At 39.3% G+C, this 54,257-nt stretch overlaps 1 protein-coding gene across 1 annotated transcript; it reads left to right on the top strand.

The window, feature by feature from the left end:
• The first annotated feature begins 16,760 nt into the window (after positions 1–16,760).
• On the top strand, positions 16,761–50,828 carry LOC118931279 (phosphatidylinositol-binding clathrin assembly protein-like). Its single transcript, XM_036923567.2, has 15 exons — positions 16,761–18,161; positions 19,897–20,039; positions 21,240–21,315; positions 22,215–22,317; positions 22,467–22,560; positions 22,679–22,790; positions 23,450–23,556; positions 24,406–24,447; positions 30,707–30,786; positions 31,495–31,571; positions 33,466–33,561; positions 33,671–33,701; positions 36,453–36,579; positions 43,783–43,890; positions 50,004–50,828. The coding sequence occupies exons 1-15, from the start codon at positions 18,083–18,085 to the stop codon at positions 50,016–50,018; spliced, it is 1,290 nt and encodes a 429-aa protein (XP_036779462.2). The 5' UTR covers positions 16,761–18,082; the 3' UTR covers positions 50,019–50,828.
• The last annotated feature ends 3,429 nt before the right edge of the window (positions 50,829–54,257 follow it).

Below are 54,257 nucleotides of genomic sequence, written 5' to 3'. Positions count from 1 at the left end.
TAATAAACTGGTAGCACAGCTCTTACCTAAGTGTTGAGCAAGAGGAGGAAAAGTAAAGGCCTTCCCATTGTCCTGTGTGTTCAGGGCTACGTGGTCTGGGTTAGAGAATATAAAAGGACTCCTTGGGATCCAGTAGCATTGACTGTGAGGAGGTCTGTGGACCCACTCTCCAGTGAAACTGGTGAAAATGATTTATTTTTAAAAATTTAAATCTCTGGAAGTGGTCCTAAGGACAAACAGTAAGTCAAGAAATATCTATTCAAGACAATCTACAAAAATTTGCTAAGAATCTCTAGTATTTGAAATTAGATCTGCTCCTCCCTCCCCCAGCTCAGCAAGGAGAAGACTCCATTCCAGATTGGTGCAGCCAAGAATACAGGGTTCCCACTCCCCCGCTCCCAGTTTGGAAGGCTTTATTCCCAGGAGTGAGGACTTCAGCATTTCTCAACCTGTTCCCTGCTACCTGTTGCTGAGGCTAAGTCCCAGGTAAGTGTGGTTGAGAGGTGGGGGCTCCCTTCTCTCATCCAGCTCCCACTTGTGGGATGGAGGCTCTAATTTGGGCATGGAACACTGAGAATGTCACTCTCTGAGTGACACTGCTGCTCTAGGAGTTAAATGGCCAGTGGAGGGGAGAACAGTAACCAGGCACATTACTACTTCCTCTCTGCCCTGAACTCCTTAAGTTCCCAGCTAAAGAGATAAGATACAGTGTCTTTTTTTGGTAAAAGAAAAACAAAAATCTCTTAGAATTTGCACAAAACTTACATTGAAGAGAAAAAAGTTTAACTCAGTGAGGCTTGGGTCAATTAATTGTATGTATTGTAAAAATGTGTAATTGGTATTGAAATACGTTACATGTTCAAATTGTACATATCCATAAAGTTTTAGAAATTTTCTCTAATGTCCAGTTTTCACTGTATAAATAATGTCTTAGTGTCTGACAATTGGAAAGTCTCAATTGCTGTGGCTGTACGCCAGGTGGAGCAATTGACAAGATCCAACAAAATGCAGATGCCTGCTTGTCAAGGAACATTTCTTGAAACAGTGGAGTGAATTCACAATGCTTAGTCTGTCAGCTAGTCTAAAAACAGCTGTCTTTAACAAGGTAAAGAACTCTTATGTTCCTGATTTTTTTAAAAAGCTATAACGCCTGCCAAAAGCTGGCCCATTTGTGTGTGGCAAAAGAGACTGCATCAGACTTCTGACCCACTTCTTGGGCTATTGGTGGTGCCTCACTGCCCTTGAGACCTTTTCAGTTTACAATGTTGCTATTTCAGTGGAGTCAGCTGATTATGGTCACACCACTCAGGTCCTTGAAACTAATTTGTATTGTTTTATTTGATGAATATTCCTCATACCCTGGTGCTTATAGCTGACACTGCTAAATATACAGTGAGACTGGATGTGCTGAGAAAAAAACTGCCTGAAAACAAAATCCCAGGGCCAGATGGCTTCACAGCTGAATTCTACCAAACATTTAAAGAACAGCTAATACCCATCCTTCTTCAAGTATTCCAAAAAATAGAAGAGCAAGAAGGTGGAGCCAAGATGGAGGCGTGAGTAGGACAGTGGGAATCTCCTCCCAAAAACATATATTTTTGATAATACAACAAATACAACTAATCCTAAAAGACCAGAAGACACAGGACAACAGCCAGACCACATCCACACCTGCAAGAACCCAGCGCCTGGTGAAAGGGGTAAGATACAAGCCATGGCCCAGAGGGACCTGAGGCCCCTCACCCCTGCTCCCGGTGGGAGGAGAGGAGTTGGAACGGGGAGGGAGAGGGAGCCCAGGACTGCTAAACACCCAGCCCCAGCCATCCGCACCAGAGCGCAGACACAGTGCATGCGTGGGGTGCTGGAAACTAGGGAAGCAGGACAGTAAGACCTGTGAGCAGGTCCTGCAGCCGGTGCCCCTGTGACAAAGAAAAGCGAGTGCTTTTTGAAAGTCTTAAAGGGACAGGAACCCCAAAGCTGGACGGAAGCATCCCGGGTCACAGTCCAGCAGCTGGAAATCCCAGGGAACCCTGGGCGTACTAACCCCCTGGGCAACAGCTCTGAGACCCCTCACAGAGGTAAACAGCCAAACAGCCCCCCGTCCATTACCCCTCCGGGGCCCCGCCATAGCAGAGCCGCAGCCTGAGACTGGCCACGCCCACAGCAAGGGAGCTTCCTTCATACTGGCTGGGCAAGATACAGAGACCCAGTCTACATGCAATTTCCCAACACAAGCCACTAGGGGTCGCAGTTGTCCCAGTAAAGAAAGGCCAGGAGCAAGTGGAAAGAGTCTTGACTCTCCTAGCTGATAGATGAGTCAATAGCATACCACTGCAACTATCAACATGAAAAGGCAAAAAAATTTGATCCAGACAAGACTAACCCAGACAGCTTTGACATCTGCTACATCTTCCCCTGAGAAGGAACCTGGGGAGATACATTTAACCAATCTTCCTGAAAAAGAATTCAAAACTAAAGTCATAACCATGCTGATGGACTTGCAGAGAAATATGCAAGAACTAAGGAGGGAGAATACAGAAATAAAACAATCTCTGGAAGGACTTCAAAACAGAATGGACGAGATGCAAGAGACCATAAATGGACTAGAAAACAGAGAACAGGAACGCAGAGAAGCTGATGCAGAGAGAGATAAAAGGATCTCCAGGTATGAAAGAATTTTTAAGAGAGCTGAATGACCAATCAAAACAGAACAATATCCGCATTATAGGGGTACCAGAAGAAGAAGAGAGAGAAAAAGGGATAGAAAGTATCTTTGAAGAAATAATTGCTGGGAGGGGCGGAAGATGGCGGCATGAGTAGAGCAGCGGAAATCTCCTCCCAAAACAACATATATCTATGAAAATATAACAAAGACAACCCTTCCTAGAATAAAGACCAGAGGACACAGGACAATATCCAGACCACATCCACACCTGAGAGAACCCAGCGCCTCGCGAAGGGGGTAAGATACAAGCCCCGGCCCCGCGGGAGCCGAGCGCCCCTCCCCCCAGCTCCCGGCGGGAGAAGAGCAGGCAGAGCGGGAGGGAGACGGAGCCCAGGGCTGCCGAACACCCAGCCCCCGCCATCCGGGCCAGAGTGCAGGGCCCTCGATACTAGGAAAACAGGGCAGCAAGAACAGTGAGCAGGCACTGGAGGCCGGGTGCCGGAGGACATAAGAAAAGCACGCGACCAATTATTTTTTTTTTGCTTTTCTGCTGTTTTCTTTTGGTGAGCGCTTTTTGGAAGTCTTTAAGGGATAGGGACCCCAATACTAGGGAAACAGGGCAGCAAGACTGGTGAGCAGAGTCCTGAGGCTGGCACCGGAGAATAAAGAAAAACGAGCGACCAACTTTTTTTTTTTTAATTAAAAAAAAATTTTTTTTTTTAATTTAAAAATTTTTTTCTTTTTTTTTTGGTGGTTGTTGTTTTGTTTTGGCAAGTGCTTTTTGGAAGTCTTAAAGGGGCAGGGCGGGACACTTAATCCAGAGGTAGGGAATCCGGGGATCTCTGGGCACCCTAACCCCTGGGCTGCAGGGAGCAGGGAGGCCCCTTACGGAGATAAATAGCCTCCCAGCAGCTCCTGCTCCAACGCGACTCCACCATTTTGGAGTAGCTGCCCGAGCCAGGCCACGCCCACAGCAACAGCGGAGATTAACTCCATAGCAGCCGGGCAGGAAGCAGAAACCCTGTCTGCGTGCACCTGTGCAGCACAAGCCACTAGAGGTCGCTGTTCTCCCGGGAGAGGAGGGCCACAAACCAACAAGAAAGGAAGTCCTTCCAGCCGTCACTCGTCCCAGCTCTGCAGACTATTCCTATCACCATGAAAAGGCAAAGCTACAGGCAGACAAAGATCACAGAGACAACACCAGAGAAGGAGACAGACCTAACCAGTCTTCCTGAAAAAGAATTCAAAATAAGAATCATAAACATGCTGACAGAGATGCAGAGAAATACGCAAGAGAAATGGGATGAAGTCCGGAAAGAGATCACAGATGCCAGAAAGGAGATCGCAGAAATGAAACAAACTCTGGAAGGGTTTATAAGCAGAATGGATAGAATGCAAGAGGCCATTGATGGAATTGAAATCAGAGAACAGGAACGCATAGAAGCTGACATAGAGAGAGACAAAAGGATCTCCAGGAATGAAACAATATTAAGAGAACTGTGTGACCAATCCAAAAGGAACAATATCCGTATTATAGGGGTCCCAGAAGAAGAAGAGAGAGGCAAAGAGATGGAAAGTATCTTAGAAGAAATAATTGCTGAAAACTTCCCCACACTGGGGGAGGAAGTAATCAAACAGACCACGGAAATACACAGAACCCCCAACAGAAAGGATCCAAGAAGGGCAACACCAAGACACATAATAATTAAAATGGCAAAGATCAAGGACAAGGAAAGAGTGTTAAAGGCAGCTAGAGAGAAAAAGGTCACCTATAAAGGGAAACCCATCAGGCTAACATCAGATTTCTCAACAGAAACCCTACAGGCCAGAAGAGAATGGCATGATATATTTAATACAATGAAACAGAAGGGCCTTGAACCAAGGATACTGTATCCAGCATGACTACCATTCAAATATGACGGTGGGATTAAACAATTCCCAGACAAACAAAAGCTGAGGGAATTTGCTTTCCACAAACCACCTCTACAGAACATCTTACAGGAACTGCTCTAGATGGGAGCACTCCTAGAAAGAGCACAGCACAAAACACCCAACATATGAAGAATCAAGGAGGCGGAACAAGAAGGGAGAGAAGAAAAGAATCTCCAGATAGTGTATATAACAGCTCAATAAGCGAGCTAAGTTAGGCAGTAAGATACTAAAGAGGCTAACCTTGAACCTTTGGTAACAACGAATTGAAAGCCTGCAATGGCAATAAGTACATATCTTTCAATAGTCACCCTAAATGTTAATGGGTTGAATGCACCAATCAAAAGACACAGAGTAACAGAATGGATAAAAAAGCAAGACCCATCTATATGCTGCTTACAAGAAACTCACCTCAAACCCAAAGACATGTACAGACTAAAAGTCAAGGGATGGAAAATATATTTCAAGCAAACAACAGTGAGAAGAAAGCAGGGGTTGCGGTACTAATATCAGACAAAATAGACTTCAAAACAAAGAAAGTAACAAGAGATAAAGAAGGACACTACATAATGATAAAGGGCTCAGTCCAACAAGAGGATATAACCATTCTAAATATATATGCACCCAACACAGGAGCACCAGCATATGTGAAACAAATACTAACAGAACTAAAGGGGGATATAGACTGCAATGCATTCATTCTAGGAGACTTCAACACACCACTCACCCCAAAGGATAGATCCACTGGGCAGAAAATTAGTAAGGACATGGAAGCACTGAACAACACAGTAGAGCAGACGGACCTAATAGACATCTATAGAACTCTACATCCAAAAGCAACAGGATATACATTCTTCTCAAGTGCACATGGAACATTCTCCAGAATAGACCACATACTAGGCCACAAAAAGAGCCTCAGAAAATTCCAAAAGATTGAGATCCTACCAACCAACTTTTCAGACCACAAAGGCATAAAACTAGAAATAAACTGTACAAAGAAAGCAAAGAGGCTCACAAACACATGGAGGCTTAACAACACACTCCTAAATAATCAATGGATCAATGACCAAATCAAAATGGAGATCCAGCAATATATGGAAACAAATGACAACAACAACACTAAGCCCCAACTTCTGTGGGACACAGCAAAAGCAGTCTTAAGAGGAAAGTATATAGCAATCCAAGCATATTTAAAAAAGGAAGAGCAATCCCAAATGAATGGTCTAATGTCACAATTATCGAAATTGGAAAAAGAAGAACAGATGAGGCCTAAGGTCAGCAGAAGGAGGGACATAATAAAGATCAATAAAATTGAGAAGAATAAAACAATAGCAAAAATCAATGAAACCAAGAGCTGGTTCTTCGAGAAAATAAACAAAATAGATAAGCCTCTAGCCAGACTTATTAGGAAGAAAAGAGAGTCAACACAAATCTACAGTATCAGAAACGAGAAAGGAAAAATCACGACAGACCCCACAAATACAAAGAATTATTAGAGAATACTATGAAAACCTATATGCTAACAAGCTGGGAAACCTAGGAGAAATGGACAACTTCCTAGAAAAATACAACCTTCCAAGATTGACCCAGAAAGAAACAGAAAATCGAAACAGACCAATTACCAGCAATGAAATTGAAGCGGTAATCAAAAAACTACCAAAGAACAAAACCCCCGGGCCAGATGGATTTACGTCGGAGTTTTATCAGACATACAGGGAAGACATAATACGCATTCTCCTTAAAGTTTTCCAAAAAATAGAGGAGGAGGGGATACTCCCAAACTCATTCTATGAAGCTAACATCACCCTAATACCAAAACCAGGCAAAGACCTCACCAAAAAAGAAAACTACAGACCAATATCCCTGATGAACGTAGATGCAAAGATACTCAACAAAATATTAGTAAACCGAATTCAAAAATACATCAAAAGGATCATACACCATGACCAAGTGGGATTCATCCCAGGGATGCAAGGATGGTACAACATTCGAAAGTCCATCAACATCATCCACCACATCAACAAAAAGAAAGACAAAAACCACATGATCATCTCCATAGATGCTGAAAAAGCATTTGACAAAGTTCAACATCCATTCATGATAAAAACTCTCAGCAAAATGGGAATAGAGGGCAAGTACCGCAACATAATAAAGGCCATCTATAATAAACCCACAGCCAACATTATATTGAACAGCGAGAAGCTGAAAGCATTTCCTCTGAGATCGGGAACTAGACAGGGATGCCCACTCTCTCCACTGTTATTTAACATAGTACTGGAGGTCCTAGCCATGGCAATCAGACAAAATAAAGAAATACAAGGAATCCAGATTGGTAAAGAAGAAGTTAAACTGTCACTATTTGCAGATGACATGATACTGTACATAAAAAACCCTAAAGACTCCACCCCAAAACTACTAGAACTGATATCAGAATACAGCAAAGTTGCAGGATACAAAATCAACACACAGAAATCTGTGGCTTTCCTATATACTAACAATGAACCAACAGAAACAGAAACCAGGAAAAAAACTCCATTCACAATTGCATCAAAAAAAATAAAATACCTAGGAATAAATCTAACCAAAGAAGTGAAAGACTTATACTCTGAAAACTACAAGTCACTCTTAAGAGAAATTAAAGGGGACACTAACAGATGGAAACCCATCCCATGCTCGTGGCTAGGAAGAATTAATATCATCAAAATGGCCATCCTGCCCAAAGCAATATACAGATTTGATGCAATTCCTATGAAACTACCAGCAACATTCTTCAATGAACTGGAACAAATAATTCAAAAATTCATATGGAAACAGCAAAGACCCCGAATAGCCAAAGCAATCCTGAGAAAGAAGAATAAAGTAGGGGGGATCTCACTCCCCAACTTCAAGCTCTACTATAAAGCCATAGTAATCAAGACAATTTGGTACTGGTACAAGAGCAGAGCCACAGACCAATGGAACAGACTAGAGATTCCAGACATTAACCCAGACATATATGGTCAATTAATATTTGATAAAGGAGCCATGGACATACAATGGCGAAATGACAGTCTCTTCAACAGATGGTGCTGGCAAAACTGGACAGCTACATGTAGGAGAATGAAACTGGACCATTGTCTAACCCCATATACAAAAGTAAACTCAAAATGGATCAAAGACCTGAATGTAAGTCATGAAACCATTAAACTCTTGGAAGAAAACATAGGCAAAAACCTCTTAGACATAAACATGAGTGACCTCTTCTTGAACATATCTCCCCGGGCAAGGAAAACAACAGCAAAAATGAGTAAGTGGAACTATATTAAGCTGAAAAGCTTCTGTACAGCAAAAGACACCATCAATAGAACAAAAAGGATCCCTACAGTATGGGAGAATATATTTGAAAATGACACATCCGATAAAGGCTTGACGTCCAGAATATATAAAGAGCTCACATGCCTCAACAAACAAAAATCAAATAACCCAATTAAAAAATGGGCAGAGGAACTGAACAGACAGCTCTCCAAAAAAGAAATACAGATGGCCAACAGACACATGAAAAGATGCTCCACATCGCTAATTATCAGAAAAATGCAAATTAAAACTACAATGAGGTATCACTTCACACCAGTAAGGATGGCTGCCATCCAAAAGACAAACAACAACAAATGTTGGCGAGGCTGTGGAGAAAGGGGAACCCTCCTACACTGCTGGTGGGAATGTAAGTTAGTTCAACCATTGTGGAAAGCAGTATGGAGGTACATCAAAATGCTCAAAACAGACTTACCATTTGACCCAGGAATTCCACTCCTAGGAACTTACCCTAAGAATGCAGCAATCAAGTATGAGAAAGATCAGTGCACCCCTATGTTTATCGCAGCACTATTTACAATAGCCGAGAATTGGAAGCAACCTAAATGTCCACTGATAGATGAATGGATAAAGAAGATGTGGTACATATACACAATGGAATACCACTCAGCCATAAGAAAAGGGCAAATCCAATCATTTGCAGCAACATGGATGGAGCTGGAGGGCATTATGCTCAGTGAAACAAGCCAAGCGGAGAAAGAGAAATATCAAATGATTTCACTTATCTGTGGAATATAAGAACAAAGGAAAAACTGAAGGAACAAAACAGCAGCAGAATCACAGAACTCAAGAATGGACTAACAGGTACCAAAGGGAAAGGGACTGGGGAGGATGGGTGGGTAGGGAGGGATAAGGGGGGGAGAAGTAGGGGGGTATTAAGATTAACATGCATGGGGGGTAGGAGAAAAGGGAGGGCTGTACAACACAGAGAAGGCAAGTAGTGATTCTACAACATTTTGCTATGCTGATGGACAGTGACTGTAATGGGGTTTATAGGGGAGACCTGGTATAGGGCAGAGCCTAGTAAACATAATATTCGTCATGTAAGTGTAGATTAGTGATACCAAAAACAAAACAAACAAACAAAAAAAAAAGGGCAGTTCCTGTGTGGTAACCTCCAATGAGTTCTACACAAGAGTATAAAGGGCATATAAAAGTGTAGGCAAAGGGTCTGTTTGTGTTTATACAGAGGATCAAAGCCTAATTGGGCTACCCCGAAAATGAACTAAGATACGATATGAAAGAGAACTTCCAACATCAGCACTCTCTGGAAGACTCATGCCAGAAGATAATCATCAAAACACCCCAACAAAGATCCATGCACTGCTACAGCTGTAGATCCCACCTCACTCATCCCACCAGCTCCTGGACTTGCCATGGGAGTGAAGGAGATATCTAAGCTGGCCTGTGCATACAGTAAAACAACAAATTTGACTGGATCTGTACTGTTGGAACTCAACCAAGAATTAGGAGAAGTGCAAATTGTAGCGCTCCAAAATCTTACAACTACAGACTATTTACTGTTAAAAGAACATAAGGGATGTGAACATTCCCCAGGAATGGGTTGTTTTAATTTGTCTGATTTCTCTCAGACTGTTCAAGTTCAGTTGGACAATATCCACCATATCATAGATAAGTTTTCACAAATGCCTATGGTGCCTAACTGGTTTTCTTGGTTTCACTGGAGATGGCTGGTAATTACAGGTATTCTTTGGTTATGTAAGTATACTCCTATTATGTTAATGTGTGTGCGCAATTTAAGTACTAGCTTAAAACCTATACATGCTGAAGTTACTCTACAAGAAGATATGTCAAAGAAATAATCAATCTTCCCATGTTTTCTGCCGCCTGCTACTTCTATAGCTTTTCTTCTTCCTTCCTAATTACAACCCTTAAATAGAATTCGTGCCTCATATCAAATTTACTGAGTATCATAATTCTTCCAAGTGGTAAAGATACCTCAAGACAAATGCTGGGCATAGAAGCCACAGGGCATAAATATGCAAAGAAGTAAAAAGCTAACTTTTTCAAACAATAAGGCTTCTCTCTCACCAACTTTACATTTCCCTGTATGGCCCCGGAAGATGACTGGTTAGCCAGAGACGGGTAAGATTCCTCAAGGGAGGAACAACCTAAGACAGGCACAGTCGCAGGGGGGTCATCAGGTGAGAAATTGGGGATCAACAGAGGTGAGGCTTAGAACCTCACCCCCCCGTTCTGAGAGAAATCTTCTGCATACGTGGATGTTTTATTGCCCTTGTCTAGCTTGGATTAACACATAGTCTACAGGCACACACCTGATCATCTACATTTGCTCTCTTACAACACTAACTATGTTTTCTACCTTTATTTTGTATCTACCTACCACTTCAGCATTTTATTAAAAATAATAATAATCAAGAGAGAAATGTGGTATCCACTTATAAATCAAGTATAAAAATCAAGTGAGTATTCATATTTGAACTGTTTATAGTTCATAATGCATGAGCAAAACCGAAAGTTTCTGTGATGGCTGCCCTTGTACTGTTCACCATGTAACTTATTCACTATGTAAGAATTTGTTCTCCATGTAAAAACTTGTTTGTTATGCCTCAGAAGATTGGAGACTGACGAAAATTAGGCTTGGGGTGGATTAATGATTGTGCATTGAGCATTGACTCCCCTATACAGAATTTTATTGTCGTTAACAACCATTTGATCAATAAATATGAGAGATGCCCTCACAAAAAAAAAAAAAAAGGACAGACTTCCAATGGTAAAATAAATAAGTAACCAGGATGTAATGTATAGCATAAGGAATATAGTCAAGATATTGTAACAGCTTGGTAGGGTGATAGCTGGAACCTAGAATTATGTATATAAATGTTTTATCACTGTGTTGTACACTTGAAACTAATGTAATGTAATACTGTGCATCAACTACCCTTCAATAAAAAAATAATTATCTAAAAAAAAAAAATGAAAAGAAATAATTGCTTAAAACTTCCCCAAACTAGGGGAGGAAATGGCCTCTCAGACCACAGAGGTACACAGAACTCCCGTGACAAGGGATCCAAGGAGGGCAACACCAAGACACATAATAATTAAGATGGCAAAGATCAAAGACAAGAACACAGTATTAAAGGCAGCCAGAGAAACAAAAAAGGTCACCTACAAAGGAAAACCCATCAGGCTATCATCAGACTTCTCAACAGAAACCCTACAGGCCAGAACAGAATGTCATGATATACTTAATGCAATGAAATAAGGGCCTCGAACCAAGAATACTGTATCCAGCTCAATTATCATTTAAATATGAAAGAGGGATTAAACAATTCCCAGACAAGCAAAAGTCGAGGGAATTTGCCTCCCACACACCACCTCTACAGGGCATCCTACAGGGACTGCTCTAGATGGGAGCACTCCTAAAAAGAGCACAGCACAAAACACCCAACATATGAAGAAGGGAGGAGGAGGAATAAGAAGGGAGAGAAATAAAGAATCATCAGACCGTGTTTATAATAGCTCAATAAACTAGTTAAGTTAGACAGTAAGATAGTAAAGAAGCTAACCTTGAACCTTTGCTAACCACAAACTTAAAGCCTGCAATGGCAATAAGTACATACCTTTCAATAATTACCATAAATGTAAATGGACTGAATGCACCAATCAAAAGACACAGAGTAATAGAATGGATAAAAAAGCAAGACCCATCCATATGCTGCTTCCAAGAGACTCACCTCAAACCCAAAGACATGCACAGACTTAAAGTCAAGAGATGGAAAAAGATATTTCATGCAAACAACAGAGAGAAAAAAGCAGGTGTTGCAATACTAGTATGAAAAAATAGAAGAGGAAGAAGTACTTCGAAACTCATTCTATGAGGCCAGCGATACTCTAATACCAAAATGAGACAAAGACACCACAAAAAAAGAAACTTACAGATCAATATCCCTGATGAACATAGATGCAAAAATCCTCAACAAAATATTAGCAAATTGAATTTAAAAATACATCAAAAGGATCATCCATCATGATCAAGTAGGATTTATTCCAGGGATGCAAGGATGGTATAATATACGAAAGTCCATCAACATCATACACCACATCAACAAAGATAAAGAAAAAAATCACATGATCATCTCCATAGATGCTGAAAAAGCACTCAACAAAACTCAACATCCATTCATGATAAAAAATCTCAACAAAATGGGTATAGAGGGCAAGTACCTCAACATAATAAAGGCCATCTATGATAAACCCACCGCCAACATCATACTTCACAGTAAGAAGCTGAAATCTTTTCTCTAAGATCTGAAAAAAGCCAAGGATGCCCACTCTCCCCACTTTTGTTCAACATAGTACTGGAGGTCCTAGTCATGGCAATCAGACAACACAAAGAAATAAAAGGCATCCAGATTGCTAAGGAAGAAGCCAAACTGTCCCTGTTTGCAGATGACATGATATTGTACATAAAACACCCTAAAGACTCCACTCCAAAACTACTAGAACTAATATCTGAATTCAGCAAAGTTGCAGGATACAAAATTAATACACAGAAATCTGTTGCATTCCTATACACTAATGAAGAACTAGCAGAAACAGAAATCAGGAAAACAACTCTATTTACAATTGCATCAAAAAGGATAAAATACCTAGGAATAAACCTAACCGAAGAAGTGAAAGATCTATACTCTGAAAACTACAAGACACACATGAGAGAAACTAAAGAAGACACTAGTAAGTGGAAATATTTCCGTGCTCATGGATAGGAAGAATTAATATTGTCAAAATGGCCATCCTACCCATGGCAATCTAGGTTCAATGGAAACCCTATCCAAATATCAACAGCATTTTTCAATGAACTGGAACAAATAGTTCTAAAACTCATATGGAACCACAAAAGACCCCAAATAGCCAAAGCCATCCTGCGAAAGAAGAACAAAGTTGCGGGAATTACACTCTCTGACTTCAAGCTACACTACAAAGCTACAGTAATCAAAACAATTTGGTACTGGCACAAGAACAGACCCATAGTTCAATGGAACAGAATAGAGCACCCAGATATAAACCCACGCATGTATGGTCAATTATTATATAATAAGGGAGCCACAGACATCCAATGGGGAAATGACAGCCTTTTCAACAACTGGTGTTGGCAAAACTGGACACCTATGTACAAAAGAATGAAACTAGATTATTTTCTGACTCCATACACAAAAGTAAACTCAAAATGGATCAAAGACCTGAATTTAAGTGATGAAACCATAAAACTCTTAGAAGAAAACATGGCAAAAAACTCTTAATATAAGCATTTGCAGTTTTTTTCCTGGACACATCTCCTTAGGCAAAGGATAAAAAATAAAAAATGAAGAAGTAGGAAACAGACAGAGGCACTGAACAACATATTAGAACAGATGGACCTAAAAGACATCCACAGAACACTCCATCCAAAAGCACCAGGATACACATTCTTCTCAAGTGCACATGGAACATTTTCAAGAATAGATCACACACTGGTCCACAGAACGAGCCTCAGTAAATTCAAAAAGATTGAAATTGTACCAACCAGCTTCTCAGATCACAAAGGTATGAAACTAGAAATAAATTACACAGAGAAAATGAAAAAGCCCACAAATGCAGGGAAGCTTAATAACATGCTCCTAAATAATCAATGGATCAATGACCAAATAAAAACAGGTCAAGCAATACATGGAGACAAATGACAACAATAAATCTACACTGCAAAATCTGTGGGACACAGCGAAGGCCATGCTAGGAGGAAAGTATATTGCAATACAGGCCTACCTCAGGAAAGAAGAACAATCCATATGAACACTCTAAACTCACAATTAACATAACTAGAAAAAGAAGAACAAATGAGGCCCAAAGTCAGTAGAAGGAGAGACATAATAAACATTAGAGCAAAAATAAGTAAAATCAAAAAGAGTAAAACAGTAGAAAAGAATCAATGAAAGCAGGAGCTGGTTCTTCGAGAAAATTAACAAAATAGATAAACCCCTAACCAGACTTATCAAGAAAAAAAGAGTCTACAGATATAAACAGAATCAGAAATGAGAAAGGAAAAATCATGATGGACACCACAGAAATATGAAGAATTATGAGAGAATACTATGAAAAATTATATGCTAACAAACTGGATAACATGGAAGAAATGGACAACTTTCTAGACAAATACAACCTTCCAAGGCTGACCCAGGAAGAAACAGAAAATCTGAACAGAACAATTGCCAGCAAGGAAACTCAATTGGTAATCAAAAAGCTACCTAAGAACATAACCCCTGGACCAGATGGCTTCACCACTGAATATTATCAAACATGTACTGAAGACCTGATACCCATCTTCCTTAAAGTCTTCCAAAAAGTAGAAGTGGGACTACTTCCAAACTCATTCTATGATGCCAGTATCACTCTAATACCAAAACCAGGCAAAGACACCACAAAAAAGAAAATTACAGGCCTATATCTCTGATAAACATAGATGCAAAAATACTCAATAAAATATTAGCAAACCCAATTCAAAAATACATCAGAAAGGTCATCTATCATGAGCAACTAGGAGTTATTCCAGGGAAGAAGGATGGTACATTATTAGAAAATCCATCAAGATCATCCAACATATCAACAAAAACCACATGATCCTCTCCACAGATGCCGGAAAAGCATTTGACAAAATTCAACATCCATTCATGACAAAAAATTTCAACAAAATGGGTATAGAGGGCAAGTACCTCAACATAATTAAGGCCATATATGACAAACCCACAGCCAACATCATACTTAACAGCAAAAAGCTGAAAGCCTTTCCTTTAAGATCGGGAACAAGACAAGGATGCCCACTCTCCCCACTTTTAGTCAACATAGTACTAGAGGTCCTAGCCATGGCAATCAGACAACACAAAGAAATAAAAGGCATCGAGATTGGCAAGGAAGAAATAAAACTGTCCCTGTTTGCAGATGACATGATATTGTACATAAAAAGCCCTAAAGAATCCACTCCAAAACTACTAGAACTAATATCTGAATTCAGCAAAGTTGCAGGATACAAAATTAATACACAGAAATCTGTTGCTTTCCTATACACTAACAATGAACTAGCAGAAAGAGAAATCAGGAAAACAATTGCATTCACAATTGCATCAAAAAGAATAAAATACCTAGGAATAAACTTAACCAAGGAAGTGAAAAACCTATACTCTGAAAACTACAAGACACTCATAAGAGAAATTAAAGAAGATATCAATAAATGGAAACACATCCCGTTCTCATGGATAGGAAGAATTAATATTGTCAAAATGGCCATTCTGCCTAAAGCAATCTACAGATTCAATGCAATCCCTATCAAAATACCAACAGCATTCTTCAATGAACTAGAGCAAATAATTCTAAAATTCATATGGAACCACAAAAGACCCCAAATAGCCAAAGCAATCCTGAGAAGGAAAAATAAAGCAGGGGGGATCTCACTTCCCAACTTCAAGCTCTACTACAAAGCCACAGTAAAATCAAGACAATTTGGTACTGACACAAGACTGGACCCATACCAATGGAACAGACTAGAGAGCCCTGATATAAACCCAACCATATATGGTCAATTAATATATGGTAAAGGAGCCATGGACATACAATGGGGAAATGACAGCCTCTTCAACAGCTGGTTTTGGCAAAACTGGACAGCTACATGTAAGAGAATGAAACCAGATTACTGTCAGACAGCTACATGTAAGAGAATGAAACCAGATTACTGTCTAACTCCATACACAAAAGTAAAATCAAAATGGATCAAAGACGTGAATGTAAGTCATGAAAGCATAAAACTCTTAGAAGAAAACATAGGCAAAACTCTCTTGGACATAAACATGAGCAAATTCTTCATGAACATATCTCCCCAGGCAAGGTAAACAAAATAAAAAATGACCAGATGGGACTACATCAAACTAAAAAGCTTCTGTACAGCAAAGGACACCATCAGTAGAACAAAAAGACATCCTACAGTGTGGAAGAATATATTCATAAAGGACATATCTGATAAGGAGTTGACATCCAAATTATATAAAGAGCTCATGCACCTCAACAAACAAAAAGGAAACAAGCCTATTAAAAAATGGGCACAGGAGCTGAACAGACACTTCTCCAAAGAAGAAATTTAGATGGCCAACAGGCACATGAAAAGATGCTCCACATCACTAATCATCAGAGAAATGCAAATTAAAACCACAATGAGATATCACCTCACATCAGTTAGGATGGCCAACATCCAAAAGACAAACAACAACAAATGTTGGTGAGGATGCAGAGAAAGGGGAACCCTCCTACACTGCTGGTGGGAATGTAAATTAGTTCAACCATTGTGGAAAGCAATATGGAGGTTTCTCAAAAAACTCAAAATAGAAGCACCATTTGGCCTGGGAATTCCACTCCTAGGAATTTACCCTAAGAATGCAGGATCCCAGTTTGAAAATGACATATGCACCCCTATGTTTATCACAGCACTATTTGCAATAGCCAAGAAATGGAAGCAACCTAAGTGTCCATTCGTAGATGAATGGATAAGGAAGAGGTGGTACATATACACAATGAAATATTATTCACCCATAAAAAGAAATGTCCTGCCATTTGCAAGAACATGGATGAATCTACAGGGTATTTCGCTCAGTGAGAAAAGCCAGGCAGAACAAAAGAAATACCCTATGATTTAACTTAGTTGTTGAGTATAAAAACAGAGCAAAACAGAAGGAACAAAACAATAGACTCATAGACACTGAGAAGTGACTAGTGGTTACCAAGGGGGAGGGGCTTGGGTGGTCTTAGGGGTAGGGTGAAAGGAATAAAATGGCACAATAATTCTCAATCATAATGTAAGTTTTTCACGGGGATGGTAATACAGCATGGAGAATAGAGTCAATGATTCTGTAACATCTTAGTATGCTGATAGATAGTAAATGCACTGGAGGGGTGAGGATTTAATACTATGGGTAGGTGTTTGAACCACTGTGTTGTATAGTTGAAACCAACATAAGAATGTATATCAGCGATACTTCAATTAAAAAATGAAAATGAACAGTCTAATTTACTTGTGATACAATAATAATTGTAATATACATTTAATTGGAACACTGTGCCCAACTGTAGAAAAAAATGCATCTTTTCAAGGGTACAGAGAACATTTACCTTGATAGGGCCTATTCTGTTCCATAAAATCTCAAGAAATTTTAAATGGTTGAAATCATAAGAAATATGTTCTCTGACAACTACAAAACAGTACTTAACTGTAAATGTCTATATTATAAAAGAAGAATATCATGTAAGTAACCTGTCATACATTAAGAAACCGGAAAATGAGTGAAAAAAACTGTAAACAAGTAGAAGGAAGGGAATAATAAAGAGTAGAAATCAATGAAATAGAAAACAGAATATGTAGGAAATCAATGAAGCCAAAGGTGGTTTTTTGAGATCGGTGAAGTTGATTATTCTCCAGGCAAATGAAGAAAAAAAAGGAAGACATACTTTAACAAAATCAGGAATGAACAGAGGTAACATCACTATGGTCTTCACAGATATTAAAAGGATAGTAACGTAGTAGTCTGAATAACTTTGTGTGCTTAGGTATTTTATTCTGGTTGAAGGGTAAGCCACGACCTCAGGCAAGATACATCCCCTATAATATGTGGCCAAAGCATCCCTAACAATGCCAAATAAATGATTTCCAAAGTACGTCATAGGGCCATTCAGATTCCCAAGACCCTGAAGATCTCCTGACCTTTCATCTGGAGTCCCCCTTACTCATAACATTCATTCAGTCGGTGCTGTTTATTTCATTATTGAGCATCTACTATGCAAAGCCCTGCCCCAAGCCTGACCCAGCGCTCGGAATCCCTTTTTTGCTAGGCGCTGTTGCAGAACTCTGGCGCCTAACGACTTCGGCTTCTATGTCATAATGCTGCACGTCTGCGTCAGGCTGCACGAATAAAACGTTACCTGGTGAAGACTACCTGCAGGGCCAGCCCTTTCTTCTATCATGTCCAGTGCCCCTTAACGTCGCCCCCGTTGCTGTTTTCTTGCTCAGTCTGCTGTTCCGGAAGAGGAAGGACCAGACTCCGCAGCCATAACCCTCATAGCTTGCGGTCTGTGCCGCACATGGGGGCGTCTGCCTCCAAGGCTGCCCTCGGGGCTACCACAGATGAGCCGTCAGAACCGGAGCCAAAACACCTAGCAGGTGAGTAGGTATCCCATGTGGGAGGCTCTACCTGGGTGCCTCTAATGGTGGCACCCCACACCAACCCCCAGCCTTCCTCTCTACGTTCCTCGCCCATGCAGGAGCGGAGAGATCAAGTCCTCATTTTTAGTAATCTTTTAGTGAGTCTAAAAGAGAACTACTGGACTTTTTAACTCCATACTATTCATAACTTATTCAAATAAGTTAGGACCTAAGAGGTAGTGAAATAACAACCGAGGCTTCTGAGAAGGGTTTCAATTCCAAAGTCCACCAAAGCCCCTTATAAATCATGACGACCGTCATGGTCATAGAGTGTTCTGAAATAAAGAAAGGACAAATCAAGCAGATTTTCTCATAGGTACTCCTAGCCTAAGGTCCATGAAGACACTTTAGACTATCTACAGCATTTTTTGTACTGCTGTGTATATGTTTCCATGGGAAGGAGTTTTGGTTCTTAAAGTTATCTGTTGCTCAAAGACACAATAGACTCCCAGGCTAGCCCTACTCCTATTGTTTCAGGTCCTACTGCACAGTGACTTCATAAACAATATGTGCTATGTATCTGCCTGCTGAAGGTTTATCTGCTTATCATGATAATGTGTATGTCTTACCCAGCCCTGCATGGTCATGAACCAAAGGACAGCACTGAAATAGTTCCATGACATCCCAAAGCTCTAGGCTGAAGGCTGAAATCACGGGAAAGCAGAAACAAAATACTTGCCGAGGAAACTTTACAGGAAGAGTAATGAAGCAGACCTAGAGATAAAACAATATGAGAGAATCCCATTCTTCACAACCTTAAACGTGGCACAGCAACACTGATTATATGCACTTGTTGATGAAGTAAATCTGGGTCTAGAGTTAGGGACAGCCTGTTTCTACAATTCACTGGCATCTTTGTTAAGTACCCTCCTAATATGATGCGTGTGACTATACTGATTAATGAGTAAGCACAAGGGCTGAGGTTGTGTTGTAGTGACAGTTGCAAGTAGTTTTGAAAGCAAAGAGGATTTTGAACTGATCAGCAGTGGGAAACCATTGCTCATTCTTGAATGGGAAGAGGAAACAACGGAAGTTATTTTTTGAGGTGCTGTATGAAATAAACTAACGAAGGGCTATAACCCTGAGGCAGGAAATTGGGAAGCCGTTGCAATAAAGCAGGTACAGCGTTGTGGGGAAGTGGACTCAAAGAAGCCATAGGGGTTAGAAGAAGCAAACAAAGGGTTAGATGCTCAATGACTCTACAAGGAAAGCTCACGACTAAACCTCCATTGGAATGACACTTTGCTGGAGAGAGGCTGTATGACATAATGGTTATTATCTTGGTGTCCTTGGTCAAACAAATCTGATTTCAAATACTAGCTCTGCCACTTAAATACCTGTATGACATTGGGCAGGTTACCTCTTTGAGTCCTATTCTTTCATATAACAAATATTTTCCATAATCAGGTGCCAACTACTGGGCTGGGTCTTAGGAAGGCAGTGGTGACTAAAATGGACATAGTCCCTCCCCTCATCAAGTATACAGAACAATAGGGTAGACAGGCATTCAAAAAGTCATGCATGATGCACGAGTACAAATTGTAATACTTGTAATGAATAAAATGTTTTGGATTATTCCCTTTGTCATTTCTCAGACTTGATTGCATCTGTATTTAAGTTAAAGTTATCAATTTTGATTTTGAAAATTATTTTTCAGTTTGTATTTGATTGCTTGTCATCATCTCTTATTTAGATCTCATAAAGTACATAAATGAAACTAATATGAGTGTTGAACATTTGGCTGATGTTCTTTGTGAGAAAACCAGGAGCAGCAGCTGGGTGGTGGTGTTCAAAGCTCTGGTTACTGTGCATCACCTTATGGTGCATGGAAATGAGGTGAGCATGGTAGGCATTTCCTCTTAGCCTCACAGGACTGTCAGTACACAATTGCGCAATGTTCTTTGTTTGTCAACAAGTGGGGGAAGTGAGTAGTAGGATGTATTAAAAAACTGATTTTCCATTTTCTACTTTAAACTTAATAGAAAGCAAGTCATTACACAGGATGGTACTGGTGAAAATAGAATATATATAGAAATCAGACATAATAGCTCAAAAGTAGAACTGCACTCATGAGAGCTTGGTGGCGCTAAAAATGTGGGGGAAAGTATGGAATTTAAAATAAAGCCTTTTGGTACAAATAACATCCCTATGGAAAAAAATAGAATGAGCTCTTTATCTTACCCCAGATACAAAAATAAATTCCACATGAATGAAATGTCTACAAGTGCAAAAGACTAAATTTTGTAGTTGAAGAAAATGTTAATGACTATTGCTTTCTAATAAGTTTCAGCAAATCCACTTCTCATAGCATTTTTATAATAATTAAAAAGTAGAAATCAGTTAAATTTAAATGACTAGGGAAAGATAACTCAAAAGAAGTGTGTTCATACAGTGAAGTAGTATATAACATTAAATGGGATAGCAGTTCCTTCCAGGCAAGAGAAGGAAATGGAACTTAGGGATGGGGCAAAGGGCACTTTTAACTTGGTCTGTAATACTTTATTCCTATTATTATTATTATTTTTTTTTTAGGAGAGCAAGGTACAGGCTTTTACTTAGAAATGAACTGAGAGAATAGAGCTCCTGGCTCACGCCAGGAGGGGACAAGAGAGCCCCTATTCCTCTTATTTTTAAAATAGACTTGAAGTAGGTATGTTAAAAAGTTAGCAGTTGTTATTTCTGGGTAGTTGGGTACACAGTTGTATCAAATTATTCTTTTCTTCTGTAAGTTAAATTATTTTAAAAATTAATACTAATTATTGAAATAATTAAATCTGCAATTAATTAAAATTTCTCAAAATTAAAAAGGGGGAATGACTAGATAGAAAGTCATGTAGGAGAGTTGACAGCACTGTAGATGTTTATGTTGGGCAGCCCAGGATGCGATCATGCTCACCTTTACCAACCGTCCTGAAATAGATAGAAGCTGTATGGTAGAATTATGTTAAATATGCATTCATAATGACAGTCATTAGTGAGCTGAGCACTGTTTGTGGACAGGAAGTAATTTTAGAACTTGGCATGTTTGTTTGACAGCGTTTTATCCAACATCTTGCATCTAGAAACTCTTTGTTCACTTTACACAACTTCCTGGATGAAAGTGTCATAGAAGGTAAGATGATTCTTTGATGAAAATGTCTCTGTGCAGCCAGGAGGGAAAAGTTCTGACAACCATGCCTAGTTAAAAAAATTAGTTCGAATTTATGAAGGGTGTGGTGTGTTATACATTTTACGATGATAAAAATTTCTAAATTTGTTATGCAATACATGTTTGTGTGCTTACTAAGAAGAATAACACACTAGAGAGAGGAAATTGAAACCTCTAGGTATTTACTCAGGCCTTCCTTCTTCGGTCTACCAAAAATAGAACTACACCTCTGTGTTCCTTCTCTGCCTGAGTTATTCTTTTCTCACCAACTAACCATCTCTGCGTTTTTTTCTTTTGTTTGTCTACCAACCCCTATTGCAATGTAAGCTCTGAGAAGGCAAGGATTTTTGTCCATTTACTGCTGAACTTCCAGTATCTAGGGCACTGGCTCATAGTAGGCACTCAGCAATTGTTGAATAAATGAATCAAGGTACATTTGGAGGTTGAGTAATGAGGGGCTGAGTTTCTATCATGGCCTTTCTTGCTCTATGTTGTCTATGAAGTAGAGGGCAAGGTCATTTGCTCAGGGGAGAGATGGTGGCAATGGGATGGAGAATTTCAGGGAAGTGCTAAGAATTTACAGTGGTTTCTGTGGAAATGTGAAAGACACTGATAAAGTTCAGTTATTTTTTCTATTCAGGAATGTCACCATCAACACCACATCATGAGGTGATATTAAGACTTTGAGGAAGTAAAAAATATTTAACAAAGTTTGAGGAATGTTGGACTAAATGATTAATAAAGGCCTCAAAAATATTGTTGAGATACAAGGATGAATGTGGAATGATGTCTTTGCATTTATTAACATATATGGTAAATGGTTGATATTGGTTAAATTGTAAATAATAAAAATATTTCATTAGGGTATACTATGTCAACCTTCATCAGACGATATAGCAAGTACTTGAATGAAAAGTCGCTTGCATACAGACTGATCGCATCAGACATCACCAAAGTCAAGAGAGGGTCAGTATCATTAATTTGTAAGCAAGAAATACTGAAATATGTGTGTACTCTGATGATATGTCCTTTGTCAAAAACACAGCTTTATTTCAAGATGTTAATATCCCAGTGCTTCTCACACTCTTAATTAGGATTTCTTTTATCTTTTACAGGACTGATGGTATGATGAGAACCATGAATACGGAAGACCTGTTAAATACCCTTCGAGTCATTCAAACTCAGTTTGATGCTCTTCTTAGTTTTAATGTGAGAGCTTTGTATATCCTTTTTTTAAAAATTGGTAAATGGTAGTAAGTGTAGGTGGGAGAAGGAGTTGTTTTAAGCTGTGGTGTTAATTGATACTACTCATTTATTTAATTTCCAGGCAAATCCTGATGAACTAACTAATGGTGTAATACGTGCTGCCTTCATGCTTCTCTTTAAAGATTCTCTTCTCCTCTTTGCAGCCTATAATGATGGCATCCTTAATCTGCTAGGTAGGCTGAATAACAAGCATCACTTTAAAAAAATAAACTGGTAAAAATAATTTATTTGTAAAAATTGTTTATATTTAGACTTGTATTTGTCTTAGATTAAAAGTAGAAGATACTTTGAAGATATTCAAAGTAGGGTCACATATATTTTGAAATAATGAGACATTCTATTTCTTTTTTGGGTAAAAATTATTTAGCTGCAGAACATTTCATTAGGGTATACTATGTCAACCTTCATCAGACGATATAGCAAGTCCTTGAATGAAAAGTCCCTTGCATATAGACTGATCACATCAGACATCACCGAAATCAAGAGAGGGTCAGTATCATTAATTCGTAAGAAATACTGAAATACGTGTGTACTCTGATGGTATGTCGTTTGTCAAAAACAGCCCTTTTCCTCAGAGCTTCAGAACTTGATATTCATTTAAAAGATTATAGTGTTGGTCACGCAGTAGTTAACTTCATGAAAATCTGTTGATCATATGGATTGAGCAGTGTCATTGCTTGTTAAAACAAAATAACTGGATTAAAACTATAATTGTTTTGAACAAGTTAAAATCATATCCAGAATCAGCTTAAAATAGAATAATCAGAATGGAGTGAAGCTGAAAATAGCTGAGATGTTGGCTCCTTCATCGTGATTTGTTTTCTACTTCTAGGCAAATATTTTGACATGAGGAGGAACCAATGCAAGGAAAGTTTGGATATTTACATCAAGTTCCTTGGAAGGACAACCAAACTGGCACAGTCCTTGAAAGTTGCTGAGGTACAGAATCTGTTTCTATTCAAGGTTTTTCTGCTATTTTCTGTATTAGTTTAGTATCTGGTATGACTGTACCTCCCTACCCTACCACCACACAAACACACAAAAATCGCTAATAGCTTTAACTATTTAGTAAACAGTAAAACTGAAGACTAAAATCAGGTACTTCAGATGCACCATCCAGTGTACTTGTGCTCAAAAGCAGTGTTACAAGGGTTTCTGTTTGTTGTCATGAGGGTAAGCTTACCTTCCCACCCGAAACAGTTCGACAACTCAGCCGAAATATGTATGATGTAAGTCTTCTTCAGGCACTGGGTAGTAGGTAGAACAAGTCTGTGATCAGTGAGAGAAGAAACGTACGAGGGGAGCCCCATGTTTGCCCTGACATTCAGAGGAAGCCAAGCAGGAGAAACACAGAGAACCACACCTAGGCAAACAATAGTGGGACTTCTGAAAAGCAAAGCAAAAAAAAAAGAAGAGGTATTACAATTACCCACAGGAGAACAACAGTATGAATAATAGCTGACTTTCAACTACTTAAAAAATTAGGACACGTTTGTAAGGTACCCAAAATGCTGCTAAGCTCTTCCCAAAACAGCAAAGACTCAATATTTGGCAAATCTTTTCTTTTATAGTTTTATCCTTAGGACAAATAAGTTCATGCCTAAATGTACAAAGCATACTTTAGCCTGCTATGTTTTTGTTGATCTGTCTAGTTATCATCTTAGCAAGGAATTCATGCTCTCGGGGTATTTTCTGTTCTTTGCACTCATTGATCTCACAGTTACTTTTCTTCTTTCTTGCCATGCCCTGCTGTAATATGAACTTTTTTCCCCTCTTTTGTGAATTCAGCAAGTTGGAATTGACCAGAAAAAAATTCCATATGTTACTGAGGTCAGTGTATTTCTCCTATGTGTTTAAATAACGGTTTTCTGTTTGTGTTCACATGTTTATTATATTAATCGTCATCTGTGACTCCATCCTTTGCCATATACTTCATGTGTATTTTGATTTCCCCATGAGTAACATATGCGTGTGCACACACGCACATACATACATACATAGAGTTGTGTCTTCTGAACAGGTCTGTGAGCTATTGGTCTTATAAAAGATGCCATTCCCTACTGAGTGCTAAATGGGGACACACAGTATAACAACTTGACCATACTTTCTAAATGGACAGAACTGAACAGTGGAAACTGCTGAGTATTTTGAATAATGAACATAGGTTTGAGGCTTCCTGCCTTGTCTACTTGCAGGTGTGTAATCCCAAGCAGTGCATTTGCATTCTCCATGCTGTGTTTTTGCAACTGCAAAATGAGCGTAGTACTATTGTCTATCTCATAGCAGTATTGTGAGAATCAAATGAACTCAGGCTTCTTCCTTCCCCAGAATCTGGTCATCAGGAATCTTTAACATGGCAGTGGGTGTGATGTGATCTAGAGGTGGCAGTGTAGCAGGTGTGGATGAAATGAGAGTCTGGCAACCTGCTCATTCAGCCTGCTTGTGCCCTCTGGACCAGCTGTGCTCATCCAGATGTACCATCGGGGTCAAGCAGCAGGGCTGCTGGTCCAGCCTGGGCCTGCTACAGAGCCCTTTCCTGCTATGGGCTCCAAACTAATGTGGCACGCCTTTAGGTCACCTGGGGTATGGGCCAAAGCCATTATCCCTGACGTGGGAATATGCTTTCTCTAGAACCCCAAGAGGTCTACCAGGTGTTGTTCTTCCATTCTTATGGTGGGAGGTGCAAGATGCACTACATTATCTGCTATTTTGGATGGGGTTTCCTTGTAGATCCCTGGCCACTGAAACCCTAAAGGTTTTACTGATGTAGAAGTGTCCTGAATCTTTGTAGGGTTTTTCTCCTCTCTGGAGTGCATGTGGCTCTCCAAGGTCTTCAGTGTACTGGCCACTTCCTGCTCCTCTAATCTACTTAGCATGGGTAAAAGTGGATCACTATGATTTTCTGAGGGGTAACCAGATGGTCTAGAAAAAGGAGTGAGTGAGAGATTTAACACAGCCAGGGTCAGAACTGTAAATGTATTCTGTTTTCCATTCCATGTGCCTACAAGCCATCAAGGAGGAGTGGATGGCTGCAGATGCAAATAAATGTTAGGATTGGTGGGAGAGAAGAAGGAAGTTTCTGTCTGATGTCTTCTCATAAATCTTTAAAGGGAAGAAATGTGTCCCCTCAAGTATACACAGCACATGTACATATAAGTACAAAGGAGATTGTGCACAGACATAGAATCCCCTAGAGAGGTCCACAGTAGGAACCACTGTTGGATGAAATGTTCATGGCTTTTCCTGAATGAGAAGTCAGATCACTAGGCAGAGACAATGAGAATATCTGGCTTAGTAGGGGAGAAGATAGCACTTCATTGCCCAAAGCACCATAACGATTGGATTTCAATCAATCACAAACATATTCTTGACCCCTACCAGGAAGGAGTTATAATGAATGAACCAAAGTCCTAGCCCCTGAGTTCCTGAAACATACAGAACAGAAATTATAGAGGCATGACTAGATATCCTCCAAATGTAGTCCTTTGATTTTTCAGACAAGCATTAACTGACCTGGGAATTGGTGTCTTGACCTTTGCCTCTTTCAGTGCTCAGCGCCTGTGGCCAGAACTGTAGGGGAACGACTGGCAGAAGGAGACTCAGGATGGAGGCCCATGTCTCCCACTGGGCTGCCCTCTCTCCTTCTTACTTCAGCTCTGGGCTGTGGGAGAGGCTGCAGGAGGCAGGCAAGGGGCTTTGTTGGTGAACTTGTATGCAGATCCTCATTCCTTCCTCCATAAATCAACTCGTTTTACTGGAAGAGCTTCCTTATCACTGTGCTGGCCGCTGGCCCTCAGCCAGTACAGAAAGTCAGTTGTCATGGTCTCGGGTTGGCAGAGGTCCTGTTTTTCGGGTGTCCAGGAAACCCTGGAATGGAGTCGAATGCAGGGCTCCGCGGGAGGGGAGCGAGTAGAGAGAGGTGGGAATTACGTCAGCTTCACTTTTGCCCTACTCAGCCAGTGCCCTTGGGAAAGGTATACTCAAAACACTGCACAGTTCCAAGGAGCGTTTTCAGCTAGTCTGCCGCTCCGTCCCTCAGAGGGGGTTAAGGTCTTCCTCTGTGACTGTAGGTAGGTTTGTCCTTGTGCTTACAGCCATCTTTATGTGAATGGGCGCCAGACTGCTAGGTGCAGGCTCACCATTGTAAGGGTCACCCAAACCCTTCTGCTTCCTTAAGAGGAAATCTCCCTCGTTTCCTCAGCCAATCCTTTCTTCGTTGATTTAGACATTGTCTGGGGCTCACAGAGCCTCCTTCTGGGATCTGCTGTCTGGTGTATCTGTCTGTGTCCATCCCTCACCTTTCAACCATTCCATGCAGTTCGTGTTGGCTGCAACTCGGGAAAGTCATGTAGCAGGATCTGCTCTGTCTGTGATCCAGTGTATTTTTATTTGTACTATAATAGTTCAAACCTGCATCTCGGGGTCACACCCCTCATCAGAGCCCCAGCAGCACAAACTTGGGGACCTACCAGACGGTTCCATTCTGCAGTGTACCTGGATGCCTTTCCCCACCTTCCCCACAGCGTTTCCTTGGCTCTGGTGGATGGAGGGTAACTGTGCCCCAAGAAAGAGGTCTCAGGGACTCACAGCTGCCCTTCCACTTAAGGCAATTCGGTACATTGTAACTTGCAGTAGTTCTAAGCAGTTTTCTGCCAATCGTGTCTGCTGAGTTTTTGTGGCTGTGTCTTGACAAATGTATAGCTTTCAGTGAATTGTATGGGACCTAATCGCATGAAAAAACATGTTTCCAGCTAACACTGTTCAAATATTTATGTATTGACAGTCTTCAAATTCTGATGTTTTATTTTTAAATTTTATTTATTCTTTATTATTATGTCTGTTGGGTGACTGGATGGCTGTACCAGAAATACTCTGTCCCTTTGCCACCATGTGTGTTTACTCTGGTGAAACTGGCAGTCTCCTAATCATCTTTGGGATCTCTCTACCCTTTTTTGCCCACCTTGTATGTTTGAATCCTTGAGGTTCACACTGGGCCCCAGAATTCCTGTTCTCCCCACTGCTCAGGTGCCTGTGGGCTCTGTAAAGGAACAGATTGTCCCCAGCACAGCCTCTCTTCAGCACATTGCCATTTTCTGATAATTATGTCTTGGGTATTGCTGAAGCATTTTGATGAATTTGGAATACAAAGAACATTTTTAAGTTAAGGCTTGTATGACTTTGTAACTTCTAACCACAAAAACAGTATAAAATAAAGTTTCTAAAATGCTGATGAATACACATAATCTGAGTCTATTCCCTGCATGATCAATTAACCATTAACTAGTTACAGAGGGTGCATTGAAATGTCTACACGTAGAGCATAATATACATACTCATGTGATGAACTCGTCTTCAGCAGCCTGGTATTCATTTGCCTCTGTTACAGAGCCCCTGTTGGGGCCATGGAGCACTCAGTCATTGAAAAGCAGTGGGGGGAGCGTGGCATTGCTGAGGGTCAGTGCTCAGGGTTTGGACTTGTTTTGACCTGGGCCTGGGTTTCCTTTTGCAGTTTAAAAGCTCATACTATCTTGGATGAAATACAGGACTTCCCTGAAGATGAGTGTAAGATAAATTTTAGCCGAAATAAGCAGGCAACAAGGGGCAACAAAGGGCCAGGCAGTTTATGTGAGCGCAATTCCCAGGTGATGTTCCTCGGTCTGAAACACAAGCCAGGGAAGTCACACCCGGTCAAGGAGGTGGGGGCTTATAAGGGGTTAGGAGGGGGAGGAGTGGGCAAGCTATCCTAAGGGGCGTGGAGAGGTATGATTGGCTAAAGGTGACATAATAGACAACTAGAAAATTTTTTCCTTCCAAGAGGGAGGAGGCTGACATCCGGGTCTTAGTTGGCACATCAGAAGGATGGAATTCAGGAAGAGCTGTCCCCTTTCCATATAAGGCACTGACCTTGGGGTCTGGTCTGTTCTCCCCCTGTGGCATCTCTCTGTTCTGTTTGCATGTCCTTGTTTTTCCTTCCTCCAGCCTAACAGTGAGCTTCCTTGTCATGCAGTCTACCACATGGGCTTTGTGCAAGGGTCAAATAAGCATGAGCATGCACACACACTACTCACAAACAGGTACACACATGTACGCACATACACAAACACCTCCCTCCACCAGGGGACAACACAAACCCTGCATGAGGGGGAGTTCGGCCTGTGGAGGCTTGTGGTGAGGGCACCTTTCAGCCTGCAGCGGGAGGGTGGAGGCCGTCGGGTCTGGTACCTAGATGCGGGCTAGGAAGTAGCCCTGGTGCTGAATGTGGTCAGGGTTCTGGGTTCCAGAACTGCTGCTGCTTTGAGCACAAGCAACTCCTGATGCGGCACTGGAACCTGAGCTGAGTCTGGGACCGTTGGGCAGGTCTTCTCCTGGTCCTGACATTTGGCCCAACAGGAAAATCCTGCTGAGCAGATTTCTGCTTTGCTGCCTCATACTGGCAGGCCCTCTACACTGTGCTTATTGCCTTTCTTAAGACCCATTGTGCTCCTTTATCTCTCAGAATTGTCCCTTAGCCCTGCCCATAGATCTGTAAACAGTTCCTTCCTGCCCCAATTGCCGTGTCAGCTGCCATCTGTGTTCATCTCTGCCACTATAACATAATCCTAGCTTAAACTTCCACATCTCTCTCACTTTCCAGTCAGGCTGCCTCTATATACTCTGCCCTCTGTTTTACACAATGCAACCAGAATGGTGTTCTGGTAATTTGGAAAATACAGATGTTATCATTTCACCCCTTGCTTAAAAGCCCTCCAGTGCTTGCCCAATATTGCTGAAATGAAACCCAAACTCCTCAATATTGCCTTTAATTTAAGGTCCTGCATTGTCGAACCCCTGCCTACTCTCCAGCTTCATCTTGCACACACTCCCCTTTGCTCTCTGTGCTCAAGCAACATCTTTATTCCTGGTCCGTGCCGTATGCTCTTCCCAGGACTTTGCCACATGCTCTCCTGCCTGCAGTGCTCGTTCCTCTCCTACTGTCCTACTTATCTCCTGAATATGCTGCAGACCTCAGCTTACCTGTTACTTTCTTCAGGAGGGCTTGCCCCCCTGACTTCCCTGACTTGGTCAGATTTCCCTGCTTAAACACTATCAGAGTATCATGTACCTCTCTTTCATAGTACTTTAAAAACTTTTTTATTTTACATTTATTCTTGTGATTATTTGATGTCTTTCCTCCCCCAGATCTATACACTGGAGCTTCCCAGGTCATGAAGCCTAGGACCAGGTTATTTTTGCTTATGGCTGTATCCCTGGTACCTACTATATAGTAGTTTATCAATAAATCTTTCTTAAAGATTGGGTGATTAGATCAGGAAAGAGATGGTGGGATGTTTAGAACTGTGATGGGGAATTACCTATGTAAGAAGCCCACTTTCTCCACTTTTAATGGGAATGGAGAATGAAAGGATGCATCCATATATTCAGCCAGTATTAATTACTATGTGGCAAGCACTTAAGATTCATCAGTGAACATAACAGGCAATAAACATACAATGAAAGAAACTTATGATTTCAATGAAGTGCCATGAAGAAAAATAAAACATAGTGATGGTAAAGAGGCTGTTAGGCACTATTTTATGAATGTAGTCAAGAAATCCCTGTTGAGGAAGTGACATTTCAGCAGAGACCAGAGATCATGATTGAATTTGCTCATATGAGTGAAATTCTTTATCCCTTTTTTGTTGTCTCTCTCTGTTTCCTTCAATCCCCCTGTCCCTCTTTCCATTAGGCTTAATATGTTACTTAAATTTATTTAGTGACCTGGTGACTCATGAAGGAACCGCAAATAATCATTTTGAGCCCAATGTCATCTTCTCCAAAGGGAATAGATGATAGCTATTTTAGCAGTTCTTTGAGCATTTGAAGAGGCTTTTTTTGGTGTTGTTTTCAAAAATGTCTATAAAAGCATTGTTTGGAAATCTGATTTGATGCCAAGATCCTGCTTTTAATAATGAATCCACTTGTAATTATTTAGCTTTAATGCATTTGCTATATAGCATCTTAATTTTTGTTCAAAACCTTTTTATGATGTAGGAGATTATGAATTTGCTAAGAACTATCAGAAAGTAACTTTCATAATAACTATTTTTAGGCACCCCACAGTTTACTTGAAGCACTAAAACAACATTTAGCTTCTCTGGAAAAGAAAAATGACATTTTACCTCCTTACAGGTAAGTTAATAAATGTCTTAATATAGGCTAATTTTGTTCCCCTCTGTATAATTTCCCTCATTTTAACAAAATGGGAGTGACTAAATAAATTATAGGCTTTGAATATGATGGAATACTATGCAGTGATTTTAAATTATAATATGGAATAGGGTTTTTCAGTCTTTTTTAGGATTCTATACTCTCCACAAGGATGATAGGCTCCCCAAAGGAATCATCTTTTACATATTATTTTACTCTAGTAGCACTCAAGATGTGTGTGTGAGTATACACATATACACATACATGTACTCCTGTATATATGCATATACATACAAGTTGAATAATATAAATGTTGAGGTATTTTGCTTTAAAATCTTCACATCAGCTATTTCTCAGTGGAAAAATCATGATTGATTTCAGTTTTCTTTTTTGTACTTTTCAGTATTCAGAATTTTCTAAGAAGATCATATAATATTTATTCATTCTGCATTTTAGGTTTTATTGATTATAATTGATATATATTATCACCTTCTACTAGGCAACAACTCTGTTGACTATTTTTTAATTACCTCTTTATCACAGATAAACGTATAGTTAATACTTAGTTGGATGGATGGAGTGATAGTTGGATAATAGACGGATGACTTAAAGAAATGTAGGCTCAGTTGGGTAGGATATATATGTGATTCTGTTCTCCACTGTGCCTCACCTTTCTTGTGATCTCTTAAGTCTCCAGTATGCATTGATGCGCTCCATCCCAAATAATCCATTTGTAAAAGCTTCAGCAAGCAGACCTTCGTCTGCAGGTAATGTAACTCCATTATATGATTATGTAAGTAATAATTGAGGACAGTATATAGAATACTTCATTCTTCTTAGCTACTTAACTGACTGCTATGTCTGCTGTCTCTTCCTGAAGCAGTTTCATTTCTGGGCATTTATCCAACACATACATTCACAGTTGGGAAATGATATATGACCAAGGCTATCCATTAAAACATTGTAATAGCAAACTGACTATTAGTAAGGGGCTTGTTTTTCTGTACTGAAATGGAATGATCATTTCAAGATGTATTGTTAAGTGGAAAATAAGCAAATGTGAAACAAAATATAGCATGCTACCAACTTTGTTTTTAAAAATGGAAAACAGAAAGTATATATATTTATTTAATTTCTTAATATTTCTGGAAGGATATACAAGAACTGAATAAAATATACTGCCTCCAAGAATTCGGTGGTTCATGGAAAGGGGTGGGTAGGAGAGTCTTCACTATATACCATTTTGTAACTTTTGTTATAATTTGTAAATAATTGCTGATTTAAAGATGAATTTTATGAAGAAACACATACATACATACAGTGCAATACCTTTTTATGTCTTTAGCTCATACCAGCTTAAAAGCCCATTGCTAAATTTTCAGGAATTTTGCAAGCTGATTGATGTCACATTGGTAACCTGATATTAGCCATGATGGAAGTATTTATACCACAGAGATGAACAAGCATTATAAAAGAGGCCTTTTGTTTTTTATGGAGAGCTGGTTGTTACACACTTACTGGCACACAACTGCTCATAACTGGCCATATTCTGTTTTTAAAAGACAAATCCATGTAATAATGAGCTATATTTTCTTAGAGTTTATATGTATTTAAATTAAAGTTCTTATTTTAACTTGAAGACTTAAGATTTACCTGTTTTAAATGTTTTTCTTTTTCTTTTGTGCACATATTCTCAATGGACACACCTTCTGCATTTTCAATGGGTGAGTTTGATCAAAACTATTGCTTCATTTCCAAATGAATGACTACTTTTCTGAGTCCCTGTGGTCTGGGAATCAGTGCTTACAACAGATATTACAGGACACTGTGTCTCTTCTGTATCTCTACCTACTCATTTCCTAGATGACCTCATCCAGGCTCAGAGGCTATTCAGTGATTTCATGTGAATATTTAATAGAGTCCCAAAACTCATTTAGGTCTAAAACTAAGTTTCTGATACTCCACCGTAAACCTGCTTTTTCTATGGTTTTCCCCATCTCAGTTAATGGCAAATAGTTGGCCTGGAATGATGGCTTACAATAAAAACTAAAGTCCTTACAATTCTTTACAAGGCTCTCCACTGCCTTTCTGAGTCCATTGGTTACTTTGACTGCAGACACGTTGGCCTCACTGTTCTTCAAACATGCCAAACATACTCCTTCCTCAGGGCCTTCTGCTTGTGTTGTTCCTTCTGCCGGATCTGCATGGTTCTCTCACTCACATCCTTCAGGCTTTTACTTAAAAGTAGTGAGCCTTTCTCATCTAAAATTTAAATGGCCTCTCATCCACCAACATATACCTCTCTCCCTGATATTTTGTCCATAGCACTTATCGTGATCTAACATATTCTGTGCTTTGTTTGCCTGGGTTATAGAATGTAAGCTACATGAAGGCAGAGGTTTTAATCTTTTTTATTCCGCTGTATCTTTGTAACTTAGACTATAGTAACTTAGACCTAGTACAGTGTCTACCACATAAGTGCTCAATTAAAATTTGTGAATAATTTAACATGACTTTGTTTATACTCAGTAACCTAATAATGTGAGGTCCTGTTAGTTTGTAATGGGATGTTACATATAATGTTATTACAATATTAACATAAACTTGGCTTAAGTTTCCGTCTAAGTCTGTCACTTATTTTCAGATTATTTTCCCTTCAAGTTACATCACAACCAACATTACCTTCACAAGCCCTCAAACCTGCTGAAACAATTGTAGCAAACAACCCAGATGGCTCACCTGCCAGCCTTGTAGAAAGTAAGCACCTATTTAAAAATAATATTTTAGATGTATGTTTTTAAATGCATTTTAAGAAAAAGTATTTATACAAAAATAATGTAAAATTTGTGTTTGTTTCATGAAACAGATCGTAACTTTGGAGAAAGCCTTGTCAACAAGTAAGTTTTTATTATTTAAAAAAGCCAGTAAATACATTTTAGAGAAGGATACTCATGGGAGTAACAAATATAAAATAATTATTTTAAAATTAGATATAGGAATCATTTGTTATAAAACTCTAATGTGAATATTTTACTTAAATAATAAAAGTAGAAAATTTGTTTTTTATATACTATCCAAATTTTTGTAGGTAAAGTTCTTAGTTAAAATATGCTGTATTACATGGTTCTCCCCCTACCCTTCTGACAATCCCTTCACAGTTCATTTGAAGGATCTTCTTTTCCTAAGAACGTCTTAAATATTGGCATTCCTCATAGTTCTTTGTATTCTTGTTTTTTTTCTTACTTTATGATGTAGACTGTATTTTATTAAACAGAGACAATAAAACTACCAGTTGGAGCTCTTCAACATCTTAAGATAATCAGTGTTACTTCAGTGAGTGAATCACTGCATTTCAGCCAAAACAAACACACAACAAAAAAATCCAGGCCAATGGAAACGAAAGGAAGGCAGAAGTGATAATATAGACAACAAATAACTTAGAATGTATGGGTTAAAAGCATTAAACAGAATAGGGACAGGTATAGTATCATGATAAAAGGCACCGTTCATGGAGATATAGTGGTCTTACTAGTGTATGCACAAAGCTAAAACATAAAGCAAAAATTATTAGAAGTACATGGATAGCTTAATAAAGATACAGTTATAATGGGTGATTCTAAACCACCTCTTTCATTTTTGGATGGATCTAGTAGACAAACATACGTAAGGACATAGAGGAATTTAAATAATACATGATAAATAAAACTGAGTGTACACACATAGAATGTTCATTTTCTCATTTTCTTCAAAGCAATCACAAAGAAAACCTTAACAAAAAGCTGAAGTATTTTATAGGTTGCATTGTCTCATAATCTAACAAAGTTAGAGCTAACTAATAAAAAGTTGACCATTGAAAATCTCAACTACTTACAAATTGAAAATATAATCCTTTTGGCAAGGAGGAAATTCAAAGGAAAGTTATCAACTATCTCAAGGTAATGAAAAAGAGAACTTCATACCAAAGCTAATGGGGCACTGGGAAAGCTACACTCAGAAAAAATTCATCATTGTTAAAAAAGGAAACATTAAGAATTTAGTTTTTATCTTAAGAAAATAGATATAAAATAACAAAAAATATATTAGGAAGATAAAATTTATTTCTTTGTAAAACCCAATAAAATAAGCTCCTCTGAATTAAACAGAAAAGAAAATGTAGAAGTATTAGATAAGCAGGTAGATATGGATATTACCAATACTAGATATAGAGTCTGGTATTAGAGCTATATATTAGGTATTAGAGCTGGAGATAAAAGTTTGTGAATCAATGTGGTGGTTAAAGCCTTAAGACTTCATTTACTTATCTTAGTGGAGAATAGAGGATAAAAGTTGTAGGTCCAGAATTGAACTTTGAAAACATCCTAGTATTGGAAAGGTTGAACACATGGGAGTCAGGGAAACATACAGTTCTACTTAAGTGAGAGGTGAAGGGAATTCCTAAGATAACAATGGTGGAAGTCTCAGGGTGACATTTGTATAGCAGGCCTAGAGAGCAGCCAGTTTAGATCAGAACAGAAGGACATAGAGCTCCAGGACAGATGTCTCCAGGAAAAAATTAAAATGACAGATTATTTGATATGTGTATTTATTGTTTACTCTGAGCAAGATACTGTTCATTCTAAGCATTTTACACATAATAACTCATTTAATCCTACTTGAGGTAGATATTATTTCCACTAGATCATAGGCTCCATGAAGGCAGATATTTTCATGTGTTTTATATATATTCCAAGCCCCAGGCATCTAGTGGGTATTTAATGGATATTTGTTGGATATCTGTTGATTGAATGCAGCAAATCCACATTTTACATATGAGAAAACTGAGATGCAGAGATTCTATAACTTGCCATCCTTATACAGTTACTAAATGGCTGCAGTGGGATTTGAATGCCAGCACTGGCTGTGTGTGTGTGTGTGTGTGTGTGTATAAACTATATTTCAAAGATGATGAGAGGTTGGAGGGTAAGTAGGGTATAGTGTGAGAGTGCTAAATCTTCCAGAGGACTTGAATAATGTCTAAAATTTATAAATGATGATATAGTAGCATAAACATATTTAGGATTATGAAATTAAATACCATAAGGAAAAGAGTGGACTACTTTTGGGAAGGGGAAGTGGTAACTGAGATCTTTGATTTTAGACCTTTTAGCACTCTGACTTTTTTAAGTCTGTATCACCTATATATAAATTCAATTCAGGTAAGTCAAATGATGAATACAGAATAAATATGAACTTTTAGAGACAAGAACCATAGTGCCCTTTTGACCCACCACCATGAAGAATACTAGTTTTCTTTTCCCTCTAGATAAACTCTTAAAATAGTTTAGAATACACTGTATTTATTCAAGTTTGTTTTCTTATGGGAAACTGTTGCCACTCATTTCTTTCTATGAACTCTCAAACTTTGTTAGTGAGGAATTTAAATTTGGCATTATCAAAACTAAGCTGAAATATTTAGTTTTGTGAGATAACTTAATTTCATACAGAAAAGAGCGAGTGGTTATTTTTTGGGCTTTGTTTTGTGATTCCTTCCTATTATGTCTTACCTGTTACTAGCATAAACATTGTCTCAAAGGCTATATCTTGACCAGATGTTTAAATGGTAGATTTGTCATTCTCCAGAACAGGCTGATTTATAAATCCCATTTTAGATCTGACATACAGTGGTGTCAGCCTTCAAAGATGGAAATCTCTGGTGGAATAAATCAGCAGTTGAATACCCGCACCTGCACATCAGCCATCTGGAAGCCTGCTTCTCTTCCTTCTGTGCTCCACATGGTAACAATTCTGATGTATTATCGCTTTTTTTTTTTACTTTTTGGTATATACATATAACATAGAGATTTGTATTTAGGAAATAGAGCAAGAAATGTTTTCTTTTTAATCAGTTTTAATGTATTTTGCTAACAATTGTTATAGACATATTAAGCTGTTACATAAATTAAAATGTAAAAATTCAAATTCAGGACTTTCTATAAGGTCTAGTTTTCTCCCCATCACAGAATCTATACTTCCACTATTTTGTTGCACAATTATTGAGCACCTACTAGGTATCAGGCACAATGCTGAAAGGAGCATCAACTAGAGGCATTGAATATTATAAGTGCTACAGTGGAATACTTTAGAGGGTGTGTTGGTTAATTTCATAAAGGAGCTGAACATGAGGTAAAAGGAAATGACGTGAATTGACAGTCCTTGGTTGGCAAATGGGGCATTCTAAGCAGAGGGAACAGTGTAGGCAAAGGCCGGAAACTGAATTGTAAGTAGTTTAACATAGCTATTGCATAATGTCTGATGGGTGCAATAAGAGATAAAGCTAGAGCATTTAATGGAGACCAGATCTTATTAGAACTTGTATGGGAGTTTGGGCTTTGTATTATAAGCAGTGGGGAGCCAAAGCTATAACACAATCACTTTTACATTTTTGAAAGATTAGTCTGGGAGGAGTGTGGAATGTGAATAGTAGGGAAATAAGACACAGATTGCAGAAAGCACTTAGAAGTATTTCGAAGTCATCCAGGCAAGAGATCTAGAGTGGCCTGGTCTGGAGTGCTAGAATGGTGGCAAGTAGATTGAAAGAAGGAGGTTTAGGAGAGACATATACAGATAGAATTCATAGAAGTTGCTAATTGATTGAAAGTTGAAATATAGGTTTCCAATAAATTACCTGCAATTCTAAAATTCAAAAAGCTCTGTAAAACAAGTCTTCTGTTATGTTTGCAACATATTCCAGCACCTAGGGGTGTTACTGATATGATCTGTGTGTGATTTCTAAATTATCTTTCTAAAATACAAAACATTCTGATTTCCAAAACACATTTGGCCCCAAGGACTTAACATAAAAGATGTAGACCTGTGCTGTTTTTGTATGGTTTTGCTTTAAAACTTCGTAGGTCCAATGGTATAACTACATATTAACTAGTGAGTACATAGTTATTTTGTATCCCTAATATGCAGCTTCAGTGCATTCTAGGAATGAGAATTTTGATGGAATTTGGAAAGCAGGAATAAATAATTTCAGAATGTACTGGAGAAAGGTGTACTGGTTGCACTCCTGCAGTAGGTTTGAGAATAACATATGGCAACTTAGATGACTAAGAACCTAGACGGAGTATAACAAGGAAGTTTCGGGTTTGAGTAAAAAGGATGAAATATTGAAACAACATTATAGTTTGGGTCAAACTTATGTTCATACAGCTATTGATAGTATTCTCTTCTTTTCCTTTTTTTAATGTTTTGTTCTTTACTTTTTTATGGAGGTCCTTAAATAAACTGCAAAATCTTAGTGTGCAGCTTGATGAATTTTAACATGTGTATACACTCATGTAACCATGACCCAGGTCAAGATAGCAAACACTCTAATTTTTCCCCCTTCACCTCTTTCACCTATCCCCCTTATTTTCCTTTAACTGTCTACAAAATCTGTGGTAATCTCTACTCTTTTATTTATTTTTTACTTTTCATTTTTTTTAAAACAAAAAGGCATTTTATTGGCAAAAGCAAGGTATGTTTAAAAAACACACAAATATGATTACATCATCTAAAACTTACGTAAGATAAGACCAGTGATGAGTTGGTAAGTGCTAAGTTAGGTGATGGCACTATTCTCTTACTTTTTTTTTTAATTAAAGTATAATTGATATACAGTCTTATGAAGGTTTCACATGAGCAACATTATGGTTTCAACATTCACCCATATTGTCAAGTCCCCCCCCACACCCCATTGCAGTCATTATCTATCAACATAGTAAGACGCTATATACAGTCATTACTTGTCTTGTCTGTGAGCACGCATATTTTTTCATTGAGGTATCATTGATATACAACCTTATGAAGGTTTCACATGAGCAACATCGTGGTTTCAACATTCACCCATACTATCAAGTGCCCCCACACCCCATTGCAGTCACTGTCCATCAGCGTAGTAAGATGCCACAGAGTCAATACTTGTCTTCTCCACGCTGTACTGCCTTCCTGTGACCCCCCGATATTGTGAGCGCTAATTATTCCACTCTTTTATTTTTGATATTGGTGGTATGTGTTCCTTCTCTTTGTCAATTTTGCCTGGAGAGTTATTGGTCTTGTCAAAGACTCAACCTTTAGTTCCACTGAATTCTCTCTATTGACTTGCTATTTTTTATTGTATTGATTTCTGCTCTTATCCTTGTTATTTCCTTCCTCCTGCTTGATTTGGGTTCATTTTGCTCTCCTACTTTCTTGACGTAGAAGTTTAGATTTTTTATTTGATACTTTTCTTATTTTGCCATGTAACTGTTTAATGCTATAAAATTCCCCCTAATCCCTGTTTTAGATGTAAGTCACACATTTTATTATATTTTAATTTTTGTCCAGTTCAGTGGATTTTCTGATTTTCTTTGACTCATAGGTTATTTAGAGGTGTGTTAATTTCTAAGTGTTGGAAGATTTTTTTGTTATCCATCATTATTTATTTCTAGTTTAATTCCTTTGTGGTTGGAGAAAGTATTTTGTATGCTTTAAAGTATTTGAAATTTGTTGAGTTTTGATTCATGACCCAGGATATGGTCTACCTCAGTGAATGTTCCTTGAGTACTTGAAAACAAGTGCATTCTGCTCTTGTTGAGTGGAATATTCTATAAATGTCAATTAGATCCTTTTGGTTGATTGTGTTTGTTGTTTGGTTCTTATATCTTTGCTGATTTTTTATGTAGTCATTCTGTCAATTACCTTATATCCCCAGCTATATTTATGGATTTTTCCAGTTCTCCTTTCAGTCTGGCCAGTTTTTGCTTCATGTAATTTGAAGCTCAGCTATTTGGTGCATACACATTAAGGATTATTATGTTTTCTTGGTGATTGATCCTCTTATCAGTATATAATGTTCCATTTTATCCCTGGTAATTTCCTTGCTTTGAAGTCTACTTTGATATCACTGTAGTAGCTTTCCTTCGATTACTGTTTTCATATCTTTCCTCCATCCTATATAATTGTATTTGATGTAACTTTCTTGTCTGTAGTGTATAGTTGGGTTACTTTTTAAGTCCACTCTGACAAACTCTTGGTATGTTTAGACCATTGCATTTAATTTCATCATCAATGTGTTTGTAGTTGGATCTACCATTTTATTATTTGTTTTCTGTTTGCCCCCTGCCATTTGTTGTAGAGATATGAGCACTACATAGGTCCCTTTATTTTCCTTCATTTTTTATATTCTAAGTTTCCTTCTGATATCATTTCCGTTCTATTGAGGAATGTCTTTTGACTGGAGCATTAGTCCATTTACATTTAAAGCAATTTTTGATAGGAATGTACTTAGTGCCATTTTGTTAAATGTATTCTGATTGTTTTGTCATTCTTCCATGATCCTTTCTCGTGCATGATGACTTCCTTTAGTGTTATGGTTGAATTCCTTTCTCTTTATTTTTTTGTGTATCTATGGTAGGTTTTTGGTTTGTGGTTACCATGTAGTTTATACATGACATCTTACATATATAGCACTCTCTGTTAAGTTGATGACTGCTTAAGTTCAAACATATTCCAGCAGTGCTACATTTTTAACTCCCCATCCATCATATACACTTATGTATATGATGTCTTCTTGCACACCTTTTGTATCTAGTGATTCCCTTAACTAATTTTTAAAAGTCTTTTTCTAATTAGTTTTACCTTTATTTTTCTAGGGATAGATTTATTTCCTTACTGATTATAATTGGTATCATTTTGTACTTAGATTTTTGAGATCTATCTGGATATAATTATTATAGTTAATTATAATGCCTCAGTGATATTCCACATATTAATATAGTACAATTCGGTAGTATCTTTTATCTCATTCTCTCTTGAACCTATTCCAATAAGAATTCTGCCTGCCCCCATTGTTCTTATCTTAGTCACAAGTAACCCCCATATTACCGTATTCCCTGGTCACACCTCAGTCCACATCATGTCTAATCAGTGACGTTCGATACAACTGACCGCTCCCTTCTCCTTGAATCACGTTTTGCACTTAACTTCATTGTTCCTTCTCAATCTCCTCTTTCCCAACACCAAATATTGGAGTGCCCTGGGGTCAGTCTTGGAGTACGTTTTCTATTGACACTCACTCACTTGGTGATTCCATCTAAATAATGGCTTTAAATATGATTTATATACTGAAGACTACCAAACTTGTATTGCCAGCCTAGAGTTCTTCCCTGATACCCAGATTTATATATCCAACTGCCTAACTAACATCTTTACTTGGATGTATAATAGGCATCTTAAACTTCACATGTCCAAAACTGAATCTTGATCTCCCCAAAGCTGTTCTAACCACAACCTTCCCAATCACAGCTGATGGCAACTCCATCTTTCTGGTTGTTTAGGCCAGAAGTCTTGGAGTCCTCCTTGATGCCTCTCTTTTATTCCATATCCAATTCATGAGCAAATGGTATTGGCTTTATTTTCAAAACGTATCCTCAGCCCTTGTATCCTATAGTCAGTCTTCTCCACAATGCAGCCAGAATGATTGGCCGATAATGTAAGCAATGCCACGCTGCTGCAACTGACTCTCATTTCTGATGGAGTAAAGGGCAGGGTCCTCCATGCTACCCCTCTGCGCTCATCTCCTGGCACTCTTGCCTTTCTTAGTTCATTTGAGAAATTGTGCTTGCCTGTTGTTCTTTGAGCATACCAGGTAGCCTCCCACTCTTCTGGTTAAATTCGTGACATGAAGGTCAATCTAAAAATTACTTCTCTGTCCTTACCTTACTCAACTCTTCTCTCCTATCACTCAGTCAGCACATATTCATTAAGCATCTGCTATGTTCCAGGTGCTGTTTTAGGAGCTGAGAATATAGTAACAATCAAAAGAAACAAAAATCCATGCCCTTGTGGGACATACATGGAGACAGGCACAAACAGAGATGAATAAGGTGACAAGTGCTATGGAGAAAAAGCAGGGAAGAAGAATTAATGGTATTAGGGTAGGTTTCCGTTTTAAAAAGGCTGGTCAGTGAACTCTTTTTGAGAATGTGACTCAGTCTTGAGCAGGAAACTGAAAGAGAAGAGGGAACAGTCCATGTGGCACATCATTCCAGGGCTTTCACACTCACCATTTCCTCTCCCCAGAATGATATGCAAAGGAGGTAGAAAGGGAGTGGCCAGTGGGGGAAGAGGACTGCTTCTCATGGGTTGGGAAACACCATACTCTCTTAGTTTTCCTCCTACCTCCCACCTGTTTTCTATCTTCTTTTTGGGCTTCTCTGTGCAACCTCTTTAATAATGAACTGTGTTTCCCAGTTAATCCCCAAAAGAGGATTAGAGTATTATATGATGCTATGTGTGCCAGTATGCTCAAAGTAAGTGTGGACCCAAGCCTAGAGGAAGTTGACTTAATAGGAATATAAGGGAATGAAGTAGAGCTGAGATATTATTCCACCGGGAAACATGGGCTGTCAGTGTCCCAAGTCCCAAAGGGAGTGTGACAGATTCAAGGTTAGGCATCATTTAACCAGAGGGCATCTGTTATTAGTATAACACCTAGATTCCCTAAAAGGTCAGAGCACTCAATCTGGTCAGCACATGGGGCTATTCCAGGGTGCAGTATCTGATGGCATCGTGGGAGTGGACCAAGGTCTCTATCCTTGGGAAAAAGCAATTTTGGTGATTTCTGAGCAGCACTGGATTATAAGGTTGGAATTCTTAGTACCCTTCGGTTAGTCCTGTAGAGTCGGCAGTCCTGTACTGAAGATAGCTGGGAGCTGCTTTTAAATTGCTTGCATGGGTTTAAAACAGTAGGAAGGACAGGAAAATCTAACCTTAACCTTAAAACTTAACCTTACTATCAACTAAAATTCTGTTAGTCTTTTTCACTTCTCTTTCATTCATTTTTCCCCCTGTGGGGGTTAAAAATAATCCCATGGGTGTTTTTTAACATCCAAATACAAAGCCTAATAGTTATCTCTGTTACACTTCATCTTATTCAATTGGGACCCTATCTCTAGCCTGTCAAAAGCATTAATGTTTCTGATTCTATTTAATATATTCACTATCCTTTGCAATATATATGTTATTCACATGCTCAGTGAGCATGTCCTTTACACTTCCATTGTTAACTTGGATAAAGATGACTTTAAAGGACTTAGAAACCTCTCAGCAGATCAACACATTAATGATTAGCCTTTAGATGTAAGTCATTTGAACAGTTTCTAATTTATCCAGTTGTCCTTGAGTACAGTCCATATTGCCTCAACTTGGGAGGGAAAAGTGAAGTAGATAAAGTTCAAGAAGCAGTTGGCTTGGTAAGTCATGCTAAGGAGTTTGCACTTCTACAGTCAGGATCCACTTAAGCGTTTTAAACAGGGAGGGGAGGTGGTCAAGTCTTTATCTAATGGGTCTGTATAACCTCTTTATATTTGTTCTTCATGAAATTTTCTTCTTTCATGTTTCAAAATGTGTATACATATGTCAAATTATATCTCCGTACATAGGGTTCTGCTCACTGCCTTAACCTGGTGTGCCTGCCCTTCTCTTACTCCTTTCACCAGGAAAATTCCTACATATACTTCACATTTAACCTTTAAAAAGTCCTCTCAAATCACATACATGTACTGAAGTATTTCATCAAAGATACATACATTCTATATTGAACATGTTCCATGTCTACCTACAGATTTCCCATGGGAGTTACTGACCTTGAGGTACAGGATCTCCATTTCTCATAAAGAGTCCTTTGTAGGCCTTATTGGCAGTTAAATAAAACTTGGTTTTTAAGAAGTATTCTTTTCATGTTCCTCCATCACAATTTATTACTAGCAGCCGTTCACAGATCTATTTTTCTCTTCTTTTTTTGTACCTGGCATTCAGATTTCCTTTCAGTTGATGTTTGTTAAATGTAATATTAAGTCTAGAGGGGCTACTTGTCCTCTTAGTACTATTGCATTAAGAGAGCAATTAAATACCAATGAAGTTTTCACTTTTTTCTGGAAAAAATAGTTTTGTTTTCTTCTTTCAAATTCATAGGTACCACCTCCAACTGGAGCTCCTTCTGTAATGGTTCCTCAACCCATGTTTTATACCCAACCAGGCTTAAAGACCAGCAATCTTTCCACTCCCTTCACAAGAAATAAGGTATGTTTGAGCTGTTGTTCCTCAGGACCTTGGTAGACATGTGCAGTCTGTGGAGGCAAAACCAGTAGAGTCTTACAATATATACATATTTTGCCCACTGTTGTTATCTCATAGAAGAAAAACTAATTGTAACATTTCCAGCATTGTAAAAAGACATGGGGGGTAGGAGCCAAGATGGCGGCATGAGTAGGACAGCGGAAATCTCCTCCCAAAAACATATATCTTTGAAAATACAACAAATACAACTATTCCTAAAAGAGGGACCAGAAGATACAGAACAACAGCCAGGCTACATCTACATCTGCAAGAACCCAGCGCCTTGCGAAGGGGGTAAGATACAAGCCACGGCCTGGCGGGACCCGAGCAACACCACTACCCCAGCACCCCAGCGGGAGGACAGGAGTCGGAGCAGGGAGGGAGAGGGAGCCCAGGACTGCTAAATACCCAGCAAAGATCAAGGACAAGGACAGAGTTTTAAAGGCAGCTAGAGAGAGGAAAAAGGTCACCTACAAAGGAAAACCCATCAGGCTATCATCAGACTTCTCAACAGAAACCTTACAGGCCAGAAGAGAATGGCATGATATATTTAATGCAATGAAACGGAAGGGCTTTGAACCAAGAATACTGTATCCAGCACGAATATCATTTAAATATGAAGGAGGGATTAAACAATTCCCAGATAAGCAAAAGTTGAGGGAATCTGCCTCCCACAAACCACCTCTACAGGGTATCTTACAGGGACTGCTCTAGATGGGAGCATTCCTAAGACTAAACAGATGTCACCAGAGAAAATAAAATCACAGCAAAGAAAGCAGACCAACTAAATACTAACTAAAACCAAAAAATAAAATCAAGTACCCACAAAAGCAGTTAAACGAAACAGAAAAGAACACAAAATAAAACACAACATACAAAGAATGGAGGAGGAGGAATAAGAAGGGACAGAAATAAGAATCATGAGACTGTGATTATAACAGCTCAATAAGTGAGTTAAGTTGAACAGTAATATAGTAAAGAAGCTAACCTTGAACCTTTGGTAACCACAAACTTAAAGCCTGCAATGGCAATAAGTACCTATCTTTCAATAATTACCATAAATGTAAATGGACTGAATGCACCAATCAAAAGACACAGAGTAAGAGAATGGATAAAAAAGCAAGACCCATCTCTATGCTGCTTACAAGAGACTCACCTCAAACCCAAAGACATGCACAGACTAAAAGTCAAGGGATGGAAAAAGATATTTCATACAAATAACAGGGACAAAAAATCAGGTGTTGCAGTACTAATATCAGACAAAATAGACTTCAAAACAAAGAAAGTAATGAGATAAAGAAGGACATTACATAATGATAAAGGGCTCAGTCCAACAAGAGGATATAACCATTATAAATATATATACACCCAACACAGGAGCACCAGCATATGTGAAACAAATACTAACAGAAGTAAAGGAGGAAATAGAATGCAATGCATTCATTTTAGGAGACTTCAACACACCACTCACTCAAAGGACAGATCCACCAGACAGAAAATAAGTAAGGACACACACAGAGGCACTGAACAACACACTAGAACAGATGGACCAAATAGACATCTACAGAACTCTATACCCAAAAGCAATAGGATACACATTCTTCTCAAGTGCACATGGAACATTCTCCAGAATGGGCCACATACTAGGCCACAAAAAGAGCCTCAGTAAATTCAAACAGATTGAAATTCTACCAACCAACTTCTCAGACCACGGGGTATAAAACTAGAAATAAATTGTACAAAGAAAGCAAAAAGGCTCCCAAACACATGGAGGCTTAACAACATGCTCCTAAATAATCAATAGATCAACGACCAAATCAAAATAGAGATCAAGCAGTATATGGAAACAAATGACAACAACAGCACAAAGCCCCAGCTTCTGTGGGACGCAGTGAAAGTATATAGCAATCCAGGCCTATTTAAAGTAGGAAGAACAATCGAAATGAATAGCCTAAAAACACAATTATTGAAACTGGCAAAAGAAGAACAAATGAGGCCCAAAGTCAGCAGAAAGACGGACATCATAAAGATCAGAGAAGAAATAAATAAAATTGAGAAGAATAAAACAATAGAAAAAAATCAATGAAACCAAGAGCTGGTTCTTTGATAAAATAAACAAAATAGATAAGCCACTAGCCAGACTTATAAAAAGAAAATGAGAATCTACACACATCAACAGAATTAGAAATGAGAAAGGAAAAATCACGACAGACCCAACAGAAATACAAAGAATTATTAGAGAATACTATGAAAACCTATATGCTAACAAGCTGGGAAACCTAGGAGAAATGGACAACTTCCTAGAAAAATACAACCTTCCAAGACTGACCCAGGAAGAAACAGAAAATCTAAACAGACCAATTACCAGCAAATAAATTGAAGAGGTAATCAAAAAACTACCCAAGAGCAAAACTCCCAGGCCAGATGGATTTACCATGGAGTTTTATCAGACATACAGAGAAGATATAATACCCATTCTCCTTAAAGTTTTCCAAAAATAGAAGAAGAGGAAATACTTCCAGACTCATTCTATGAAGCCAGCATCACCCTCATACTAAAACCAGGCAAAGACCTCACCAAAAAAGAAAATTACAGACCAATATCCCTGATGAACGTAGATGCAAAAATACTCAAAAAAATATTAGCGAACCAAATTCAAAAATGCATCAAGAGTTGCGTGATCAAAACCGAAAGTTTCTGTGATGACTGCCCTTGCACTGTTCACCGTGTAAGAACTTATTCACTATGTAAGAACTTGTTCACCATGTAAAAACTTGTTTGTTATGCTTCAGAAGATTGGAGACTGTTGAGAATTAGGCTTGGGGTTGATTAATGATTGTACATTGAGTCCCCTATACAGAATTTTATTGTTGTTAACAACCATATGATCAATAAATATGAGAGATGCCTTCTCAAAAAAAAATGCATCAAGAGGATCATACACCATGATCAAGTAGGATTCATCTCAGGAATGCAAGGATGGTACAACATTCTAAAATCCATCAACATCATCCACCACATAAACGAAAAGAAGGACAAAAACCACATGATCATATCCATAGATGCTGAAAATGCATTCAACAAAATTCAACATCCATTCATGATAAAAACTCTCAGGAAAATGGGTATAGAGGGCAAGTACCTCAATATAATAAAGGCCATATATGAAAAACCCACAGCCAACATCATACTGAACAGCGAGAAGCTGTAAGCATTTCCTCTAAGATTGGGAACAAGACAGGAATGCCCACTCTCCCCACTGTTATTCAACATAGTACTGGAGGTCCTAGCCACGGCAATTAGACAAAACAAAGAAATACACGGAATCCAGATTGGTAAAGAAGAAGTTAAAATGTCACTATTTGCAGATGACATGATATTGTACATAAAAAACCCTAAAGACTCCACTCCAAAACTACTAGAACTGATATCAGAATACAGCAAAGTTGCAGGATACAAAATTAATACACAGAAATCTGAGGCTTTCCTATACACTAACAATGAACTAATAGAAAGAGAAATCAGGAAAATAATTCCATTCACAATTGCATCAAAAAGAATAAAATACCTAGGAATAAACTTAACCAGGGAAGCCAAAGACCTATACCCCAAACACTATAAGACATTCCTAAGAGAAATTAAAGAGGACACTAACAAATGGAACCTCATCCCATGCTCCTGGCTAGGAAGAGTTAATATCATCAAAATGGCCATCCTGCCCAAAGCAATATACAGATTCGATGCAATCCCTATCAAATTACCAACAGCATTCTTCAATGAACTAAAACAAATAGTTCTAAAATTCATATGGAACCACCTAAGACCCCAAATAGCCAAAGCAATCCTGAGAAGGAAGAATAAAGTGGGAGGGATCTCGCCCCCCAACTTCAAGCTCTACTACAAAGCCACAGTACTCAAGACAATTTGGTACTGACACAAGAACAGAGCCACAGACCAATGGAACAGAATAGAGACTCCAGACATTAACCCAAACATATATGGTCAATTAATATACGATAAAGGAGCCATGACATACAATGGGGAAATGACAGCCTCTTCAACAGCTGGTGTTGGCAAAATTGGACAGCTACATGTAAGAGAATCCAGTTAGAAACTGGATCATTGTCTAACCCCATACACAAAAGTAAATTTGAAGTGGATCAAAGACCTGAATGTAAGTCATGAAACCATAAAACTCTTAGAAAAAAACAGGCAAAAATTTCTTGGACATAAACATGAGCGACTTGTTCATGAACATATCTCCCCGGGCAAGGGAAACAAAAGCAAAAATTAACAAGTGGGACTATATCTAGCTGAAAAGTTTCTGTACAGCAAAGGACACCATCAATAGAACAAAAAAGCATCCTACAGTATGGGACAGTATACTCATAAATGACAGATCCAATAAAGGGTTGACATCCAAAATATATAAAGAGCTCACACACCTCAACAAACAAAAAGCGAACAATCCAATTAAAAAATGGACAGAGGAGCTGAACAGTTCTCCAAAGAAGAAATTCAGGTGGCCAACAGGCACATGAAAAGATGCTCCACATTGCTAGTCATCAGAGAAATTCAAATTAAAACCACAATGAGATATCACCTCACACTCATAAGGATCGCCACCATCCAAAAGACAAACAACAACAAATGTTGGCGAGGTTGTGGAGAAAGGGGAACCCTCCTACACTGCTGGTGGGAATGTAAATTAGTTCAACCATTGTGGAAAGCAGTATGGAGGTTCCTCAAAAATCTCAAAATACACATCCCATTTGACCGAGGAATCCCACTTCTAGGAATTTACCCTAAGAATGCAGCAGCCCAATTTGAAAAAGACAGATGCACCCCTATGTTTATTGCAGCACTATTTACAATAGCCAAGAAATGGAAGCAACCTAAGTGTCCATCAGTAGATGAATGGATAAAGAAGAGGTGGTACATATACACAATGGAATATTATTCAGCCATAAGAAGAAAACAAATCCTACCATTTGCAACAACATGGATGGAGCTAGAGGGTATTATGCTCAGTGAAATAAGCCAGGTGGAGAAAGACAAGCACCAAATGATTTCACTTATCTGTGGAATATAAGAACAAAGAAAAAACTGAAGGAACAAAACAGCAGCAGAGTCACAGAACCCAAGAAGGGACTAACAGTTACCAAAGGAAAGGGACTGGGGAGGATGGGTGGGAAGGGAGGGAGAAGGGGGGAAGAAGAAAGGGGGCCTTACGATTAGGATGTATAATGTTGGTTGGGGGTCACGGGGAGGGCTGTGCAACACAGAGAAGACAAGTAGTAATTTTACAGCATCTTACTATGCTGATGGACAATGAGTAATGGGGTATGTGGGGGGGGGACTTGGTGAAGGGGGGAGTCTAGTAAACATAATGTTCCTCATGTAATTGTAGATTAATGATACCAAAATTTTTTTTAAAAGACATAGAACTGTGGAGACGTGGTCCTCTACTGCTGGAGATGAGGGTAACTCAGCCTGGAGGTTTCAGGAACAACTTCCCAGAGAAGTGATACCTAAGCTGAATGCTAAAATTTACACGTTAATAGCTAGTCAAAAGAGTAGAGAAAAGGATATAACAGAGAAAGATATAACTGATAGGAATGTACAAAGTACCATGGGAGGTCAAAGAAGGGAATAATTAATTCAGGAATGGAAGGTTTCAGGGTAGGAAGTATCAAATGATAAGGAGGATTTTAACTAGGGATGTACAGATGATAAAAGTTTGGCATTACAGGCAGAGAAAACAACTTGAGCATCGAAGTGGAAGCAAGCAGTGGTAATGTGGAAGCATGTGGAGAATGTCATGATGCAAATGTTCATTGCCTCAGAGTATTCTTTTCTAGGAGTCTTTACAAGGTTTCTTCCTTCAGTGTTCTGCCACTATGTTGAGCCCTGAAACAGACATGAATGTTTGCTTTAGGAGGCGTGACAAAGTTTCAGATATTAGAAAATGAAAAGACTGACCAGAATTTTGTGTAAAAATATTTGTATTTTATAACCATTAAGAAAAATATATAGAAATAATGAAAGATTTATAAATCTATCTTTCTTTCATGCAGACACAATCCATATAGAAGTACCCAAGCAAAAAGATTCACATCCATATGTGAAAAAAAATGATGCTGTCAACAGCCTGCACCAACTCATCTACATCTTCCAAGTGGAATAAACATTCATTTGTGCATTCAGGGACAGTTTAACTCTTCCTTGCCAATCTGGATGCCTTTTATCTCTTTGTGTTGTCTAATTGCCGTGGCTAGGACCTCCAGTACTATGTTGAATAACACTGGGGAGAGTGGGCATCCCTGTCTTGTTCCTGATCTTAGAGGAAAAGCTTTTCACCATTGAGTGTGCTAGCTACAGAGTTATTGTATATGGCCTTTTTATGTTGAGGTACGTACCCTCTAGACACATTTTGTTGAGAGTTTTTCTCAAGAGTGGATGTTGAATTTTGTCAGATGCTTTTTTGGCATCTATTGAGATGATCATGTGGCTTCTGTCCTTTTTGTTAAAGTGGTGGATGATGTTGATGGATTTTCGAATGTTGTACCATCTTTGCCTCTTGCATCCCTCGGATACACCCTACTTTGTCATGATGAATGATCCTTTTGATGTACTTTTGAATTCTGTTTGCTAATATTTTGTGAGGACTCATGCATATATGTTCATTAGGGATACTGGCCTGTAATTTTCTTTTTTTGTACTGTCTTTGATGCTGGCTTCATAGAATGAGTTTGGAAGTATTCCCTTCTCTTCACCATCCCTTCTTGTATTGGAATCATTTCTCTCTTCCTGAAGTACATCTTTTAGAAGTTCATTTAGTATAGTTATGCTGGTGATAAACTCAGTTTTTATTTATCTGTAAGTATATTTCTTCATGTTCATTGTTTTTAAATTATAAATTGATATACACTTATAAGGTCTATAAACATTCTTTCATGAGTCTCTTTGTGGATAAATTGTGGATATATCTTTTGGTACATATTTAGGGGTAGAATGGCTGGGTCGTGGAGTAGGTATTTGTCTAAAATTAAAACTGCCAAGTTTTCCAATACCAAACGTACCACTTTATCCCATTGACAATATATGAGAATTCCAGGTTCTCCAAACTCTGACCAACAATTACTGCTGTCAGTATTTTAAAATTTGGCCATTCTAGTGGGTTTGTAGTAATGTAACATTGTGGTTTAACTTACATTTTCCTGATGACTAAGCAACTTTTCACATACTTACTGGCTATTTCAATATTTTTTGTGTGTGAAGTGTCCAACTATTTCGTTCATTTTAATGTTTTTCTTTATTGATTTGTAGTTCTTTATATACTCTGAATATTAATTGTTAGACATAGTATGCAAATAATTTCTTCCCACCCTCTTGTAATCAATTACCTATTGATGTGGAGATGGACTACTTGTCTCCACCCCTTGGAAACACCTTTTGATATGCAGATGCACTAAGGCCAGGAGAGAGTTTTACCCACAGGCCACCTCTCACAATCTACTCACTCCCCATTTTCTGTAGTGGCCCTTGTGTGACAGAACTGGAGCACTGTAACCATACTAATGACATACAATAGCAACAGTAATAAAATCATGATAATTCTCAAGCCAGAGGATTCAGCTAGGTTCAAAGTCCTATGTAGATTCAGTCCATAGCTCACCCATTCCACAGGCAGTCAGTAGCTGAACAGGTAGGGAGTTCAGAGCAATCATCACACAGCAACTCCTGCCAGAGGACGGGTCCAGGACACAGGGACTAAGAAAGAAAATAACCTTAAGGGTGATAAGATACATGTTTTAATGACACCAGCGAAGGCAACTCTTGTCCATCAGGTAGGATGCATGCAAGAGAGTGGTCCTGTGACAGGACAGTGGCAGGAATGGGATCTCGTCCTTGTCTGGTATACCAGACTTTCACCCCCCTCCCTGTGGGAGTTACAGATGGGTCAGTATATATGGCTACAGGAGGTACATGCACTGGCCTTAAAGATAAAACAAAACCTCCCTGTGAGATGCTATTACCTCCTAGATTTTTGGGTACACTACTGTGACCTTTGGGGACCACTCTGCTGTTACTCCAGGAACACACATGAGGGCAGCTTCCAGGCCCTCTCCCTAAGGTTCCAGAAGGGTCAGTCATGTTTGGTCCATGTGTGGAAATGTTCAGGGCCATGTCCACTCAATAGAGTCTCCAGGGCTTAATGCAGTTGAGGCTGGCAGCAAGATGTTACTCTGCAGGCAACAGTAAGTCCTCTTTGGTTTACAATACAGTTGTATAGGAGAGGCAGCAGAGTGTGTGAGCATGTCCACAGGGCTCAAGGCTCCTTTTTGGGACTTCTCATTCAAACACCTCAGCGCTGTTCATAAGCGAACTGACCAACCCCATAGACTATTGATGTCTGACTTCAGGCCAGATTTCAACAAACCGTTGTACCTCTCTGTCATGCCTGCCCCAGTAGGGTTATATGGTACATGAAACTTGCACTTTATTCCTAATTGCTGCACACATTCTCATAATGCATGTCTAGTAAAGTGGGTGCCTTGATTGCTCTCAATCACCTCCATCCAGCCACAGGCTGCAGAGATGCTCCAGGCCCCTCTTGGTGGTTTGCTGATCTGCATGACATATGGGAAAAGCAACCAATAGTCCAGTAGCCATGTCCACACATGCCATGGCATACTAATACCTTTCTGATATGGGCAGAGGCCCAGTATAGTCTATTGGCCACCTGACAAGGGGTATTGGCCCCCTTACTACTGTCCCATGTTGCTGCGGGACTCAGTGTAAATCCCTCTTAGAGTACACAAGGCACTCCTTCCGGGCTCTGCTGACTTCTTCAATGGTCTATGGCAAGCCCCACCTATGGGCTACAGCACACATTGTCTTTTGCCCTGCATGCAACAAACGCTGGTGTAGCCATTGGGCCACATCAGAAGCAGGCTTTCCTTCTAGCCAGTGCATAGAAGGAAATGTGTCAAGTGCATGGGCCAATGTGCCCACTTCAGCATTCCCTGGGGATGCCAAAGGCAAACAGCCAGTCACATGATATACAGTAACAGTCTTAGTCTGACCAGAGGCCCATAGGTCTTGCCACATTGTTGCCCCCAAAGGGGCCAGTGACCAACCATCCAGCTGGCATGATACCATGTCAGTAGCCACAGGGTCAAGCCCTGATAGACGGCCCAGCAGACAACTACGGGGGAGGGCTCCTGGGTGATCACGAGCCATACTGCCCACAGTTCAGCCCATTGACTGCTCTTCCCCTCTCTATCCTCCATCCATATTGTCTCAGTGTTAGGATGGAAAGCCACAGCCCTCCACTTCGGGGGCTGCTCACAACTGGAGCTGTCTGTGTACCAAGCATCTTCAGGTATAGGGGCTTTTCTCTCCTGATAAGGAGTTTCAGCTACCAAGGGCTGAAAAGCAAGTTCTTCCTGCTTTCCGTTGGTATAGGTCACTGGCCCCAATAAGCATTGGCAGTCTCCACTTAAGGGGCTAGTAGAGAGGGTGCTGCACTGCTGTAAATATGTGCCCCGTTTGGCCAGTGTAGGTGTCTAAGCCACGCCACTCCATGGCCTTTGGGTCCAGTCTCTCACCCACCCCATGATGGGATAGGTGGTTATCACCTTGGTTGGAGCTGTTCCAGCAATGGGCCCTATAGCCAGGAAGGCATGGTACACAGTAGCCAGTTGCTTCTCTGTCAAGGTGACCCGGACCTCTGCTCCTTTCCATAATTGTGACCAGAATTCAGTAGGTCAGGTCAGCGTGTCTGTTCAAGCCGCTGCCAAAGACCGCATCCATAACCATCTTCGGTTACATGAACTTCTAGTTCACAGGACCTTGAGTCCATTACACTCAAGGCCTGTACGGCCTTGACTGCCCACTTAGCAGCAGTAAGAGCAGCTGCACATGTCTCATCCCAGTCCCACCTGGTGCCCTTCCGTACCAACTGGTACAAGGGCTTCAGGATTTGTGCCAAGTGTGGGATAAACACTGTCCAGTAGCCCCAAAGACCCAAAAACTCTTGTAATACTGCCACAGTGGTAGGGGTGGGGAAAGCCTGGACCTTGTCTGTGACTGCTTCTGGGATAACTAGTTTTACCCAACCAGACAACCCCCAAGAACTTTACAGACAAACCAGGTCCCCGAACCTTGGTGCTGTTCACAGCCCATCCTTTTTCCTGTAGTTGGTGCATCAGTCTAGGAACTGGCCCTTCTAAATCTTCAAGGCAATCAGATGTGAACATGATATTATCAATGTAGCTATACCGTTTGCAGTTTCTTCCATGTGGCCAAGTCCTGGGCCACAAGTC

This window comes from Manis pentadactyla, chromosome X (assembly GCF_030020395.1).
Source record: "Manis pentadactyla isolate mManPen7 chromosome X, mManPen7.hap1, whole genome shotgun sequence".
Taxonomy (NCBI): Eukaryota; Metazoa; Chordata; class Mammalia; order Pholidota; family Manidae; genus Manis; species Manis pentadactyla.
This window is presented reverse-complemented; position numbering and strand designations above follow the sequence as displayed.

What these genes read in the sequence shown, in the direction of transcription:
- LOC118931279 (XM_036923567.2), top strand. Translation starts at nt 18,083, where the DNA reads ATGGGGGCGTCTGCCTCCAAGGCTGCCCTCGGGGCTACCACAGATGAG. An exon ending in ATGCTCTTCTTAGTTTTAAT is followed by an intron (nt 22,561 to 22,678) that starts GTGAGAGCTTTG and finishes TTTAATTTCCAG; the next exon opens with GCAAATCCTGATGAACTAAC. An exon ending in ACCTGCCAGCCTTGTAGAAA is followed by an intron (nt 33,562 to 33,670) that starts GTAAGCACCTAT and finishes TTCATGAAACAG; the next exon opens with ATCGTAACTTTGGAGAAAGC.